We start from the raw sequence: 70,880 nt of genomic DNA on the forward strand, positions 1-70,880 counted from the left end.
GCACAAATCTCCTTTTGAATAACCTAATGAAAACATTCCAGTCAGTCTGCTCGGCTGGAGTCAAACGACGAAGCTCCTGCTCACACCAGGATGCAGACTTCGTACCCAGAAACCATGAGGTCGTCTCGACCCATCTCTCAACAGGAAGGTTCCCCTGATTATTCAATACTCGGAAAGTCTTCTCAATATACTCTAACCAACGCTCTGCTTCCTCGTGCCCTTCATGACCGTGGAACTTATCCAATTTCAGATTGTACATAGTCTCCAGAGGAGTCCTCTGGGGAGGGCGAATAACTGCCTGGATAGCGGTAGCAATAGCTTCCCCCAGCTGAGTGATATCGGGGAAACTAGACTCATCGGAGCGACGTGGTTCCCGACGAGGCGGCATAATTCTGACAGAAGGCACCAAAACCATTAGAATACTCACAAAAGACACAGGACTGCCAAACCTAAGCTCTGATACCAAACTGACACACCCCAACCGAGATCAGGGCATGCTGGCCGTCACGTGGAGGTGACGTAGCCATGTGCACAGTGCGGAAGCTAAAGGAAATAATATAAAAGTACGAATAACTTAAAACTAGCATATGTAATGTGATAAAATAAGTGCTAGCGAAAGTGAGACGCTGAATTCAGAGCCTAAAGATTACAGCAGTCCAAAGAAAAGATACAACAATAGTGCACCCGAAGGTGACCCTACATCGGTGCGTGTCTGTCAGAAATGCCGGGACGTCCTCTGGGAAAACCACCGAACCCGCTAAGCTACTAGAACCTGGAAGGGCGCAAAACAAAAGCGTGAGTGGGCAAAAACAAATTCTTTGAAAACCATTTCATAAAATACATTCTAACCCATCGCCGTAAAACCTGTATACTTCCCAGAAAATAAACATATGCACGTATATATATAGATATGCCAAACATGCTCCATAATATGCCATGTCGGAACCTCAGAATGAAATGCAAGTGCTCAGGTATAAATCATATCAGTAACATATAATCTGGCAGCCGGAGTCATCTAACGTGACCTGTACGGCTGCATCTAGAGCTCAAATCTCAATCACTATATCTGAACCTGCCCACAAGTCGGAACCACCTAAAATGGTCTGTACGACAGGCCTGGGTGTAATACATATAAACGCTCTAGTGCTACGATCACGTGAAGACTGTGCGAATAATCGCGGGTCACCTACGAGTCGGAACCACCTAAAGTGGTCTGTACGACAAGACTGTGCACCTAACTTGGATCCAAACTGAGCGTGTGGTGTGGGAGGTGAACATCACGTGAAGGACTGTGCCCTACTCTGGGCGGGAGCACTAACACCGGGGGTGCAGGTTATGAGCTCTCTAAGCACCTCTAATCAATATTTAATGCAATTGTTAAACAACGCTTACCTGGCACTTACCTGTGCCTCCACAACACCATTATATATATAGACATATGCATAATTGATTATATAATTAAACGTATATGCAACTAATCATGCATAACCACCAATTATATAAAAGGAATGACATATAACGAATAAGCATTTATACTAATTTCTGGGAATTAATATGTATATAGGTATATACGGAAAACCAAAAGCCCACTCACTGGTATGTGGAAGGGACGTAGCCCCCCTGCCTCGAGTGTGCACGCTCGTCCTCGGGATAGGAATCACCTATATGCGAATTAACTATAAAAACGTTAACTTTAAAGCACATAACCTTCCGTTCAAAATAACTTCTCATACATTGCTCAAAATGGACAAATGAATATACCAACGTGCTCTACACAACCTCAGGATCACAACCATATTTTTAAAATAATTTTTGGACCTCTCACGCGCCCCCACACGCCAAAATAGGCACGGACCTACGCGCCCCCACGCGCGGCCACGTGCCGTGCACACTGACGGTGTCAATTGACGCCGTCAGGAATATTCCGTTAAAACTCCGGAATATTCCGTTAAACTTAACCGGATACCGTTATTGCCATTAGGAATATTGCGTTAAAATTAACGGAATATTCCTGTTTCTTCTCCGGCCTACCCTCGCCGGACTCCGGTCACCGGAAAACTGGGAAAACTTTAAACTCACTATTCTCCTTCGTTTTTCAGCCAATTTTCATGATTCTTGAACCAAAATGAAGCTTAGACCTAGGAGAATCACGATAGACTACTTTTAAAGGTTAAAAACCACGCGATCATACCTGTCTTCAAACTCAAAAACCGGCCAACTTCGAACCAAGCTTTCCCGACGTCCAAATTTGTCCAACGAAGCACTCCGAGGCTCCTGGGAACCTCACAAACACAACTACAAGCTTCAAAATCCCAAAAACTAGCTAGGTTAAATTTGTATGAACAGTACTCAAATCGGAGCATCGACGTGAAAATGATTGGTTTCTCACCTGGAAATGGTACAGCTGTACTCCCACGAGCTTCACGAGCTCGAATATGGCCTTAGTTTCTTCGATCTGTGATGAGTTGGTTTAGTTGTGTGTGTGTCCGTACGTTGCAGGAAGAAGAAGAAGAAGAATAGAGGACTCGGGGGAGAGAGAGAGACAAGGAAAGTGACAGAGGAAGAGGGAGAGTGAGACAGTGTGTGTGCAGGTGTGGGTGTGGTCCAACACATGCCACACACACAAAACAACCAATTACGTCAAAAAAAACGAACTAGGGGCAAAGTTGACAATTCACATGTACGTTTTAATATTTCCGGGACGGGATGTCACAGTGCAGGTAGAAAATGTAAGGTGTATATTGAAAATGTGAGGTGTGACAATATTATGGGGAAGTATGTGGGGTGTATTTAGATTTTTCATTGAAAAAGCAAATGTGGGGTGTATTAAGTATGTAGGGTTTATTCAACAATTTGTGAGATGTTAATATAATAAGCCTATTTATTTGGTCTTAATGATATTTTTTTTTATTTGTCGTTTTAGTAATATTCTTTTTTATTTATCTAGTCTTAATAATTTTTTTTTTTTTTTTTTTGTAAATGAAATGTCTTAAATTCGAATTTCAGTCACTTAGTATTACGGTCTAATGATATTCTTCTTCCCCCACTGTGAGGTTAAGCCCATCTCTCCACTTTAGTGTAGATAATATCATTTGTTCAAAATAAAAGTTCAAATTGCAAGAATGATGAGTTTGTAACCAATTTATTTATCTACTCCTATAGTATGAATATATCGTTGTAGCAAAAAACTGATTTTTTTTCATTTAAACTAACCACTCTGCACCCATTTCTAATCATGTGCGACTTACAAATTTTATTTTATTTTCAAAAATTTTATTTGCCAAGTTACTTTTTTGCCAATTTGTTTTTATTTACCAAGTTACTTTTGATATGCACAAAGTTGAAATATATGCAAGTCACTTTGTCTTCTCTCCTCTTCATAATTCTCTCTCTTCCAAAATAACCCAACCCCCAACCTTGCCCGAGCAGGCCCAAACAAGATTTGCAAATTATGTAGACACCTCCTAAACCACCCACGGCTCCAGCATCCTCAAAGGCAGCATTCGATTTTAATCCAATTTGAATGAGATGGAGGCCGTCGAGACAATTGTAACTTGTAATGTTTTTTTATTTCAAAATTATGAGTGAAGTCATTTGTCTCTAAAATGTTTACGAATTTTTACACGTAACCCTCCAATAAATTTTTCCTAGATCCACCATTGATAGGCATGGCTGGTGCAGTTCCAATCTTAGGTTGCTTAACAATAATATAGAACTAGAAGCTTTATACATTTCACCAACAATAATAAAGTAGAAGATATTTAACGATTCACCAACAAAAGTAGCATACTTTGTTACTTGTTAGAGTGAGAATACAAGTTCCTCTTAAACTTAAGCCTATGCACGTTGCATGCTCAATGTAGCAAGAAATCTAGCACAAGTGTTTCGATGAACAACCAAACTAAAAGGAAAGAAATGGGAGTTGGTGACTATAGAAAATGGTTGATTGCTTAACAAGCAAGCTCCATCAGCTTCATTATTAATCTTTACTTTTATTTATTTATTTTCAAATGACCAGCTAGTAGCTTTGCTACAATAGTCCACCTTCTGAGGGCCGAAAATACTCACAAAGGCATTTCAACCTTCCCTTGACCACCATCGTATGATTCACAGGCAACAGGTATAGAACCCAGGATGTGCCGTGTGAGTACTGTCCTAGAATTCGTCTGCAACCACTAGACCACCCCGTGGTGGTTCATTATTAATCTTTACTTGACTTACTAAGAGTTACCATCACAATGAGAAAAAAAAACCTATAAATAGAGAACGAACGACGTGGATTCACAATTCATTGCCCTGATCAACTTGGTTACATGGAACCCGCGTTGGGTTTAATTTTCAAGTCTATCTACGACCGGATACTTTTCCCCAGCTCTCATTTGAATTATCTGCCCAGATAAATGCTAGATCTTAAAAAAGTCCAAGAGATGAGCTAGGGCTTGAGAAGTACAGCAGAAATCACTACGAAAGAAAAAATAGAAACAGGTTTAGTTGACAAGAAAGTGGCGTTTCTTTGAAACCTGTCATTACACTAGGAATGAACTGACCGGAAACACCCATCATGAGCCCTATACCTGGAGTAAAAGAGAGTTTCTATGCCACTACACAGCTTTGTCTTGGCAAATTACTTGCCAGTGGATAAATCATCTGGCTTGGATAAAAACTTGAAAAGCGAAAAAGAACTAGAAACTTCGCAGTTAAAAAGATTAATCAAAAACTTTGTACCTTCAAGCGAATGAAATGCGAATATTTGTGACATATAAAAGTATGTATGCACAATGCACTTTGCAGTATTGTACTGCACCCTAGACGGTGGCGGAGTAAAGCAATATATCTGAATGTTTGGTAAAATCACAAATACTTGACCATACCACGACCCTCCACGCTTAATCTCGTGGCCTGTAGCTGCTTTTTCTTTGGTGCTTTCAACTGCTGTAACTTCCTATTCATCTGCCAAATAAATAAAAATAACCTTTGTTCAATTATTATATCAATGAAGATTTTTCAAAGAAAAGTTCAAAACAGAAAGGAAAATCATTTAAGAAAAACTGAGATAAACCAACAAACAAAGATGGGGAAAACTCCTTCAGCCGTTGAAAGAATGAAGATTGAAGCTCAAAGAAAATCTCAAACAAGGGCAAAAGCTTGTCTCCAAAATTTAAACAAATTGGGAGAAAATTACAATTGAAGCTCCATTCAATTTTAACTTCAGCGCAATATGAATAAAAACCTCTAGTATCAACTTCAACCACTAAAATGAAAAGTTTTTATACATAAAAGATTTCCATTTCAGATCATTGGCAGCACTAGTAAATGAATAGAATAATGCGCACTCAAATGCCAACTAATCAGCACATCCTTTTTATTCAAAATTTTCAGATAGTTACCAATCAGAACAAAGAAAAAAAACGTACCTTCATACGGTGCTGATCTTGTATCCCTTGTTTAGCACATGCCCTAATTTCATCAGGATCGATCTTGGATTGTGGCCGCACCAGGAAATCCATTGGCGTCGCTTCTGGCCTTGAGGCATGTTGCCGAGAAGATGATTGGCCAGATTTTCTTTCCCTGTACCAAAGTCAAAATTAAAATTTGAAAGAAATGCACCTTAGACAGAACTGGCATAGCAAATAAGCCAGCAATAGAAGCTGAATTCACCGGGAATAAAATGAACACTGAAGTATGCCTAATCTATCCTCAAAATTTACCTTGAAAATTCATCCACATCATCTCTAGATTCCATTCCTGTGCCATTACTCACTGGCCTGTGTAACAAAATACAAAGGTTAATTTATGAAAACCAACCAGTAATTAGCTAAATTTAGAGAATTTATATTGAGTTCACCATGGATTTGTGTAAATCCATAGTAGCAATAAGATATTGTGATGAAAAAAGTAGTCTCAGTACTTTTTCATTGTTGGCCTTCTAAATGGAACCCTCTCATCGTCAACGTTTCTCATATCCTCAAACCTTGTACTTTTATTAAATATAGGTCGACTCTGCAGTCATGTGCAATAAAAAAAATTGTCAAAGTCTTTCAAGGCAGTACAAAAGAATTTCATTTTGTAAGCATTAACTAAGAAAGGAATAAGAATTAGAATCTCGAGGCAAATTTATCAACAAATAATGGAAATGAGATCTCCTATATATGATCCTCGGGCAAGGAGAAAAACTATTCAATCACTGCCCCTTCCAGTAGGATATATCAGATTAGTGCCCCACACACACACACATATATATATTTTAATGCAGTGTTACTAAGGAGAATAAGTTTGTAGAAAAGGGAGGGGGTGATTGCCACATATTTGTAAGAGAAAGATAAAATTGTAGAACAACGGAAGGTAAGTACTAGAGGACGAACAAAATTAGTAAATTACCCATTTGTCAACCAATTCCTTGGCAAGTTTTCTGTTGGAAGTTGTTTCTTCATCAGACTTTGACAAAAACATAATGACCTGCCAAGAACAAAGTAAATAAATCAAAGTTGACACACGGATTGACAAATCTTTATATGCTTTTTCAACGCAAAATGATCTAACCTTTCCGAGACCACTTTTTTCAGTTGTTCCCTTCTATCATACTGCTCTAGATTTATAGGGAACTGCACAACAGATACAAGAATTAAGGTCCTACTGTTGACAACCTTTACAAAATTCACATACTACAAAGGCAACAGAAGTGTATACATCAGTCAAAATCTGTAAAATTGCTGCACGTATATTTATGTTTGGTAAACTTCCATCTGGGAGAGGTTCAAGCCAATTCTTCAGTAGAGTTAACACTCCATGGTCTAAAAACTCCTGTTGAAGCTGCTTCCTGTACAAACAGTAAAATTTAAGGGGATATTCTTACAAATTATAAATATGTGGTGCAAGTCTGGGTTGAGAGAGATCACGTGCAGCCAGCTTACTTTGACAGGACCTTTGTAAGAAGAGGCAACTTCTTGAGCTTACTAATGGCAGGTTTTCCCTGTCTATTTAAATCTGCATCCTCTTCTGCTGTAACTTCGAGCTCAGCCATGACCTTCTCAACCAGGAATGCTACTTCTGCAGGACTTTTTTCATTCTTCTTCCTTTTCTTACCCATCTTAAACATATCCTTAATTTCATCATCTTCCTCACCCTCTTCAGCCTAGAAAAATTATAACAATAAACATATGGGAATTACACAATCTGGTAAACATATGGGAATAATCAATTAACCGAAGCTCTACTGCATCTTGCATTTAAATTCCATGACACGGCATTGTTTCATTACATATAGATAGAAGAACAAGTGGGAAAAAAGAAAAGAAAAAAAGACAAACCTGAGGATGGTGACTAGGAGAACGTGGTTCATTGTCACTTCTATACCGATCAGAAGGATGCACACCAGTGTCATCTATAAAGTTGTCGTCATCATAATTCCTGACACCCTCTTGATCATCCTATTCCATTGAAGAGCAGAAAACACTTAGGAAGTTCCGATAGGAAGCATAATACAGTTATAAATTCAGATTCATACTGACAAATTGCGTTTAGCGCACTTCAAATGGAAAAAATTTCAGTTGAAAATGGCAAAGCAAGAACCAATACATTTTTCTATATAAACAATTAATCTTGCAAAAGTGCATAAAATTCAAACATAAAATAAATTAAAAACAAACAATCGAACAAGTATTTAAAACAAATTGCTATTTATGCCAACCTCAGAATCGCCTCCGGCGATGGTGTCCCACATCTCCTTGACCTCACCATCCATTGCCGCCTTTTCAGATGAGGATCTCCTGGGAAATTTGGACCCCCTCTTCTCCTCCTTATGCCTCTTCTCCTTCTTCAACCTCTTCCGATTGCCTTCGTCGCCATCGCCGTCATCGTCCACCAAATCAGAGCTCACAGGCAGTTTTCCCACGTGGCCCTTCTTGATCAGCCGCTTCCTCGGCTTCGATTTCAACGACGATAGATCGTCGTGGACGGGGGTCTGGGACCGACCTCGGTCGGGCCAATCGTCGTTATCTTCCAGGACGTCATCTTGGAGGGGCTCGGGGGACGGGTCGCGACCAGCTCCAAAGTCGTCGTAGTCCATCAATGGCTCCCCATCTTCGTCACGGTACCTGAAACAATAAGGATGATTAGGTGCAGGGAATCCAACAAAACCCTAACCTAATCGTGAGTTCGCGAGAGAGGGGCTTATGGATTGTCTTCGTACGCCATTGTGCGGTGTCAGGAATCAGGATCCCCCAACTGCGAGATTGAGATTTCACGAGCGATGGAAAAGTGATTACCAGAACATGAACCCCCCCAAATTACACGACCGATCTCCTTCTCTTTGAGTTGTTCTCTCGTGCGCACACACATGAACCGATAGAAAATTTGGCTACCGTTAGATTAAAATCTAACGCCTGAAAAGAAAACCGAGAATTTTTTACCATGGGCTGTCCGGGCCACCCACGGTGCGGATCATGAGCTCTTCGGGCCGTCCATTACACATAATTGGACTCTCCAAGCCACCCATAACCCGTCTTGTGGTGTTTGGTACACATCTGCTCTTACTAACAATGACCTTCACGACTATTAGTTGGCAGGATTGCGGAGACTGGTTTGCATCATCCAGGCCTTCCAAGTATGCTCTTCAACTTCCGTTTTTAGATACCTACTACGGTTTTTCCTTGTAAATAGCCAAGTCAATCAAAGGAAACGGTAATCGTCACTTACTGCTCATAACTCTCTCAAGTTTTCTTCTATCTACTACTTTTCTAACTCAGGCATCGGAGACCATTTGGTGGACATTGTGCTCCATTTTTCGGGGGGTTAGTTAATTAAGCTAACGGTGTTTATTCTCTTGAAAGTGGATTTTCGTCAGTTCAATTTGTGTAAGAATTTGCATCTACAAGTTGGAACTTTCATTGAGTGAAAAATTAAGACATACTTAATGCGTGCTTAAAGATTTGAGTAAACAAGCTAAACCCTAAAAGGCTTTCTTCAGTGTTCTCTGTTATTCGCTCATTGTTCTTGTTCACATCAAACACCTAAGGTGGATACGTGAAGAACTGCGAGCAAGAACAATAATGACCAATCCTGGCAAGATGGGATTGTCATGTAGTCTATGAGGCCTTAAAACGTGAATCTGGAGCTTTCATTGATTATTGACCCCACCAAAACCTTTTATTCGAGGATTGTAGCCACTTTAACCATGAGACGGGATTGCCACGATTTCGTCGAGGCCCAAATGGCCATTATGATTATTACCGCAATTGTCATCCTGCCACCACCGTGGTCACTATGATATTAGCTGGTTCGGCCGGCTACCGACGAACAGCCACCACCAATTAGGTAACCACTTACCGATGTGTTGCCACTGGTTCAGCTGAATTTTTTTTTATAGGGTGGTTCTAACTAAATCAATTTCGCGATCGAGCCCGTTGATTTAGAAACCCTAGCTCCCATGGGCTTTAGCACATCATTGCAACCTTCGGTGGATTTTTGCCCACAGTGTATCTTGTGTTTACTAGCAGACTTGTACCAGAGCAGAACATTTGGGATCTACCCATCTGGAAATTATTTCTTTGCAAGTTGTAGACTTGGCGCTCATTAGCAAAGAGGATTCTCAATCAAATCATTGCTTATCCTAATCTCGTTAGTGACCTTGATCTTGGCTTACCAAATTCAAAAGAGTTTGAGTAGGAGTCCCCATTTTGCTGAAGTCCAGGAAAATAAGTTGCTGACGACATAGTTCTCATTTATCAACAATAGAGGCAAGAGCTTAAAGAACTTCCAACAGACAGAGAAAGAGATCGAGTAACGAAACATCCATAAGTGTTTATTCCAAGCTAGGACTCCACTCCGACGTGCCTACCTTTCTTAAGTCCAAGGCAAGTGTCCAAACTCGGCTCAATCTTGAAGGAAGTGTTTGTAATGAAAAAGGCTTAAGTCATTGAACCATCTAGGAATATGAAGTAGCACGTCGATTCAGTGGAAGCAGGCTTCACTAATTCTCTAATCCAACTGTTGGAGGAAACGAAACGCAGATCACCGCAACACCGCAGAGCGACATAGGAGCAAGCAGGAAGATAACCCATCCAATTTGAAGACATATAGTGGATGCTTGACGAGTGACTCATTGGCTTCAAGCCATAAGGAAACTTGGAAGAGTCATGAAAGAAAAATTATGTCCTAAGTAAAAACATCCAAAAGTATTGGCATACAAGTATTAACATTTTAAAAAAGGCATGCACTCTAAACAATTCTATAACTCATGACTTTATAAAACTCTTTACCAATTAAAGAGAAGAGAGAGTTAGAGCTTTCATTACCCTTGAAGCTTGTCCTTGATTCCAAAAGAGATTCACCCAAGTGGATGACCTTCAAGTTCACTCCTAACTCCTCGAATGTTTCCTTGTGTTTGTGTTCTTCTCTCCTTTGATGATTGCTTCTTTGCTTCTTATTTGCTCCTTAAGGATTTAAGGAAAGGAACTCCAAAGTTTGCAAGGTTGCAAACCTCTAAGTCTCCACACCAAGGATATGGTGTGAGAAGATATGGATTACTTGGATGAGCTTTGATGCTAGTAAAACTCCTTAAAGTGGCCAACCTCTATGTAGAGAGAGAAAATGTTTCTCTTTGCCCTGAAGAAACCTTAATGAGGGAAATGCTATAGTCACTTTTATACATCCCTTCATTTGATTGGCAAACTTGTAATAAGTCCACTCCTCTTACCTTGGGCGACCATCCTTGTTTAGCTGGCCTAATTGCTCATTTCATTTTAGTTGTCATACAACTGTGCTCAGTGGACCAAAACCCGTTTAGGTCCTGAAACCTTAAACTAACTTAAAAGCCTATACGAACTTTTCATATGATTAATTAGCTGAGCAATTAATCTTGACCATGATCAATTAAACTATTTAATTGCTTATCCATCTCATATTATCCCAATTAGCGAGGCAGTGTGCGATTGTAACTCTTAACAATTGATTGTGAATTGAAACTAGATAGTTTGTTTCATGTCTACTATCTAATATGATACTTCTCTATATGATTCTATTGAATGTGATTTGGAACGTACTTCCTAAATGTCATTCATATGCTTGGACCAAAGACTCTTGAACCATATCTCAAAGTATTCTCCTTCCACCATGGAAGGTTAAAGATATTTTGTTGTGTATTCACATGCCTACATGATCAGGTAGCTTAACCATTAGACAACGATAATGCCATCTCCAATCGAATGGGCTATGTTTAGCCTCCGTCTAGATTATAGTTTTGCAAGAAATTATTTTTTAATGAACATTGCCAAACCATATTTATATACCATCTCCAACCGAAATGGGCTATTTTTTAGCCCCCTCAATTGTTGATGCACAAAATTAGTGAGACTTTGGAAAACCATAAAGTGTCAAGTTTGTGACCTTCGCTCGGTTGCTCCGGTCACTAGTGAGGATAAATATGTAAAGAGATAGAGATAGGGAAGCAAACACAAGATGTATGTGGTTCACCCTAAGTTTGGCGGTTATGTCCACGGAGTAAAGAAGTTCTCATTAATAGTGAATGGTTTACACAAATACATAGGTTCAAATATAATCATCATTAGTGAGTTCTAATGATTAGTTTAAGTACAGTAAGGGATTAATTGTAGGAGAATGGTCTCCTTTTATAGTTGAGGAGAGTTTTTAGCTTTTGTTCGAGGTCGATGTGGGACTTTATGAGCTTTATTCTGACGTTGACATGTGTCGCGCTATGATTGACCTCTTGGTTGCTGTGATTGACCTCTTGGTTGGAGGGAAACTCTTGTACTTCGGCAGGATGCCTCAACATGAACCCTTTAGTGGGTCCTTGAAGGTATGATGTTAACCGGTGCTCGGTAGTTTCAGGATTGGTCAAGTATGGTACAAACATATTTATAGCTTTGCATGAAATTATTTTTTAATGAACATTGCCAAGCCATATTTATATACCATCTCTAATCGAAATGGGCTATTTTTTAGCCCCTTCAATAATTTATTATTTTAAGTTTGTTCTCTAATTTTACTAGTTAATTGAATTAAACTACTATATTAAAATAATATTTTCGTACATATTTTTAGTGCCACTTGAAGATATGGTCATTTGAAAATTATTGGAAAAAAATTAAAGGAAAGATTATTCGAAGAGGTAAGAGATGGGTGTGTAGGAAAAGAGTGTTTGAGGTGAATAGAATGTGAAGAATTGAAATAAAATGAGGTAAGATAATATGAAAGGGTGAAAATGATATGAGAAATGGTGTAGAAATGTCTTAGGTATTTATAGGAAAAAAATTATAATTTTTTAAAAAATTTCGTCTTTAAAAAAAAAAAAAAAAAAAAATCCAGTTGGGCCCAACTGAATGGGCTAGTTGGCTAGCTAAGAATGGCCAACCCGTTGCCCATATGGCTGGATTGGGGTTTTTGGCCCAGACCTCAATTGGAGATGAGTTTTGTGTCAAAAAGGGCTATCATTTGGCCTATGGCCCTATGACTGGCCCGGTTGGAGATGGCCTAATGCCTTAGGTCAAAGGACTACTTTGCATTATTGCAACTTATGAGTCCTTACTTGACATGTATGTTTGAACTCTCTCTTGATTGTTGTTCAGTGTACTCAATACCCTTTCGAGTACCTATGTGTTTGTCTTAGTGTCTAACATGTAATGACTTGATACTAGTCATACTCCCGCTTAAGTTAACATAACACATACTAACCTTAATAGATTGTCAATGCCCAATTGGCAATCTTATGGCTAGGAACATTTTACAAATGAACATAAGAGAGATCTCGTTAATCTAACTTAGATTATTTATCTCTTAGGTTGAATACATTTGTCGGATTATGTTATTGCTTAAACACATTTCTCAATTATTATAAATTACAAACTGTGTCAACTTTATTATTTTTAAGCCGCCGTATGAATTATTTTAATTCACGCGGGAAGCTCTTCAATCCACAATTGCCCCATCAGAAGCATTTCAACAAAACCGATACCAACCATTTAGAGCCGCTAGAAGAACAACATAGCATCCCAATGGAGAAAAGCGTTGCCTAGGACTTGTTCTCTAACCGGGATGCTTTGGGCCTAGTTTTTGGGAACTCACAGAAGAGGGCACGAAAGCTTCGTCTAGTTCTTTAAACAAGTCCAACAAAGTCCTCGAACAAAAAAAGCCCAACAACTTATTATTGAAATGACTAATTTATCTCTAACATATTTAGTTCATGAGGTTTTCATTAGTCAATGGCAATTTTGGAATTTTCAAACTATTATTAGGATGACTAATTTGGCCCTATTATATTTAGTTGCTTCTTGTTGAGATTTTTACTAACCAAGGACCTTTTGGGGTTTTTCAACCATTTTGTCTTTTTCTGAGTAGAACAATATTTTACATTAAGAGGAAGGGGGGTTCGGCTAAGCCACATAATAGACAACCTAATTTGGTATCAAATTCGCCATATATGAGATTTGAACTTAATACTTCTCACTTGAGGAATACTACTAGACCATTGTACTGAATGACAACCATTTTGTCTTTTTAAAGAGTTCTAAATTTCTCTTTCAGTTCATAGAACAAAATAAAAAAATGCATAAGGTGAGTAACTTTCATGGAATGACTTCACCGTCCGATGATATATTAGTGACATATCAACCCATTAAGATGTTAATGAGTTGCCATTAACAGTAGAGATTTTTCAGCCCATGACGTTGTGACATAATATAGAACTGAGATTGATAATATAAGATAAAATTAAACTAAATAGATTTTAACGAGTATTTGTTAACAACTCAGTTGGTTAATTTTTCACATGTGACAATGTCATAGGCTCAAAATTGTTGTCATTGTTACCGCATGAGACAAATGGACTGGAGGGCCAACCGTCCGACCAAAAACAAAAGAAGACGGCGCCAATTTCAATCCCAAGATAAGGTTCTTGCGTTCTCTATTTCCCTCTTCTAATCCTCTCTCGCGCAATTTTGTGGCTCTCAATCTCCTTCCTTGATATACCACCCACGCCCTTCTGTCCTGAAGAGAAAGAGGAGAGAGAGGGGGAGAGAAACAAAGCCATTCTGATAAACCCTAAACCATGACTACTCTACAAGCTTCGCTTCTTCTCAGCCTTTCACTCTCTCCAACACCTTCTTCTAAATTCAAACGTTTTCAGCTCTCCCGCTCCTCCGCCTCTTTTACTTGGACCCCTAATCTTTATCAAGCTACGCCTCCAAGTTGTCAAAGTTTCGGATTTGTCCATCGTACTCTATCGATTTCTTGCACATTGCACCCTGACAATGCCAGTACGAATCAAGAATCGGACTTGGCGGTGAGTTCTGAAGTTGAAGGATCGAGTTTGAATGAATTTAGTGGTGGGAATAATTCAGTATCCAATGTGGGTAAGCCGGAAACTGAGGAATTTGGCGGAGAAAGGTTGGATTTTGAGGTGGAGAGTACGTCTGGGGAAATGGGTTTGGAGAATGGGGACGGAAAGAGTGAGAAGGTGGCGGAAATGGAGGGAAAGAGTGGGAATTTGGTTGGGCAGAAGAATGGAAATGGAATGCCATTGGTGGTGTTCTTGATGGGGTTGTGGGCAACTACAAGAAGTGGGTTCTCGAAGGTGTTGGCTTCCGATTGGTTCAGTTGGTGGCCATTTTCGCAGCAGGAAAAGCGGTTGGAGCGTTTGATTGCGGAGGCTGATGCCAATCCCAAGGACGCTGTAAAGCAGAGTGCTTTGCTGGCTGAGCTCAACAAGCACAGGTTAAGCCATAGAGTATAATAATTATACTTTGTGTTATAATTTCTATTAACTCGTGAAAAGATAAGTTTTCCATTTTCTAAAGTTTATAATGTTATGTTGCTGTTCGTATATAATGGGATAACCAATTCAAGTGAACCATACGACTGTATTAGTCTCAGTCAATGGTGGAAGGAAACCATTTGCTATGGAAAGATTTCAATTGTGTAAATATTCTCATTAAACTACAAAAGGTAGTTTGGTGTTCCAAGAGCTGTGCGGTTATGTCCTTTCTTTGTTTGGTGTTCCCTTTGATAGTTTCATATTCTTTGTTGAGTGGCTATGCTCATGGAGTGGAGGTTTTGTGAAGAGGAATAATAGGGCTGTTGGAAGTCTTGAAAGATTATCCTCTTGGGTACTTTTTGTGCTCTCATTGGTTGGAAAGCAGTAGGCGTAATTTTTGGAGTGGAAGTTTCTGACTGGGAGTTAACTTAGACTTAATCAGTGTTTTGAATTTGTCCCTTCTTTGGGCATGCAATTTTTGAATTTGTTCTTTATTCATGTTTAATGATTGATAGGAAACTTGGTAAAGGAAAAAAGAATGAAGTTCTTAACTAATTACTTAAGAGGCTTCAAATTGATTTAACTTTTTATTCATATCTCTGGAGATTAAAATATAAAACCTTTTTCTTTGTTGAATGAATAGGATGGATTTTCAATTTTTGGCAATCCAAAGATGATTTCATGTTTATACACTTTAGTTACCATTTAGTTAATTCTACTTCCGCGTCATGTTTGATTCTTTCAAAATAGATTTGGTTTCATATTTCAATATATATACGAAATACTTATGCATAATATGTAATTTTTCATCTTCCTTGGAGGACTAACACATGAGCAATTGGTTTGATTTATTTGTTAGTCAACCTTTGGGTATTCTCCCCCCTGCCTAGCACTGTTCCAGTTAATTAATCTTTTGGTATTTTCTTTCAGTCCTCAGTCTGTCATCAAGCGCTTTGAACAAAGGGATCATAGTGTGGACAGTAAAGGAGTTGCTGAGTATCTGCGAGCTCTTGTGGTCACTGATGCTATTTCTGATTATCTTCCAGACGACGAATCCGGAAAGCCGTCTAGCCTTCCTTTATTGGTAATCATGTTGTCCTGCATTATTTTTTTGTAGCTCTTCCCTGTCCTCTCTTAAAAGGAAAAAAACTCTTCTTTATTGTTTTTATCTACTATAATATCACATCCTTTATCTTCCTATTTTGGGTTTTTAGTTCTTACGTACTGATCCTTTAGTGTGTCACTTCCTTTCGTGGTTTAATAAAAGTCCAAATTATATGAATGAACCACTAATATGCTAGAGGAGAAACGAAAAGAGGCACTAAGGCCTTTCACAGTAGTTTGAGTGAGTGTTATAACTATATATAGGAATCAGGCAGCCTGAGTTTTACTTATAACACTACTGCTACACTAGTGCAAGTTCAATAACTGTAAGAGTCATATTCTTTTTTATAAAATTAGATTTTGCATAATTATAAGTATCACACTCATGAGTTTAATATAATGATCATGAGTTCAATACATTGGTATCACACTCACTTTTTTTGTCTTACTGTGAAAGGCCTTAGCCTATGAAATTAATTCGGATTGAAATATTTAATGGGTAAATAAATGTCCTTATGGTTATGTAGTTGTAGATCCATATATTATAGTAGGCTACCTAAGAGTATTTAATCTAGTGGTCAGGCCCTTGGTTTGCTCCCAAGTGGTCTGGGGTTTGACTCTCTCCCATGGTACCCACCTAGCAAATTCTAGAGTTTCTTGCTCCCCAAATGTTGTGGGGTCTAGCGGGGGGGCCTAGTCATTAGTCGGGTCAAAGACTCGGAGGCACTAGTTTAAAAAAAAAAAAAAAAAAAAAATATATATATATATATATATATATATATATATATATATATTAGAGTAGGCTTGAAAAGATTGGAAAATGGGTCAAGGCATATATAAGCTCATTTCATTAATGCGGAAGTAGGATTGTTATTTTAACCCCAGGAGCTTCCCATGGACACTTGCTATTCATACGGTGTTCCATGCATTCAGATTCTACGTGAGATGAGTGTGTGTGTTGCCAAAATAAAGCACTGCATAAACTCAGTCATTGTATAAGAATGATATGTACAGTAACTTGTCTGTACATTTTAGTTGGAATGTTACCAAGACAAGATTGTAATGGTTCTATGTCACTTCCTGCACAATAGATAAAATTAGAAGCTCTTGATGCACCGATATTATGACTGGAAGACCGATTCTTTAATCACAGTAGGAACAGATTCCAAATGATTAGCATCGGAAATTAGAGAGATTAAAGCAATACAATCAATGCAGAGTAGGTCCACACAACAAGCATCTTCTTCTTGTTTTCAAGAAATAGTTAGATATCTTTATTGAACCTCAGTAGAGACATTTAGGCAAAAAAGAATGAAACTTTTTGTTAACTACATAATGTCAATCGTTAATAGATCTATTAGTTGGTTTTCTGTTCTTTGTTTTTGTTGTGGTGTTTGGGCTGGTCTGCTGGACCACCCTCTCCATGTGCCTTTTTCTTTCTCCTAATAAAATTCTCTCCTTATCAAAATTTTTTAAGGAAAACTAATGAAAAGGGCTTGAAAACTTTAAGTTTTAATGATAAGGACAAAATAAAGGGTAAAGTGAATAGTACCATGATTGACTTTTTAGTTTTAAAATTTGGTTTTTTGTTTAAGTGAACAATACCGGGAGCTTTTCGTTAAAGTTCCCATTTTTTTATTAGAATTGTACTCATATTTCCTGCTGTACTCGAGTAACCTCAGGGAAAAAAAGCTCCCCACACCTTTCTATTACTCTTAACTGTGCTCTTGCAACATTTAATTTCTTCCTAATTTTTATTTTTGTGGCATATTTCCCTTTGTTCGGTACTTTCATTCTCTGGACATGCCCTTATCTTCTTTTTGTGTCCCCTGTGATATAGTAGTTTTATTTGAATGAGTGAGTATATATGCAGCTACAAGAGCTGAAGCAGCGTGCATCAGGCAACATGGACGATCCCTTTCTGAGCCCTGGCATAAATGAGAAGCAGCCATTGCATGTGGTGATGGTAAGTTTCAGTTCGAACTGTAATCTTGGTGCAGACAAAGGTTGTCAGCGTTGTGTTCTTTTGTACTGGTTTGCATTGTTTTGATTTTCATTACATGCTCTCTCCCTCTCTCTCTCGCACTCTCCCTCTCCCTCTCTCTCTCCGCCCCCTTGCTTCTCTTTTAATCCTTATTCCTGAATCCTAATACACATCTCATTTATTAGGTTGAACCTAAAGTATCAAATAAATCTCGTTTTGCACAAGAGATTATATCAACTATCTTGTTCACAGTTGCTGTTGGATTAGTGTGGTATGAACATTTCATTTTCATAGTCTCTCTCCCTCTCTGTGTATTTACTGGTTGCTTGCATTTAATCTCAAGTGTTCATGCTCTTTAATGTGGAACTTGGTAAGGTTTGTGGGTGCTGCTGCTCTTCAAAAGTACATAGGGAGCTTGGGTGGGATAGGTACATCTGGTGTTGGCTCAAGTTCTTCCTATGCCCCAAAAGAGTTGAATAAAGAAGTGACTCCCGAGAAGGTAGATGCTTAATGTTCTGCAATCAGATTATTGATAGTATCTAAGACTTTCTACAATTAGTTTCTCTCTCTCTTCTCTTCTCTTCTCTTTTGGTTCCATGAATCAGGAATTAATGTTGTAATATACGCTGATCGCTTAAAGTCTGCAAAGAAAATTTAACATAGAATTTAATAAAGAGAAGCTAACCTTTTAAATGGGATAATTAGTCTCATGTTTTGCTGCAAGTTGTGTGCTATTTAGTAACTAGATTGGTACTCATCAAGACAAAAATGAATGCTCAAATTGTTACTGTCATGATTTTGTAGTTAAAAATTTGGTAGTCTATGCATTAATTGAGGTTTTCTTTTTGGTTTGGAGGGGCCTATGAATCAGTCATGGAGTTCAAACTGGTTGACAAACCATTTTCATTGTTTTCTTGCAGAATGTTAAAACATTTAAAGATGTAAAAGGTTGTGATGATGCAAAGAAGGAACTTGAAGAGGTTGTGGAGTACCTGAAAAACCCAACTAAGTTTACTCGCCTTGGGGGCAAGTTACCTAAGGTTTGTGTTAGATTTTGGATTGTATGTTTCATTCTTCTCGGTAGATATACTTTTATATTCTTTGCTACTCAAAAGCTGCAAGGAGAATCTTGTTTCCTTAGAATTGCTGTAATACATTAGTATTTGTCCCTCCAACACATACACATACTTTTTTCATGTTTTAACTAAAATCACATACTTTGTTGTTGTATTCTAATTTTGCATGTGTCATTGATGAATTATTGATTGGTTTAACATCCGAAGTCTTATTCAGGCCCTTCATGCTTTAAACGAAAGTTTCATTGATGTCAATATTTCCACTGATTTATCTGTAAATTTCGGCCCATTTATATTTCATCGACAATTTAATCGGGATTATGCATGAGCGATTTTTATTTATTTATTCATTTTTTGCTTGATATAACATACGGGTCTAAGATATACTTAAATTGCAGGGAATTCTTTTGACAGGAGCACCAGGAACTGGAAAGACTTTACTTGCTAAGGTAAGTTGATTTATTATCCTCAATATTCTTGAAAATTTATGGTTGGAGTTATCAAATGTTATATTTGATCTCATTAACGCTTTTTGACACTTATAAATTAATATGCTCCTTAGAATTCATATCCAAACTTCTCCTGCTGCCAAATGACAAGCATTTTGTTAAGATGTTTTAAATTTGGTTTTAATGTAACACATGTTAACACCAGAATAAAGCTTCTAGAGTCCCTTATCGACCGCAGACGAAAACAGGGGACTCTCCTCATCTATAAAAGGAGATCTTTCTCCCACAATTTACCCCGGATTATCTTATTCTACTTAATCCATTATTAGAACTCACTAAATGATGATGATGTCTAAACCCTTGTTCATGTAAATTCTACATAATGGGAACTCCTTTATCCTGGTGGACATAGCCTAACTTAGGGTGAACCACATGCATCTTGTGTTTGCTTCCCTTATCTCTTGTCTCTTTACATACTATCCTCACTAGGTGACTAAAGCAACCTAGCAAGGGTCATATCTTGACACTTTCCGCTGTTCCAAAGTCAACCCGGTTTTGTGCATCAACACCTATCTTAAATGTTTATTGTGATAGTTCTTGTAATGTGCAAATTATGTATAATCTGATTTATGTTGGACCTTGAAGGCTATTGCTGGAGAAGCTGGTGTACCATTTTTCTATAGAGCAGGATCTGAATTTGAAGAAATGTAAGTCATCTTTGACTTTTTTTTTTTACCATAAAAAAATATGTCAACCTTAAGTGTGTTTTTTTTTTAAGCTTTATGGTTTCCCATATTTCTTTTTCGTTGTCTCCGACACTTTTTCTCTGCTTGGGTTGTAGGATGCACTAAAAAGTGTTAAGAAACACTTTTCTTTTATTTATATAAGTGGGTTTGCTTACTATTAAGCTAGATTCTACTGAGAATAATTTGAAGTACTGGTGTTTTGGACTGGTGAAATAATTTATACTATTTATTGTAGATGGTTAAAATCAATTATCCTATGCAGTACAACTCATATGTTCATCATAAGTTATATTCTGTCATCTATCTCAGGTTTTTTAAAAACATAATTTCCTTTTAATATTTCTCACCAATGAAATACCATTTATCTATTAAATGTTTTATATATTTATTTTTAAAATTTCATCTCTGTAAACCTTTTCCTGCATTGTTTGTTATCTAACCCATTATTATGATGTCAGTACCTGAAAATTGAATTGTAGCCCTTGCTCATTATTTAAATTGTTCAGTACTTTTTTTAAGTATTTTTTTTTTCTTTCCTTAGTTATCTTGTGTGAACTGATATTGCTTTGATATGGGAATTACTTAATATTACCATGTCTGAAGTGATCTCATGTTATTTGAATGACAGGTTTGTTGGAGTTGGTGCTCGCCGTGTAAGGTCCTTATTCCAAGCAGCCAAAAAAAAGGTTTGTGGTTGATGAGGCATTCTTTGGTGAAAATTTGGCACGCATGGAAAACTTTTTTATTAGAATATGGATTGGAAACTTTTAATTGAGGCAACTAGTCATCATGAAAGAACCGCAATAAAAAAGATGAAATAATTTGGCATGCACATACATAAAATAGAGACAAAATGATCACAACTGTGCCCATATGGTATTCCCTGTGTAAAGCGGGACAGGTTAGGGAAAGAAACTATGAGAGATTAAGAGAAGAGACTACAGAGATGGAGTTACAAGCACTTAGAAAAGGATCTTAGTATGGTAGGTAAGGCTTCTAGAGGTGGGGTGATGAGAAATGAGAATCACATAGCGAAATAAATGGATAAGTTATTCCACGAAATTCGACTGACAGCAATGTTCTTGATTCTCGACACAGTTGTTGCGAGGGCCCATAAAGGAGAGAAGAGGAACCAATCCAGCCTCAGCCTCCATAATGAAACCATAAAATATTCTCATGCTCCTCGTCATTTAACCCCCATTTCGCTCACACAATAGTCTTCATTTTGTTTTCATAGGGTAATAGCATTCCTCAGAATTTGTTATTATTATTTTCTAAAATTGTGCACGCTGCCATACAAATGATTTGTTAAGTTCTTTGCACGTGTTTCTTATTATTTATTGTAAGATTTCAAAATGTCACAGGCTCCTTGCATCATCTTTATTGATGAAATAGATGCTGTTGGGTCCACTAGGAAACAATGGGAAGGGCATACGAAGAAAACGCTGCATCAACTACTTGTAGAAATGGATGGTTTTGAGCAGAATGAGGTATATTAAAGCACTGTCAAGCATAGTTCAAGGTTTAATAAATGAAGTCTTTCTAGTTTATATAGTTTAAAGGTAGTTACACCTTTATCTGCAGATTTATTGTTTTGGGTTTCTCTAGGTGACAAGATTAATGTATAAGGTGTCATAAAATATGTCTTAGAGTTCCTAAGTGTATTAGTGTGGATATGTCAGAGTTCCTAAGCATATTAATGTGGATCTTTCCTGTTTCTTACCAATTAGCCTAGAAAAGGTTGTAAGCTTATAAATTTTGAATTAGTAAACCAAGGTCTGTTATTTCCTGCTTGTTTGTGCGGCATCAGTTGACTTGGAGTGATTCCAAGGCACCTTCAGTGTGGTCGGTGTGATGCCGGAATTTTTCTAATTTCTGTATAGAATTATTTTGATACACCTTTGGTGATGCCAAAGGCTGGAGTGAGTCCGAACCTATATTCATTCCCATCTCTTGTTACTGTCCTACATCAGCCATTACCTGTATTCATGGTTTCATATTTGATACATCTAAATTGTTATAATTTGTGAAGGGAATAATTCTGATGGCTGCAACAAACTTGCCTGATATTCTTGATCCAGCATTGACAAGGCCTGGTAGATTTGATAGGCATGTAAGTTATTTATATTATCTATTGATTACACTATTTTATTTTTATGATTTCATTTCATTTTATAAGCATCAATTCATTACACTATCTTTTATCTTGGGAAATGGTTGTGGAGATTCCAAGTGCAGATGAAAGCCTTTTGTTATGTTGGCATTATAGTAAGATCACTTAGGGATAGCTCTTTCTTTGAGAATTTTCTGAATTTGAATATACCTGTTGTTTATTGTTTGTGGTATTCTTTGCTGGTTTTCTTTTTGTAATTAAGGTTGGTGATGCAGTTTGGTTTCCTGTTTTAGAGCATCCTAGATCTCTGCTCCGGTAAACATGTTGTCCATTATTTCTACTACTTCCTTTAAATTTGTAGAAACTGAAGCCACAAAGATTAGTGAGCAACAAAACTTTCTTCTAGCAACGATCAAGGTCTCCTTGCTAATTTCCACTTCCAATCACCTATATGATGTTGAAAGCCTTGTTAATCAAGACCACTTAAACACTAGGTTGACACGCAAACCAGAAACATGGCTTGTAAATTCGTAATCCTTCAACATCAACTTCCAACCAAGATCTCTCTAGAAGTACCAATTCCCAATATCTAACACAGCGGAAAATATAGGAGTGCCATAGAGCAGCATCTAAACCAAAGAACACAACAATTTGAATCCATCATATTAATTAAACTCTCAAACTTTGTAATGATGGACTTGAATTTGAATATTACAACAGAAAACTAGGCTTTTAAAATGCCACCATAACCTAATCCTTCTTGGTAATATAACAAGGACAGTGGAATTGGAATGAAAAATCCTAATTAATAAAGGGGAAAGAAAAACCAAATAGGAAAAGGAAAACTAATGAAGTCTTTATAGGATAATCATCCTAATCGAGCTTGTAGTCCATCACCACCTCCACTAGGGAAAAGCTTGACCTCAAATTCTCTACCGCATGCAATGGCATCCCAATAATATGGCAGGTAAATGACATAGGTATTGTCATTAATCTTCTTGAAGATTTTGTAAGGGCCATAATTACTAGACTTCAACTTATTGTAAGTACCAACAGGGAATCTCTCATTCCTTAGAGGAATCATTCAATCATCACATGGTCCCTTCAATGAACACCTTGGCTTTTTCATATGTAAATTTGCACTGGTTTTATACTTTACATTCATGTCCTCTAACTTCTTTTTAACATCCTCTTGGATTACTTTTACACCTTTCCAAAGGTTTTAGCTGTCAAACTAAATCCATGGACTTTGGGAAGCCTCATTAAATCTACAACATGCTTAGGAACAGAAACATAAACCGGTGACGCTATTGGTTTTAGGATGCGTAATGCCAATCACCTTCCATAAAGTAAGAAAAGGCCAAGAAACTTTTTATCATGACCAGATGTAATTGAGGAAGTCTATGTAATATGACCACTTCTCAAATGAACAACCTTGCTATGTTTGATGTATCAGCAGTCTTCTATGAGGAATAAATGTGCCATATTCGAATAAAATCACTGCTATGTTATTTTATACAATTCACTTTTTGGGAACACTTTGTATAGGGATGAGGTGGAGATCTCACATTTACACTTTGCAGATGACACTATATATTTTCTACTTGTGAAGGAGCAGGAGTTTGGAACTTATTCATGATTCTGAAAGTTTTTGGTATTTTTTATGGGATGAAAATGAATAAGAAAAATTGTTCAATTGCAAGGATAACATACCGGAGTTTTGGTTTATGAATTACCATTGCCTTTGGTTTGTGTTATGGGAAGATGGCGTTATAAATACTTCGGTCTTCCAATAGGGTGGAGGTGGTGAAATTTTTTTCCTTCTAAAGGTGGAAATTTACCATTGCCCTTGGGTTGTGTTATGGGAAGTAGCATGCCAATCTATTGTTTTTCATTGTTAGGATTCCTATAAATGTGGCTGAAAGGCTTGAGTATGATGAAAATTTTCTGTGGGATGGGTAAATGAAAGAAACAAGGATCATGTGGTAAGATGGAATGTGATAGCTCAAGTAAACGACGGGTGTCTTAGGGGTGGGAAACTTGGTGAAGAGGAAAAAAAACTATGCTTGGAAAAAAAAGGCTGAATCTTTTAATACTTCCATGGCTAGTTTGTATTTCATCCCTTTTCCTTTTATCTTTGGATTTTGGGACGCAGTAATTTGAATGACGTAGAGCAGGAGGAGCTAACTGAGCTATTTTCTCTATGAGAAATTATTGTGCTGATCCATCTAGACAGGATAAAGAATGAATTGGAATCTTCAGAAGATTCTTCTTGTAAGTCAAAAGCTAATGGACAAGGCTAAAGTACCACCTGAGGTCAAGGTTCTAGTTTGGGTTATTGCTCAAAGGAAGGTGAATACCTTTTGGTATTGGTGAGGAAACCTTATTGGTGCCTTTATATTCAATCATGTGCAACGTGCAAAAGTGATCTGAAATGTTTGAACCAACCACTTCTTCTCACTTTTGAGTTGTATTTTCGTTGTGGTTAATGTTAATGCTGCTTTGGAGGCCACTTTGAGTTTGGCAATTCCATCTACTTGCGATGTATTATTAACTGAAGAATTAAAGTTTTCTTGAAGATAGAAAAGGGGTTTGGTGCTAGGAAGATAGGCTGTGCTGGCAATACATTGGGCTGTTTGGTTGGAGAGGAATAGGAGAACTTTTAAAGTTGTACATTCCAGAACTTGAACGACCAATGGGAGAGAGTTCAACAATTGCCATCCTTGCTGCATTAGGATTGTTCCATGTTTAGGAACTAATCTTTTCATCTATCGCCCTCCTTGCCCTTAGCTTTATTAAAATGCTGCAGTAGATTAGCTTATTCTTAGTTGTTGTCCAGGCTTACTCTGATATGCAAGTTTGGTGACAGTTTTCATGAGCACGTATAATTTTCATCTTTTCTCAGTAAAAGAAATTCAGTCTGCTTAGAAAATCGGTTCATGACATTTGTTTTAGATTTATGTAGGTTTTATAATCAATTTATCCGTAGAAATTTTTGTTTGGCTTTGAAAGATAGTAGACTGACAAATATTATTAAATAGATTGTTGTTCCTAATCCGGATGTGCGAGGTCGTCAAGAGATATTGGAGCTCTATCTACAGGACAAACCATTGGCTGATGATATAGATGTTAAAGCTATTGCTCGTGGGACACCAGGATTCAATGGGGCAGGTCAAGTCCTTTCATTCTATTAAATTAGCATTTCTTTCATAGAAAATTGTGTTTTTGTCTCAAAGTTTGTGTCTGCTGGCCTGAACCTCTCCATTTCTGTATTTTCCTTTTTCATTCTCTACTTGGTCAGATCTTGCAAACTTGGTAAATATTGCTGCCATTAAAGCTGCTGTTGATGGCGCTGAGAAGCTGACTGCTTCACAGTTGGAGTTTGCGAAGGACAGGATTGTTATGGGTACTGAAAGGAAAACAATGTTCATATCTGAGGATTCGAAAAAGGTATTCATATCCTTCACATGTAAATTGAATTTAATGTTACAAACTCCGTTTATATTGAACGTTTTGTTCATTTTGAATTTATGCTTGATGATTGTTTGTGTTCTTAAAGTTCAGTTTACACGTGCATGATGATAAAACTGTGTTCTTAAAGTTCAATTTCATGTTGAGAATCAGTTCAAACCTGTGCTGCTTTTGAAATCATTCTTGAAATCTGGGTACTCTGACCACACATGTGATTGAAAAGACTAGAATAGTATAATTGGAAAATATCTAAGGACACAGATTTTCTTTAGGAGATACAGCATATGATAGCGGTAACGGTATGAGAATTTATATGAGTAGAACAAAGATAAAGATTATGGCCCGAGCATCACACATTCACATGTGTATGACAATCTAAAACAGATCTTTGCTTAGGACTTGCTTCTTAACTGTTGGGACATGGTTTATATTTTAGAGTGTGGGGTCCAGTGTTAGGCTATACTTTTTACCCCGATACCCATAACCCAACTGAACCCGAAGCCCAATTGGGCAAGGAAAAAGAAGCTTCAAAGGACAAGGAGCTTTGTTTAAATGATTGGAGCATCTGTTTAAAGACATGTACACTGGGCACCCTTCTAGAGGGGATGCCCTTGTTGTAGTCATTAGTATATTCACTAATTAGGAAAGAAAAAGGGTCTGCTTCACGGATGCCTCACAAACAATTTCGACAAAAGTGCCTTGTTGTTTATTGGTTTTAACATTCTTTGCACTTTAATTAAGGGCTGCATTTTATCTAGTCATGCTTTGGGAAAAAAGAAAAAGAAAAAAAAGACTGCTGTTTTGTTTACTGTAATGATCCAGCCCCTTTTTCCCTCTCCCACCTGATAGAGAACCAAGCCCACAATTTAAGTGTTTCGAAACTCTATTTTCTCTTGAGACCTACCAGTTAATGCCACGTATATCTTCTCTTCTATGTTTCAGTCTGAAGAAGGCAGTAGCTTGACACACATTTTGACACTTTCTTAGGTCGTACACCCTAAGGTATTTCAACAGCCCAACTGTCTATCTTTTAGATCTCTTTCAGATCATCTCTGCTAATAATAACCCAAACCCGAAACTAGTGGCAGCCATTTTCTTCACTACAAATGAATGTCTAAACGGTTTTGAATCTGTCTAATTTTTTGCTAGGATGATCATGAATGATGAATTGTCCATTATGGAATGGATTGGGAACTACCATATATATATGTGTGTGTGTGTGTTGTATTTATATACACACACACATGATCGGGAGACATTTTTTGACACATCTTAACAGACATGATCGGGAGACATTTTTTGACACATCTTAACAGACATTTTAGACTGTTGGATTAAAGTACTTTCAATGGTTGAGATTGAACCCATTATCATAAAGTAATTCAAATTACCATAACAATTTGACAGTTGATATTTGCATTCTTCTCTCCCTTTCCTCGATTATCGTGCCCTAATTTTTCCTGTCTTAATTTTTCTCTTCTTGTTTCTCTCTTTTCTACTTCAACTCTCATGTTAGGAATCCATTAGTTTCCCTAGCCATTGTTATACTGTTTACATCAATTTAGTTCTGAATCTGATCATTTAAGTATTAACTCAAGAAATGAGGTCATCCAAGTGAGGGAACCTCAATTCACTGTTACAATAGAACGAAATTTTTGAAGCCTCATTTAAGTGTTAACTCAAGAAGTGAGGTCATCCAAGTGAGGGAACCTCAATTCACTGTTACAATAGAACAAAGTTTTTGAAGCCACTGAACCCGTAATCTTTCACATTGGATAATCCCTTGAATAATTATTTTAAGGGACACCTTGTCACCTTGTGGTACTCACTCCAGATTTTATTTCAAGTTTCAACAATCTAATTTATTTTTTTAGGTATCCCCTTAACGATGAATCTTGCAAATTAGACAAATCCAAAACCACTAAGCCATCTATTTGTACCCCCAAAAACATAGACAAATAAGGTGTTATAAGAACCCTGAAAGGACAATCATCTAATTAAGCGGGTTAATGGTTTCGGGGTTGAGTATTGTTTCCAAGGATGATCTTTGAGGGAAGACGTAAAAATAGATGGTTCAAATTATTGAAATACAATATAGATGGGGACTAGTTCTGGGGTTCACTCCATGTTCTTTTACATTGATGCGAACCATTTATTTTTCAAATCTCCATTCATAGATTATCCTTGCAAGAAATCAAATCAATTTGAAACCATTACCTTTTTTATTCTTATGAGCAAATTTGAATGTTTCTTTGAACACAATGTTCGTCAATTTCTTTGAGCACAATTAGATGCCTCAGTCACACCTGATTTTGCTAATATTTGCAAGGGTGTTCCGTGAAGTGAAACTTGAATAGATAGTTCGGATCGTTGAAATTCAATGTGGAGTGGCCCCACAACTAGTCTCCCATATCTTAGAAAACATGTATATACATAATGTATATATTTGTCTATCTTTGGAACAGACGTGCTTCGACCTTATATCAATAATGCATCAATAGCATGTCAATGGATGCATCAAATTGATACGTTATGTTGGTGACAATGATCATGAAAAATTATTGATGCCAGCTTTAAATAAAGAACGGACAAATGTTGTTGTTGATGGAATATTAGTAAGGGTTGTCAGACTTAGGTGAGAAGAGAATGAAGTTGGATGTGCAAAACAGATTGAATTTGTGAGTTTGTTCATATGTTGTTGTGGGAATGGCAGTAGTGAGTCAGTGATTGTGATAGCAGCTTCCTTTTTCTTGGTTTGGTTTTGTCAGTGATGGTAAAGAGTTTAAATATATGTATGTAGGTGATGTAGTCATATTGTCATCTGTTTTGACTCTATATTCTAGTGCAGATTCTAATTTGGACCATTGCATCCAGAAACGTTTTAGTTATTACAAATAGTCTGCTTACAGTTTGACCTTGCATTGTTATTTGCTAATATGCTTACCCATCGTTCAGCTCACGGCATATCATGAAAGTGGTCATGCAATTGTTGCTTTGAATACTGAGGGGGCACATCCAATTCACAAGGCAACAATTATGCCTCGTGGGTCTGCTTTAGGAATGGTCACCCAGCTCCCATCAAATGATGAGACATCAGTTAGCAAGAGGCAGTTGTTAGCCCGTCTTGATGTCTGTATGGGAGGAAGAGTGGCAGAAGAGATCATCTTCGGTCAGGATCATATCACAACTGGAGCAAGCAGTGATCTTCACACAGCTACAGAGCTTGCCCATTATATGGTATTTCTATTTTTCCTCTTATGTAAAAATTCATATTTTCCCTTAAAAGTATTGATGTAAACACGTTAATATTCTTACTAATTAATTTTATCTGCTCCTTGGATAGCTTTGCAAATTTTTCAGTCAATGCAATTGTATGTTTGAAATGGCCTTTCTTCATCTTTTTCTTAGTTATTAAATATATGCTCTGCTTTTGTAATGTTTGCCTTCAGAGTTTCCATCTTGTGGTGACTGAAGCACTAGTCCTTTCTCAATTTCATCTTTTTCTCAGAAATAAGCACTTTTATGTTAATCGCCTAACGCTGTTGTCAACTTTGTGATTAAGGTATCAAACTGTGGCATGAGCAACATCATTGGGCCAGTTCATATCAAAGATCGTCCGAGTCCAGAAATGCAATCTCGTATTGACGCTGAAGTATGTTCTCGGAATCCTGGGTGATCATTATGAAATGATTATGATATTAGTTTGGGACCTAAATTTGGTTTAAATTGTTCTACAGGTGGTGAAACTGTTAAGAGAAGCATACGATCGTGTAAAAGCACTTCTGAAGAAGGTTTGTACGTATTTTATTGATTTATTTTGCACTAGATGCGTAGAACAGGATATGGGATATGGTCCCATAAAACAATATGAACATCTCCAAAAACTGGAAATCTCTCTCTCTCTCTCTCTCTCTCTCTCTCTCACACACACACACACACACACACACAAATGGTAAACCCGATTTGAAATTTGGATATGTCATCATGAGACGAGGCTTCCAATCTTGAAATTCATATCAATCAAATAGATGCAGATGGCGGATAAGGGAAGCAAAAAATAAAAAAGTTGATTGATGCTTTTCAATTTTATAATGCAATTTTATAGTTCAGACCCTGCCTCTTTTGTTTTTGGTAGAAGAGAAGGGGAGGAGAGTGGAGCAAAAAGAAAGAAAGATGGACAAGGAAAGGAGGTTGCCGGTGGGAGAGCTGTTGTGGAGGTTGTAGTGGGTGGATTGGGTGGCCATGTTTTGGGGGGTTTAATTTCAGTGGGTGGCTTTAACAAGGGATATGGATAAAACAGGAAATTTGATGATATTTTGTAGGTGGGGAGTGATTTCAGCAGATTTAGAGGAGTCTATAGAGCTTCACTTAAAAAAATTACGAAAACCCTTACGGTATCCTGACTGTATCCATCATGTATTCTTCTAGTTGATTCCTAGCGATATTTGAAATTCTAGTATGTCAAGAAGTTACATGGCATATATCCACTTCTTTCGGGGAACATTTTATATCTGTACAAAATCTTTTATGATGCAGTCATTCTGTTGCCTTGGCACTAGAAACATTACCGCACAAGATAGTTTGATGCGTTAAGCATTTTATGTTGCCTTTACACTTGAAAATTGCACCTCTTGTTTGTTGCTTTGTTACTTGGCTTGGACTTGACTGACTCTCCTTTTTTTTTTTTTTTTAACATTTTTCAGCATGAAGAGGCATTGCATACATTGGCAAATGCACTTTTAGAGTACGAAACCCTTGGTGCAGAAGAAATCAAGCGTATTCTTCTTCCGTATCAGGATGGCTTGCTACCCGAGCAACAAGAGGAGCAACAAGAGGGGGATCTTGTACTGGTTTAAACTTCATCTCCTTTTCTTTGATGTAATTTTATCCTCTTTTTTTTTCGGGAAAAAGGGGAAAAGGAGGGGTGGGGTTTGGGGTGGGCGGAGCGGCGGCGGCGGTTGTATAGTGATGCAGTACTGCTTACGAAACTTTTCCGATAGCATCCACACTGCGTTTTAGGAATTGTGCCCATTTAGTTTGGAACATCACTTTTACTCTCGACTTCAATTGAAGGAGGATACAAATAAACACAAATAAAGAATATTTCCACAATCTTGGCAGATTTTTTTATACGAATTTTGTACAATGAAATGCATTATTTTGTACTAAGCTATGTTGATTGCTTTGGATGATTGAGAATACAATATGTACCGATTGTATTCTCAATCAATTGCTTTGGAACAATTGAGGGTAACATATGGTAAAAGGTCTGTATCAACAGAGTTCATATGGCTTTGCCACCTTATAGTGAGAATGATAACTCACTACTCAAGGATATTTCACGACTATGAGTGATACCTAGTTGTATATCTTATTTCCCAAGTTAATGTAAAACAAGTACATAGAACTTATTCAATTGAAATTATAATGCAATATGATTCTTCTTAATAGGTGCGGATAATAATGTCAAACCCCTAGTGTGATTAATCGCTTTACTTCCGTGATCCAAACTCAAGTCAATTTGATAATTATTACCGAAAACACTTGACATTCTGGCCGAAGAATTTCAGGATCATAGTAACGAAGTTTTGGACCTTCACATGTCGTCACGAATAACTGGATGACCCGAACGATACACTCGTTAGCCCACTTAGAGGTGTAGTGCATAATCACAAAGTTATGGACTTATCCATATGCAGGGCCGGTTTAGAGATTTTTGAGGTCCAGGATGACGTTAAAAAATATCTTCTGTTTGGCTAATCACAAAGTTATGAACGGTACACTCATGCTTTGTAACTTCTGTTTGGCTACCAAGAAAGTATCTTTATATAAAATTACGAATACCGTTTTGTTTTTTGGTTAATTTACAAATACCCTTTTGTTTGGTTGCTGAGAAAATGTGAATTTCGTAAATTTCAAGAAGCTGGAGAAGCGGAAGGTCCTCAGCAACATCGAAAAGGCTGGGCTTTTGTCCAAGGCGGAGGAGCTCGGGGTCAACCTGTCGTCGATTGAAAATAAAAAAAAATGTTCAACTGGTGAAATAGATCACCCATTAGCTTAACAGGTTGAGTTTGAATGACCCGTTAAATTGACAGGTCGGATTAAAGCAAACTCAAACCCAATAAACCCGACCTGTTTATAGGTCTAGTTTACACATTTGACATGTCGATAGAACTCTATGCAAGAACTTGGCTAGTTTGATCACGTTCGGTGTACTCAATCTCCATTGAGCACTTACATACTTATCTTAGTGTATAACACTAATGGCACGAGACCCACCATTCTTTATTCAAGAGGATATAGTACGTACCGATATATCTGAAATAAAGATATCCACAAATATAATCCTATCATTGCCAATAGTTTAGGATTGCACATACTTAATTACGATTGTAACGAAAGTGAGGGATTTACGACAATTACATAATGTCCCTGTTTGTCATGCAGAGTCTCACAAAATCTTCCCTCTTTTCTTTAAATTACATCTGAAAACGACTTGTAAACCTTATTGTCACCGTTCCAAAAATTTCTACAATAAAATTAGTTAGGTCGCTAGTATAGTTCCCTATCTATAATTTTGCTATGTACTTAAATATTAAATATAAATAAATTTACTGGAATATTAAAGGAATCCCTTGGATGGGTAATACGTACAATTTTAATGTTTTGCTTATGTGCAAAGTAACAAATATTATAATCGAGTCGTTTGACCACTTTTCAATCATTCATTGAATGATAAATCACTAAATGAAATTATTCAGAAATAACCATTGAATGCTAATATGTCGTTCATCTAATTTGGGTTCTCCCTTCCCAAACACCTTAATTCCCATAATTTACCAATTCATCTGAAATGCGAATAGATTTGGACAAACTCACTCAGCCACCATTGACATGCGGATGTATATCATATAAACTCCCAAAATCTCTCAAGGACACAAATCAACTACTCTTTGGTCTAGTCGTACTTAACTGCCCGACGTTTAAATAGGTTCTACGAAAGTACGCATAACCAACTACCTTTTGGTCTAGTCGTACTTGACTTACCGTGACGTTAAAAGAGGTTCCAAGTTCGTCACCCTCCGTCATTGATCCAAAAACAAGTCTGAATCCCAAAATAAAATAAAAAGATCCGAATCAAGAGACAATTAATCGTACTACCAAAACCTGACAGCTACTTGCTCCTGTTCCTAACAAAACTGCACAAGAGATGGGGTGTTAGCAGTTCAGAAACCTATACAAGCACATTGTTACCATCATCCATCCTGCTCGCCGTTTAAACCACTACCACAGCACCGCCAGTTAACGTTTCTAAAGCAGCAGCTTGATCCTGCACATTTTGGGCATTTAGGTCGCCAACAACATTTTACGCACTTTGGCTTCCAGCATGTAGGACATTTTAGACACTTTGGTCTTGAACATTCAGGGCATTTAGGTCGGCAGAGCTTTATACTACAACACATGCTTGCACACATTGCACATGATCTCTTCTTCTGCAAACGCATATTCTGCCGAATCTTTTTGAGACGGATTTCTGTGGTCATGTTCTCCATTTCTAGGATAAACCTGCAAAGATGGCGGATGTAATCAGGGTAAAGCTCCAAGTTGCAGTGTCCACCTCCTTTAATCCACAAAGGCTCATACGGATCCCTTGCCATTTTCCACAGCGCATTGCCATGTAACCAATTCACAATATCATCGTCTGTACCCTGGAAGACGAATTTTTCGACACATTTCAAATTATAATCATAATAAAACAAATCAGATGAGTTCAGTTGAGTTAGAGCACTAGTTGGATAATCATATGCGGCACACAAATAGTGAGAAGCTTACTTTAAAAGGTACAAAGATTGTGAACATACACGAGAGAGCCAGAACAGAATTAGCAGACAATCAAAGAAAATTCGGCGGAGGAATGTATGCGCGAGGGAAAAATCAACTGAGGGTGGAAAAAGTCAAGAACAATGACCAGTCTTAGATCCGATACCACTGTTAAATGTAGTAAACACAAGTTAATACATACAATGGCTTTGGTTCTATATACCCTCTAAAATGAAAAGAAATCACATCCCTTTATGTCGAAGGGGAAAAGCAAAAAGCAAATATCAAATACCAAGTAAATTTGGGGACAAACCCAATGCTTGCACTCCATGCTGAGTCGCTGACGTGTCCCTTGTATTCCCATCCTTTCATCTGCTTAACCCAAATATATCTAGAATACAAACGTTGTAAAAACCCAAGACCTAACCCAAAAGTGCTAGCTGGAGGTGACTATTAAACTCATGGACCTTACTTAAGTACCAATATTTCATTTCCGGTACAAGAGTCAGGGTATCACAATCTCCATACCTTGAGAGCTTGGGATCCTCTCCAAGTTGTCTTAACCACTAGACGGACCTTTCCAATGTGGGAATAAATACGTATCTACATACGGATCACATCATTTTAACCACACTTTCGCTGTATATTATCAACACAGTAGGAGTGTAGGGCACACAGAAGCATCTCCTTCTTCATTGGACACTCAGTTTTTGCTTTAAACAAACAAGTTAATAGTGTTCTGATAAAAATAGAACCCCAAGAACAGGTCCAAATAGACATGACATGTTAATCTTAAAAAGGTCATATTCACTTGTTTAATCTGCTGGTGATTTGAAAAGCTCTTTTTTCGAGTAATTCAACAGCTGCGTTGAGGAAACGGAAGCAAGACTAATTGGACATGTTTATTTGGTCCTTAAGAAGCTAGGTTATTTCATCGAGTTTTTAGCATATTTTAAAGAGAGAAAATGTAAGAAACTCACAAAGAGAAAATTATCACACATGGCCAAGGATCAGAGGTTACATAGTCGAAGAGGAACTAAATAAAGATGCAATTCATAAAAGGAGCATGATAGAAGAGGAACTACAATTTTATATACATTAAATAATACTCAAAGCATCTAAATGAAAAACGGCTCATAAAATTGGATTTCTTGAGAAGTTTTTAAACTCCTGGAACAAATTAATTCTAGCTTCCATGTTTTTCCTTCTTAAGTCCTCAAACTTCATTGAGCACTTACTTTACTGTCCTTCACAGATCATCAAGAAATTGGATTTATCAACTTATACCCCAAAAACCCTAAGTGTTTGATGTGCCTAACTGCAGTAGATCGCTTTCTTATATGCTAAATGCTGCACAGTCTTTCACTCAAAATTGTCCCATTACCTCTAATAAACTTCTTATCTTTACCAGAAAAAAGTTTTGTGCATCAGTTAGATGAGATCACGAGAGCCATGAGGACACATAATTTCTATCTACAACTTTCTACCTCCCATGCATTCTCTGATAGTTCTCTATTAGTCCTGTATGCCAGTATCAGACCCTTGCATCGTATCCGAACCAAAGCTCTGTTGGTATTGAATATTTTGCAGGTTGCCAATCAAATCTATTATCTAATGTTCCTTATAACTACAACTAAATTTGAATATATTTTAATATGCCCACAAACTTATCTCAAATACATTTTAATATCAACTAATTGGGGTCGGCTCTACCTAAGCTGTTTAGAGGTTGTTTGGTATTTCATTTATGACGAATTGGGTTTAGGATCCAAGAAGGATACCAAACAGGCTTTTATTTTCTCAGAGCATTGTCAAAGGAGCTAAGTTTTGCACTGGCCTATGATGTACAAAGTACAACATCCTTCATTCAGGCTTGCAACTGTTAAATTTAAGCCATGACACACAATGAAGAGGTAAAAATCCAAACTATACAACTAAAAGAGTGCATCTTTCCTTTAAAATCAAGAATCACCACATAAAGCCAGAAGTTCAGATTATACCAAACAATTTGACGATCTGATTCCGGAAGAGTCCTACACTACCAAGAAGAGTGGTTGACCAGCCAAATAGGGTTTTCCAGGCCCAAAAAACAAGGCAGTGACATATTTGTTTAAGGGGAGAAAACGTCCATATTTGCTCAAAAGCATTGACATATTTTCTTAAGGGGAGAAAAGGTCCTTACTCAGCTAAATGACAATGGAGTCAGAGGTCAGTGAGGTACTAACATATAACCTAATTTTATTTTTCAAGTAAATGATGGTGTGCTGCAAAATATGCTAATACAAAAAATAAACAAATGAATAAATTCAAGTGGAAGGATATTGTAACTTCAGCGGGCCAGGCCTTCAAAAAAGATCTAGCTTACTACTGTTTTAGGCACACGAACAATATGCATTCACATAGTTTTGTTTCACAGAAATTCAAACAGACAAAAACAATGGAAAACTGAAAGGGATCTTTGATTAATATAATTTTTGAACATTTCAAGAAGACAAGAAATACTTACATGTATTACTAGCACAGGGCACTTCACTTTCTTAATTTTATTGATGTTCTGCACACCATTAGAATAGTGAACAGCTTAGAATAGAAACAGAACGAGCTTCAGCAATACATAGTATTAAATCACTCTAACAGTCTATGAGGACGTCACCACGTCAGTGAGTCATTATAATAAGTTAAAAATAGCATAGTTGATAGTTGATAGACTGTTAAGCAAGATATAATCCGTACCTTGTAAATGTCAAAGCAGAATTTGAATTTCACATGGCAAAGAACACGGAGGCCGGAAAGAATTGCACTGTGCAGAACTACACCCCTCAGCCTTGGCAACTTAGCTGCCAAGTGCAATGTTGGTCCACTTCCAACTGACTGCCCATACAAGATCAAATCTTCCTGGCTAACTCCATACTCGGTCTCAAGGCACTCATATACTGCCTCTATGTCAGCATATGTATTTGTTTCACTAGGCTGGATTACATTTGTAAGAAGAAACAATTAAATATTTGTGCTGACAAACACTCAATGAATATGAGCTTTTCGGGATTTATATAAGACGACAAGCAAATCTAGAACAACTGAACTAACAAAACCGTATCTCACTAAGTGGGGTTGGCATAACCCATAAGTTCCAAAGAAAGAAACAAAAGCATAACAAAATCCAGAAGATCAATCCACTCTAATACATCAATAGTTAAATATTGTGGCTACCAACTCTCATGTATGCATGAATATAAATAATTGAATGTAGATACATGTACAATGCAACATTGCTAAGCCATACTAATGATGGTGACAGATAACTGAATCCCAAACTGTTTTTGGAATTATTGATATATCCGATTCCTCGGGCGATAAATGAATCCCAAACTATTGGCATTAGAATTTAATAACAAGGCGGAACAAGAACAAATTTCACATAAATGACTGCAGTACCTTGCCAGTAGAGGCTCCATAGCCAGAATAGTCATACCTGCATAAAAAAATTACATCAGATGAGCGATTAAAGGGGAAAAAAAAACAAGAGTTGATGAAATGGGCATTAAAAAATCTGAAAATCCCATCTCTCACGGTCTTATAATTGCGAAGAAAACGCAGATAATTCGTCAATGAAAATCACAGAAAGCAATTCCCTTTTAACACAGAGATTAAAATAAAGAAACCCAATGATATTGATAGATCATATATCTCAAGTGCCGGAAAGACAAGGCACAAAAAGCCAATAAGAAAAAACCAGTACAGCTGGCTGCTGCGTCTCCATCCAATCCATCCAAACAAAACAAATTAATGACTTTATCGAAAGGGAAAAAGGTAATAGCTAGAGATCTAAAACCCCATCCAGAAATCACTCCCAGAAAAAAAAAAAAATTAATTTTTACCATATGGAAGTAAATAAATTTGATTGCAGGAAAGGCAAGGCAGTAAATAAAAGTAATTGATTCAAGTGTTATTGTTGTTTTAGCCTCAAAATAAATAAAAACCCCACAAAAAGTGAAGAAAAAAAAGTGTAGAGAGAGAGAGAGAGAGAGAGAGAGAGAGAGAGACCCAATGAGATTGACGCGCAGAGAGAGGTTGAGCTGGAGAAAGAGGTCATAGAGCTGGCCGAGGTCAGCAGCATTGCCATGGGAGTAAAGCAGAGTGAGGCGGGCGTAAGGGTTTCGCAGATAAAAAGCAACGATCTTGTTCCCCAGCTTTGTGTCAATCACCAACACGTCCAAGGATTTGTTATCAGGCGGAACAGCCGGCAACGACGTGGTGTTGGTGGTGGCCGATGCTGCTACTGCGCTGAGCTTGCCGTCGCGCTCCCGCTTTTGGATCTTGTAGGTCGGTGGAGATGGCGGAAAGAAGGCAAATTTCGCTGCTACCTGAGACAACATGCACCCCATTCCATTCAACAATATTCCAAATTCCAATCACAGTCCACCCCCAACGCTCTTTACTATGAATCTAATCCAATCCAATGCATGTGTGAAGAGACTCCCACCCACCCAGGTTCTATCTGAACTAGTTTTTGAAGCTAAGGTGGAGAGGGAATGAGAAAGGCCTAAGGTGGTGGAAGTGGTGGTGGGTGGCGGTGGTTGTGGTAGTGGTAGTGGGTGGCGGTGGTGGGGCAGTACAAAATAGTGCAAACTTAGTTGGGGGTTTCTGTTTGATACAGTACACAACACACTTGAGAGAGAGAGAGAGAGAGAGAGAGAGAGATAGAGATGAAGTTAAAAAAGCTGAGTCAAATTAAATTGCATGACTTCATTGCTTGTCAGCTGGACACTGTTGTCTGCAGTGGCAGCGAAAGAGGTCAATATTGTATCTCAACTGGTTTGCTTGCTCGCTACACGACATCTCGTTTTTCGGTCAATTTTGAGGACTCGTGCTTATTCTCTCTTTTAAGTTGACACGGCTCAAAGTTGTAAATTGTTCTGATGATTAAAGTCTTTTATTCAATTTATTTTTTAGATTTAAAATTTTTTTCCTCTCTTTTTATTACTCGTAAAAAAATAATTTGAAAAATTTACACGGCTCCCATGCTCGTTATTGTTTGTTTAGATTTGTAATCCTTTATCTAAGGTGACAAATGGTGCCCGCCTACATTTTTATTACCTTTTCGATATTTTACTAAAAGAAAAATATTATGACACATCTATGATCTGTCGCACATTTAACTTATTTATATGATTAATTTACAATTTTGTAGTATTTAAATATAATTTTTGGAATAAATTTATAAGATACATACTTTTAGCACCTATCGTTGAAGACAAATATTTTAAATTGACACGTGTAACATTGAGAGCTATGTAGTAAGATTTCGTATAAATTTTTAGTCCAAGTGACACATTTTTCATAAATTGCATCTTTATCATTTATGTAATGACCCAAAATAATTGGAAGCTAATTATGAGGATACACCAAACATACAACCATGGTTAACCTTTACACTATTAACCACAATAAATTTTCTTATTCGACAATTATTCATAAAATTTATTTCGATTACTTTATTGCTGCATCTAATCTTCTTATTAGACTGCCTACGTACCCTCAAACGGGATCAAGCCATTAGTAGTTCACAATCATATTTAAACCGTTTATCACTTAAATATTCAAGTGGCGAACTTTTACAATACGAGATTCAAACAATCGAATCACATCAATCGAACATCAAATATGAAATAAGAATGTCGAAATTAACTTAAAAAGGCAAACTCAACTCACTGGCGTGCGGCGGTTTCCGACAAATGGAAACTTAATTTTCCGACTAACTCCAAAAATTACCAAAATTTATAAGATTGTATAACAAGTCAATGGGAAGAATTTTCATATCTGGGCCAAAGTCCAATTCGCACAGGAAATACCTGAAATTGCCCTTGATCTGTTGAAAACCCTAGAAATAGGTGTTCCCGATTCAACGCCAAAACAAACTCCAACGCCTCAACTAGTGCATGGGTCTTGTTCTTGAGGTTAAGGGGAGTCCTTTGGTGGTGGTGATCAATGGTGAAGGTTGTAGGTACAGCGAATCGCCACCATGAAACCCTCAGAGCCACCGACTGCGTTCTTTTCTCAAAATGGAAGCCAAACCTAGTCGAGTTTGGGTGGAAATGGAAAAGGGAGGGTTGTGGAGTTTGGTTCTAGGTGGTGGCTCGATGCAATTAGCCAGAAATTGGCCCAGGAAAACGTTGGATTTCATGGCTGTTGTCAGGTTGAGTCGCACAGGGAAACAGGTCGAGGGTGGATCTGGTTCTCTCCTTCTTCCTTTTTTCCTTTTCTTCCTACTGGGCAGACCACTCTCTCCTTTCCCTCTTTTCTCTCCTCCTTTTTCCATCATAGCCACACATGTGGCGCCCTAGATGGCTGCTCCAACAAAGCAGAAACCTTTTAGATTAATGGTCAAATGACCATTTTACCCTTATCTTTGCTCGTTTAGATCTCTTTCGTTATAACTCCGTTTGGCGAACGGTTTTTGCCTACACGCTCATAGGATCGACCTCTGTCCAAATATGCCAAGAAAAACGGTGAAACATATAAGGATAAATTACGTCCTTGTATAATTTTGTTTAGCGAACTAGGGACATTTTCATCTTTTTCACTTATCAAACAAACTTAAGCCGTAATATAAATGCGTCCTAACTCCGAATACAACTACAAAATACTTAATTTAATAATAAAATCCAGGGACGAGATTTCACATTTCCCTTCACTTGGATTTCATAATCATCAATTAATTTGAATGTCATAACTAAATTACATATTTAAAAATAATCATGGTATTACAACCTATCAATATGATTTCGAGTGACATGTGCTAGTTCATGACCAACTTTCTAGATTTCCTATTTAGATTTTGTCAACGTGCCAAATCTTCTCCTTTAATCATTTTTCATATGTGATTTAGAGTGACACATATCAGTTCATGAGCAACTCTCTATATTTTCAATTAGAATGTTGTTGACGTTGTACCTTTTATCTTCAGCGTTACATGTCAATTTTCATATTGTTGATGAAACAACAATCGGAACTAAGTTTTATTCAATATAAATTAAATAAATACAGCAAATTGTACAAATATCAACATGTTAATACGAGATCGTTTTAAGATCATTAAAAATCAATAAAGTCCTACTATGAGCAATTAGACCATCACCCCAAAAAGATATAGAACACCACTTCAACCCAAGCAAAGCCCCATGAGCTATAAAGAAAAAGTGGCCGGTTTTCTCGATGAGTCCAGATATAACGATGTACCTCGAGCGCTAAGCCAGAGTGTTGTCCTAAAAAGAGATTTTTGGTTTTTGGGGTTGTGTTGGTGTTGGATTGTTGGCCTTAAATTGAGTTTTATTGATATTGGGCCTAATTATGGTATAAGATGGGTTTAAATTAATTGAATATTAAAATAATAACAAATAAGTAATACACGATTCATACAGTTTTCACAATGCATGAACCGGGACTGAAACTGATTTGAACGGTTCGGTTCTCGAAACTAAGTTGAATTTTTTTTTTTTTTGTCAACACAGTTTTTTACGCTTTATTTTGTTGTGATTCGATTCACGGTTCCACGGCTTTTACGCCCACCCCATTGGCGGGTGACTCCATGACGAGAGGAGAGATGAAAGTATAGGTCTTCCAAGTGAGCGATTTGGTGCAAATAGGGAGTGGACAAGCTAGGTTAAGAGGGACTGAGAGGAGGAGATCAGAGATGGGGGAGGATGGAGGAGGGGACTAGCTAGATTTGTTCAATGATAAGGGAACAAAGAAGAAAAAGAAAAGGGACGGAAGAATAGGGGCAGCAGAAAAAGCCAGCAAACGATCACAAGAGAGCAGGCATTTTCCTTTCTTAGCAGTCAGTGGAATTTGATTAACTTATTTATTCCATGTAGTTTGAGATTAAAAAGGGATCAATGTGGCACGCAGCACAAAATGAAATGAGAAGAGGTTTGGCCACCCACAATATGAGAGAGCAGTTTCCTTGTATTTTTAACTCTTTCGTTTCCTCCGATGTGTGATTGACTATTTAATAACTTTCATATAGTTTACCTCCGGACTGTGGAGTGTGGACTAACGGAAGGATTTGTAAACCCATATTACGGATCGAATACAACCAAACCATGGAAAATTATATATACAGCAGAGGATGATAGAATTCATATACTGCAGCATTTATTGCAGTGCATGCATATTAGGGTTTATAACTCTAATGGAGATCACTTACTTGGAGTAGAAGACATCGAAGCCATGATTTTGTCTCCTCTTCTCTTGGATTCGAAAAAGGATCTCTATATTCTCAGTAGGACTAGTATATCACAGTAAGAACCAACAACCCCGATAAGAGAGACCAATCATCTCTTCTCTATTAATTAATGAAATCCTATTTGTCAACCAAAATGAGATGAAAAGATTACTTAGTCTTCTATCGCATAAAAAAATGATGGGTAATAATGTAATTTCATAGGTTCAAATTTTACTATTTTTTATTGAAGCCTCACCTAAAGATAATGTTAAAATATCTTCAATATTAAAAAAAAAAAAAAAACCTCGCACTCACCCCACGTTCTCTCTCTCTCATTCCCTCCTCCTTCTTAGTTACTAAAAAAATATGTTCATACACACAAAGTGTGTAGGCAATTGCTTGTATATATATATATATGTATGAATCTATGTATGTATGTATGTATTTCACAATTACATCTTCCTTTCAAAGATGCGGTTGCCATCAGTTTGCTTGGGTTTCAACTGCTGTAGTTTCAAATTGATAACCACCTTAAGTTTCCCTCTAATATGGTATTAATCCGGTGTATTCCATATTATTGAGTCCATATGAAATACAATCTTTTTACTTAATATATTTACATCTACATTATGGTTTAATGACACTCAAAAGTCATTCTTACAAGATTATCTAGTTCACTCCTTTTGCTGTCTTGAGTATGTCACACCTTCAATTTCATATGTTCCAGTACGTTTTTACCGTCGAGTTTGCTGGTTACGACGTGTTTAATATACTCCTCGCTGCTTACGGTCTTGTAGTTTGCTGCATTATCCTTGACAAGATCTGGCAAGGGACCAATCGCGGTCCTCATATTCGGGCTGTGAAACGCTGCAATTGAAAGCCGTTCCCTTTCTGTGTTCACCACAGCTCTGTGCTCTATGCTCTTATACTCTCCATTACTCATTATCTGCAATAACAAAGTAATATTATATGCTAAGTGAAATCTACTCGTTAAATCAGTAGTTATATATTCAGTTACACATAACTCGTCCTCTAATGCAGTAAAGAAATGTGTTTCATGTGTCGTATAATAGTATTCCACTCAATATTCATCGTATACCTCAATGATGTCGCCGATGTTGACGATGAATGCACCGGGTACCGGTTTAACGGGTACCCATCTGCCATTTTTCTTGATTTGTAAACCTTGAACTTCGTTAACTTGAACTAATAGAGTCAAACCCACAGAATCTGAATGTGGAGTGAGACCCATAACCCTGCTAGCTTGCTGACAGGGTGGATAATAATTCATCCTTAGACCTTGCGTTCCATCCTCGAACATGCTTGCCAGCTCCTCTGAATCGAGCCCCAGATTCTTACATATCAACTTCCATAGATAGAGTGTGATCTGTTGAAGTTCCTCTGAGTATTTATGCAGTGTCTCCCTAAAGTTAGCAATGTGACCAGGAAGAGTACATTTAGTTCAATGGATAAAAAACCTGAGACCAACTCCAATAGTAGGCTAAAAGCCAAATTACCCTCCAAAATTTCCCACCAAACCCACTCTAACTCAAAAGGAAATTTTGGACTAAATGCTAAATGCTAAACCAATGCCAAATTCCCTTCAAAATTTAGCCCAGAAATCGGAGTGGACTCCACCCAATATTTATCGGAATTAAAATTTTTTTAGATTAAAATATTTATAAAATTAATTTACGATGGTCTACATATTTATTTAAAAAAAAATTAATTTAACAAAAAAAAGTAGCCTAAGTTCATTCTTTAATAATCTCGGACTAAAATTTTAGGCTAGAGCGGTTGGAGCGGAAAAGCTGTTTCTGGGCTAAAAAATTTGGCTTTTAGCCCAACTATTGGAGATGGTCTAAAGAAAAAGTAAAAGAGTTAAATGTTCTTTTGTTTCAAGTTTTGAAGTTTGATGGAGTCTTAACCAAATATAGATGCAAGAAGCTTGTAGCTTAAGTGGTTAAATAAGAGCATTTACCACTACACCAAAGGTTTCGTTATTGAATGTTTGATTAGGTCAAAATTGCTCGTAGATTTACACGATTTACCTGAAAGAAGTGGGGAGGGTAGGCCAGAATGTGAGATTTCTGATGGAGAGTGGTTGTGAGAGTAGGAAGAGCATGTCTCCCCAGTCAAGTTTTTGATCTTCAGAAACTACAAAGGCTTGGCCATAACCTTCAATATGATTTGGCAGCTGTGCATAAGTCTTCTTTACTTCTAGTGGCAGCTGGAAGAACTCCTCAGTGTCACTCTTCATTTTCTTAATCACTCCTTCAGGTACATCATGGTTGATCAACTGCATCAACGACGCAATTTTATATCAATAAACTGAATTGCGATTGTAAAACCTTACGAGTAATACAAGACAACTCAAGTTTTGGTTTTAACGGAGTAATTTTAACGGAGAATTGAACATATGATCTTAGATGCAAGAGTGAATGCTTTTCAACTACTTGCATCATGATGAATTTAAAGATGAGAATCGTAGAATATGTATACCTGAAAGAAACCCCATTCCTTACAAGCCAAATGAAGTTTAGCTAATTCATCATCATCATCATCATCATTAAGCTTGTTGATATCAACAACTGGAATTTGAAGCGAGTCCTCAACGGAAGCTGGCTCATGTTCGATTTCAGGCCGGATGTATCGGGGTGGTATTTCTTTCAAGGTGTTGGAAGCAAGAGCTTGAACATTCTCAACTGGTAGAGAACCGCCCAAGTCTTTTCTGCTGAATACTACCTCATCAGTTTCCATTCTCACACCACTAATCTGAAACTCTCAAATTCTGTTGTGTATATAAATTATGTACTTTGTGGACGGCATTTATAATTTATTTGGATCTTTTTATTTAATTTGTGAAAGCTTGTCTACATATGGCCTGCAATTCGTGGATTGCTAGTTTGTTTTCATGAAAGAAACAAAGATGCTCCAAACAAAAACAACACAGAAAAAGAATCTATATTCGGCCAAAAACGACAATTTCTCCGGCCTCAGTCTCTTACGCAAACACATACAACCCCAACATTTTCGTTAATTCGACCACGCTTACGGCAGCGTGGCAATATATTTCTTACTAGATGACCCTACAAGTCGGACCACACGATTGACATCATTATAATTCGAGTATTATTTAAATGTTGTAAGGGGCTAAGAAGTCATAAACACAGTCATAGATTAGCATGAAATAGTAGAAATACAACGTAAACTAATATTAAACACTCTTGAGCCTCTGAGCTCCCGTAACCTCCATGCATTTCTTATTAATTAGGTGTTGACGAACCTACAATTCTTTCTGATCTCTCCATGGCTTCCAGTGAGTACATTGATATTTCCCATCTTGATCATCGACTCTGCAAATGAAGCGAAGAACAATTTCTCATTGGATGCGTAAGCCCACACCTGCTTCACTATCTCCCCTTCATCATCTTGTGTGACCAACACATTATCAGACCCCAGCAAACCCTTTCCTTGGAGTAAGTTGATGTAATAATGGTTGTCAAATCTGGTTGGTGTTTGATGATCGAGCGGTGCTAGGTCGTGGTCCCTCCCCGATTCAGGGCATATGGACCTTAAGATTCTTCGAAAGGTTGTATATCGCTTGTATTTATCGTGCAATTCATATTCTCCTCTCATCTGCACATCATACACCCTCTGCCTGAAACTCAAACATTGTGCCTCTCCCATTGTGTGGCTACCTGATAAGGCAACCAAGTCTCCTATATCAAGGCCCTGTTGTTTGAAATTGGCAATGAGAGTTTCTAGAGAGGAATTCGGAGGAGGGATGAACTGGTTGGCGCCGCTGAAGCTTGCTTCCAGTGAGTCTCTCCTGCCTAGCCACACATTCCACCGTGGTCCGCCTCTCTTTTCATGAGAAGAAAAAGGAAAATGTGTAACGAAAGAAATACAGTTCGAGAAACAGTGTAATGCTACATGTACCACATTTACTGACTATATTTTTTGATCGGTCACGCTAAAATTTACTGCAAGTTGTTACGTATTACAACATTTGTTCAAGAGAGGAACGTACCAGTGCAACAGCATCACGGGCAGCCAAGGCTAGAATGTCAGCACATGAAACTGTTCCTGGACAAGCCTCTTCCAGGAGATACTTTATCTCATCAACAACCTTAAATCCTCGTAAAGACTTGTGGTTGGGGCCGGCTTGTTTCTCACTTGTTATGCCTCCATAGCTATCCAAAAGAACAGATGCATCGCACCCCTAAAGAATCGAAAACATTAACGAAAAATAGAAAGAAGGCAAAAAGTACGTAAACATTTTGTTTTTCCTTATGCATGTAATTTGCTATGTCTCTCATCACATATATTTAACTCCGCGAAAGAGATGGAAAGAGGGAGGAAGAGAGAGCGGTGTAACCATGACAAAACAATCATGAAAGTGCAGTCGAAGGAGCGAAGCAGCCATTCGAGGATCTTTAGCCACTGCAACCGCAACACTACGGCTCACAATCTCTTCCGCCAAGGGGCACCGTTCTCTATAGTAGTCAAGAACAAGAGGTCCATCTTCGTCACTCAGCGGTTCAGTGCCCTGCAAAACTACTGCTGCCAGTACTAAACTCAAGAAAATCCTCCACATCATTGAAAAACACAGGATTAATGTTCAAGTAACATCATCTATATGCATATATGTATATACTAGCTTAATCGGTAGCTAGGTCTTTCAGTGACGTTTTACTCTACTTTGTTTCAAGATGTTTCTTATCCATATTTTCAAACCAACTAAACATAAAGACATTCCCTTTTTAGGGTTTGTTAAAAGTTGATGCAACTACTCTACCTAATTGTATCCCCATAAGATTTAACAAATCTCATTAGGCAAGTTGTTTCAAGGGTATTCCAAAGGTCGCCAAGGTCTAGGTTGCACGGACACGAACAAGGATATTGTCACACGCAATACGGTGATTCGCTAAATTTTAAAAAATAAGAACACGGACACAGTTAGGACATTGTGAATAAAATATAATAAATATTACATATATTCAAAACAATATTTCGAATCATAATATAACAAAGTAAATAGAGAGAAAGAAGACTGAAGAGAGGACTAGAAAGATGACTGGACAGAGGACTGGAGTGGAGGCACCTCGAGAGAGGAAGACTAAAAGAGGATTGAAGCCTAGAGCAGAGGTTGGGGTAGTCTTTGGGTTTTAGAAGTTTTGATATTTATAAAAATGCCCCAAAATATATTGTTAATTTTACAAATATGCCCCTATTGTGTCTTGACCATGTCCAAGCCATGTTGGGGGTGTGTTCGAGGCATGTCGGGGTGTCTGACACTCCGACACTTCGGGGTTTTGGAGTGTCCGAGAAACCTAGACAAAGATTGCTTTGTATTTTAACTTTCTCACATGATATTGTGTGATTAGTTTGGAACACCGCCACCTTTACGTTTGCACTTTGGACTATGCCTAGATCCACCAATTAAGTTTAAGCCCACTAACAGCAAATAGTACGCGTGGAATACCAGCTCTAGTTCTGCCACCAGTAGCTCTTTTGTGCCTGATTGAAGAGAAGCATGATTCTTTACCGACTTGTAGCTCAAGTGGCAGCGAGCATTTACCCCCACACCCGACGGTCAGGTTCGAATTCCCAGCTTCTCAGTTGATCTCTTACATTCGGGTGATTTGAAAAGCCAAGATACACATCCAAACCGAAAAAACATAGTGCAACTTCCATGTTCTATTAATCACAACCCAAATGTTCAAACTACACATAAACGATCGAAAAAGAGAGAACAAACAAACATCCGCAGACACTCTGTAGACCAATCAATATACACAAAATCGAACAAAAAAACACCACTGTTTAAGTTCAATATCTAAGAAAGAAATACGCTTTTTTTTACGTTGATGTTTGATGTATATATCTGTAACTTGGTGTTATCCTAGCTATTGTTTTACTTTTGCACACTGGTATGACAGTAATGGTGTTTGCGAGCAGCATCTTGAATCCAGTGTGTCCAAAAAGGTGTCAACTTTTTAACCTCGTCAGCATGATCCCCAATTCCCTGCTCGAAAGATATGTCTCTGTTAAAATGGGCGTGCAACACCAATGACATTATGTTTCTAGTACCACAAAAAAGCAAGAAATGAAAGATGTTCGGTCAGCAACCATTTGGTTAAAACTTCTTTACCAGTTTACACAACAAAAGATTTTAAGTATTTCCTTGGTTCATATTGACTGAGTTAACAATACTCTTCAGAAAAGAAGAAAATAAGACATTCTCGAGCAAGTTACCTGGTCTCTTATAATTAAGATTCTAAATCCTCATATTCGTCCAGGAATATCTCAGGATGTACTGCTACGCTAGTACAATTGAGAGCTCGTTGCAGCTTCCAGTGATCTAGGACTTCAACTTCAACCATGAAGGTTGAGCTAACCGGTCGATGATCTGAAAGCTTTAGTTCTGCCCGCTTATAAGAAAGTTGTTTGATGCCTTTTCCCAGCCAAAGTACGCGATCACACCTGTCGTATTATACCAAGTACATAATAGGAAACACTCATCAAATGTTTGATTCAGATTAATAGTAGGGTCTTTACAACGCCCCCCTCCCCAACGAAAAGAAACAAGAAGGAACAATTTCGGAAGCTAAATATACGATCAGAATTACGAACTGTATGAAATATCCTAAGAACACCAGCAGCTATGTGTGCTAAAATTTTGACAGAAGTTGTACTTACCATGCTGGTGTTCTTTTCTTCTCTCCTTCTTTTGGATTCTCTCCAAAATATCTGTCAGAGTTGTTTTCATACTTGTAGGTTGGGGGAAATTGTATCAATCCCTCTTTCCATCCTTCGAATACATGCCCACTACGAAGTTCTATGATTAGCTGCACAGTTAGCGGTTGCATCAAGGGCCAGTGTATTATACAAGAAACTGGGGCTGTTTCTTGAACATTCAAAAAATAGAGAAGACAGAAGGGTGCGGAGCTTATTCATGAAAAAAACTCTTAAGCAATTTCAGAAAATACTAGAAAAGAGAATGTATAATGTTCATACGTAGTAGAGTCTTTATCAACCCTAGAAAGTTAAGTTCATATGTGGACAACTTAACTGTTAATGTCCCATGAACATCAGTTTGCAGTATGTCACAGATACGAAAGAGGAAATCCACATTTCGACTAAAATGTTGGGAAACTATCTCGTATTTGGCTCAGAAGACATCAATCCCAAACATTTACAGAAACTGTTGAGTTTTGGACACAATTCCTGTATCCTTGCCAGGGTAAAATGAATTCAGACGTTTCACATACTGGGGAAAAATGAACTATGTTGGAATACTGAACATGATAGTGTAAAGAGAATGATGAACACACCTGATCATTGTTGATAAGTTCATCCCATCGTTTGAGAGCAATGAGCCTCCTTGCCTCTGTGTCCGACATATTGAGCCGATAGTTCAAATCCCCAAACCAGAAAATCTGACTGCCAACAAAAGCACCCCGATCACATCAAATCACGGTTCAAGCACTTTGTGACAAAAGATGTGTATAAAGAGATTACACCAAATTCACTATCAAGAGATGGCATAAAAAACATGTGTGTGCTTCAATTAGATTGACAAACAGAAAATGTCATGAGATGGCATATTCAGTGGTTAATCTGTGTGCTTACTCATGAGATGGAATTGTCAGTGGTTGATCCGTATCAAAGACAGATGAGAAACAGGTACGCCGTACAATTTCATACACATCTGAGTTCCGCCTTTGCTCAGCCCCCTCCTTCTGACCAGAGGTCAGATGAGAACAAACAAAGCACATTCGCGATTGGTAAAGTGACATGCTAACAGAAACTGATCCCTGCTTCAGCAACCATGAATTAAGATGGTCAGTTGCATTAAGGCAAGAACATTCAACATTGATGCAACACGATGCAATCTGCTCCAGATTATTTGTGATCGAAAAATAAACATAAGCAGAAGTGGAACTACCTTGTTTCCCATGTAGCCCATTAGACCAACCCCAACTGGAGATACTTTCATATTGTTGACATGTCTCCTCAACTTCTTACGTACCCATACAGACACATATATCCCGACCATTTGCTTGCTCACAATTCGCACATACGTAGAAGGTAATTTCGCACCCTCATCATCGTCAATAAGTCCATTTTTCTCTAGTTCATATGGTAATTCATGAAAAGTATCATCATCTTCCTCTTCCCCAAAACTGTCAGACACATCAGACAGATTGTCAAAAAATGGACGCATCCCTTGCTGCTCCACTGAAATTGACCTCAGCAGGTTCCCAGAGCTATGGTGCGATCGTTTCAATCCACCATATTTTGGTGCAAAACTTTGAGGACTGAATATTAAAGGATTATCCACCAAACCTATTCCAATTCTTGCAGAACTGCTCAGCACCCGCCGCAATTTGGAATTGGTTAAGACAATTTGAGGGGTTGCATCTAACGAAAGTTCAGGCCACTCTAGTCTACTGTCACAATCAAGGCCATAAGTTCTCTTCCAGTGTAAACTCTTTCCAATACTGAGTGCTCTGGTCAATTCACCTTGTTTCAAGTTGCTACCATCAGTAGCTCCAACATATTCCTTACCCAGCAAGCCTAACGGTACATCAGGGACAGAAGAAGTTCTTGCAACCGGAGAATGTGGAGCACTGTAGCTTATGTGTTTACTTTCAGGTTCCAAGGATCTGTTCAGAGTTCTTCGGATGATTGTCTCCCATTTTGGTATTGGTTTATTATCCTCTGCTCCCAGTACATTCCCAGCATTCAAGGGGACAACCTCTTGAAAACTGAACGATGATTAGTACCAATCAAATTGACATTTAAATTTTCTCTGCAGCAAAAACTTTTTGTTATAACTGCAGCATTAACCTTCAGATAGGCTGCAATTTTGATGTCAAGTATATGCAAACTGTTTTCATGCTTAGACGATAATTGGCAATAGAATACACAATGCACATACTATCGGAGAAAATGAACTTGCAGATAGAATAGAACAGGTGAGAGCCTGCCTCAAGCATATACCAGGCAAACCACTTATCAAAAAGAAGAAACCACCGGAAACCTATGCCAAACATTAGAACTGCGACCAAAATACAGAAAATCGACTAGAGATTTAATGCTGAAAATGCTTAAGGATGTACGGGATCAGTAGTTTCACCAATTCTGCTCTACTGCCATTTCATTTATCACAAATACCAGGAATTTGAAATAATAATAAAAAGCTGAATTCTTCAATCCATCGGTAGCTGCTGATTAGCAGAATGCATATATTTTAGGTGTGGCATGTTGTTTTGAAGCATGCAATTTACGTTAAAGTGCTACTTCCAAGAACTTTAGACAGCGTGCCATCAAATTGATGCAGAAAAATGCAGTTGTTGGGGATGGGGTAAAGAGAGGAAAGATCCCTGATCCTAAGAGGATATTATGTCAAGGACAAAAGAATGACTTAAGGCCAACAAATTGAGAAAGTACTCACCCAAGAATGTAAACGTCTGCAGATTCTTCGTTACATAACCAATCATCAATATCAAGATCTTCATCCGGAAGTCTTCCACCAACATTCCAAGTGCCTATTGTCACCCTACACAAAACAATGTCCCCGGAGGTACATTCGAGTAAGAAACATACCGATACCACTTCTAGGCTAATGTTCCCAGTGTATAAGAATAACAGCCGAACCTTACATCCTTTGTGTTTATGTACTGAGCACGCACGGTTTCTGATTTTCCTCTCCGGTGTTTTAACTGATAACCCATAGACGGTAGATCTGAGCCAATCAAACAGTGGTTAAATTCTTGTTGAGATTATGAAAGTATGAAGCACAAGGCACAGATTGTAGTAATTATATACTCATAACATGAACAATTTACTGAAAGAGCGATAAGTATTACCTGAAATCGGACTTTGGCCAAGGGAATGCTTCTCCCGAAGGCCATGATCCTTGCGTGTGTGCGTTCTTCCATCTCTACGAGAGTAAGCTGGAAGAAAAGAATAGCAGCAAAAACATGATTAAGCAGCCACAGGATACTTGAGAAACAATATAATGTTGGAAGTAGGAAGCCGAATCCAGAAACCATACCGTCATCTTCGCTTTCAGTTTCGGTTTCGGTTTCGGTTTCGGTTTCAACCTCGTCCGCACTGAAGTCATATTCCTTAGGCTTGATGTTTAACCATTTCTTCATCATAAGTGAAGGCCAAAAGGCCTGCAACAAAAATGCAACTCAACGAGATCAATAACTCGGTTGAAAACCATGTCCTCGATCTTGAGATTCATAAAAGTATATATTCAACAGCAGAATAAAAAAGCATAATTTGTTCATGAGAAAAGCATACCTCAGAGGGCTTTCCTCTTCTGCTTTTCATACTTGCCAGCTAAAAAATCTACAAATGACTACTTATATATACCTACTACAGACTTTGAAGGCAGAAGCACTTATGGAAGCCGCGTGCTTTCCAACGGAATCCAAGTGCCTCCGTTCCTATATATATATATATTAAAACTAATTATAAAAATAAATAAAAAAATATTTTCAAAACCATTAAAATGTAAAGTAGTTTACAAGTTTGTTTGATTCCAGGCACAAAGCAAAAAGGACAGAGAAGGTGAAGACATATTTATCAGACTTCCACGATCTCTTCTTCTCAACTTGTAAAACAGGATTACTATACGCAACGGCCCTCCCACTTCATCTTCTCTCACATCATGCCAGTATTTTTTTATTTTTTCTGGTTCGTAAAACAGCAGAATATTTATATATAATATAAATATATATATATATCGTATATATGCGTATATATACTGAAAAATCTTAAATCCCGATAAAGATACCCACGAGACTGATGTCATTTTCATGATGACAAACTTGTAGTCATAAGAAGACCAACAAACATGCTGCAGCCATTATTTTCAGATTGTAAAATGGGCGGATAATACAAAACAGAAGAGTAAAGGATAAAAAAATAACAATAATACAATTTTTCATGACAAAAAACAATTCATTTAAAAATAAGAAGATGGTGCCAAATGATAGAATAGTTTAGAGACGAATAAATTACACAAAATTATCTCAACTATGAATCAAATCACAATCTCATATATCATGTTTTAAACATTACAATATCATAACTTAATTTTTGAATTCATTGCAATATTAAATATCCGTTAAATTTTTTGTTAATTTAATTGTTAAATGATGATGTGGTAGGAGTGAAGTCAACAACTTTGCCCACTGGAATAAAAAAACTAATTAATTACTAATAAATTATTGATTTTTTATTTAATAATTAAAATTAATTGAAAAAATTAATTAATTAATAATTAATAATTAAAATTAATTAAATGAAACCTCTCTCACCCCTTTCTTCTCAGATTCCCAATCTCCTCCCCTCACTCCCTCCTCCTCATACCATCCCATCCCAAACTCAATCCTACTCTGATTCGCAGCCTCTTTCTTCTTTTCCCCGGGAACTCTGATCGTCGACGGCATCCTCGACAAATTGCTCGAGCCCAGCGCCGACCCTTTGTAATTCTGGTTTTGCAGGGAAAGAGGCGCGGAAGCTCATGAAATTGGGAAGGAGAAAGTCCATTCCATGCCGCAAAACAAAGCCGTCGACCAAGGAGTTTGGGTTTGTCCGATCTGTGAGTGGTGGCCCGGGAAGAGAGTGAGGTGAGGATGGGGAATTGGCCGAAGAGAATAGGTGGAGGAGACGGTTTCGGGTGGGTAGGTAGTATAATTTTATATTTTCTGAGGTAGTGAAGGAGGAGGAGGGAGCGAGGGGAGGAGACGACCGGCGATATGGGAGAGAGAGAGAGAGAGAGAGGGAGATTTCTTAATTAATTTTAATTATTAAATAAAAAATTAATAATTAATTCAGTTTTTCAATTAATTTTAATTATTAAATAAAATTAATAATTAATTAATTTTTTATTCCAATTGGCAAAAGAGCGGGTCCCCTTTTTGCCAAGTTATTATTTAACAGCCAAATGGACAAAAAATTTAATAGAGATTCGACAGTGCAACAAATTCATAAGTTGAGATACGACATTACAATATTTAATATACGAGGTATGAGATTGTGGTTCGATCAATAGTTGAGGTAGTTTTGTGTAATTTATCCTTTAGTGAATTAAATTAATATTGCTAATGTGCATAATTAAGGAGAAATTACACTTAAAGTTAAGTTATATTGTGGAGAGACAAATTTATTTATTTATTTCATATATGAACAAAACTTATCTATGTTCCAAGTGATGTTAGAGTTGTTTTGGTTGGCTTTGTATTTACAATTTTTTCCTATTATGTTTGAAACTCTTAAAAGATCTTGTATAATTGCTGGAATTTTGAAACTAATCTTGCAGAATTGTTTGAATTTTGAAAATGGTCTTGCAGGATTGCTAGAATTTTGAAACTGATCGTGAATAAGTGCAATCTAAAATCAAATTTTGAAGTTTTTATAGATAGTGTGGTTTTGGACAAGTCTAATGGGGGCATGGTTGGAATTTCAAAATTTTGGTTCGCTTGTTTTTGGATTAGGTTTGTTGAAATTTGTTTGTCTCTCTGTAAAATGATTCAAAATTAGTGAAGTTCTATTTATAAAATATATTTTGCCTTTATAGATAAAGCTCCTAATTAAGAAAAAGAAAGTACGAAAATTCCAACAATTATTTATTTATTTATTTTTAATTTTTAAAAGGAGACCAGCTGATGGCTTTATCACGGCAGTCCACCTTTTCAGAGGTTGAAAAGACTCACAGAGGCACCAACTTCTTCCTTGCCACCATCATGCAATTCATAGCGTCAAGAATTGAATCCAAAATATGTCGTGTGAAATATGGGCTTACAATTCATTCCAACCTCTTGCCACCCTGTGGTGGTTTTCAGAGTTTTAGTTGAGACATTTAAGCAAACAGGGGCCTTCACCAATCACCAACAAAATACAACAGTAATGGGTATTGCCTATTTCCCACCACAAATCATTGCTCAAAGCAGAAACTAATAAAGCATGATAACAAATCAACCAAGATACAGCATTGATTAAGACTTCCAACTATACAAGCTTTAGGCTCACCCTTCACTTTGCAAATCATTAAACAAGTGCTTCTGCTGAGACTGTGGTTCCGAAACCATGTTAGACAACTAGTTAAATTCAAAAATTCTAATTTGTCATGAAATTAGCCAATAATGCTTTTCAAGTCTTGCTCTAATACCATATTATACAACTAATTAGTTTTTATTTCTTTTTTATTTTAAAATAAATGATATTATTTATTATAATAAACTAGTAATAATATAATTCAATTTTCTATTTGACTAACTAATTTGAAAGCTGTAATTTGTTGCGAAACCTGCAGACAATTTATATCGAGCTTGAAATATGTGCTAATTTTTTTTTATCTCATTAATACAATTAAGACACCGATTAAAGTTGACAGAACCATCACTCAACAACCAAGTTGAACAAAATAGGGTCGGCGCGTGGCACTTAGATTATGGCAGTCAACGATCCATTGTCTAACCTAACAATTTGAAAATGGGTTGTGATTTTCACACACCTTTAACTACTTTTCCCACATTCTTTCATATTTTTTAATACTTAATTGGTATCATAATATTTAATCTTTCATATATATCCTTCCCTATTTAATCTTTCATTAATTACCATAAAAAAGTAGGAAGGGTATATATGGAAGATTAAATAGTAGGATACCAATTAAGTATTAAAAAATACGGAGGAGTGTGGGAAAAGTAGTTAAGGGTGTGTGAAAATCACAATCCTTTGAAAATATGACTTTACTTCTACAATGGTCTTCACATAAAATTTGACAAAGCATAGTTTATTTTTTTGAGTGAGGATCCTTGCCAGATTTTTTTTTTGTGAGGATTCTGAGAATTCTCAAATTATATATGTTCGTCGTACATTGTGCAATCATAATCATTGTAAATTTTTTTTATTTAAAATTGAATATAAACAGTACCTATTGAAAACTAACTACATGATGTACGATGAACGATTGTGATTGGAGAATTCTCGGGATCATCATAAAGAGGATCCAGCAAGGATCCTCTCTCTATTTTTTGTACTAAAGCCTAATGACTAGATTTCGCTTAAACAATTTTGTTCATTGTTTGACGACTGAGAACTTGTTTACAATTGCTTTTTAAATTAATGAAAACATTTTTAGCAAAAATGTTTTTGGATTCAAAAAGCACTTGAAGTGGTTCCTAAAGGAAGCACTAGTTATGTACTAAACTCAAGAAAAGCACTCGCTTCAATTATTTTAAAAGTACATCCAAAAGATTCATAATTTTTTTTGTACCAAAATGCCCCTCATTATTTCAAACAATTTTTGTAGAATTCATTGCAAAATTGGCTACATTGATTAAAAGTTCCACATTAATTGGCATGTTTAATCGGTAGGGATGAGATTCTTTTTACAAACTATAGTGTTAATAGATTAAGTTGTTAATTGTTAAAGGGAATGGTGATCAATGGAGATTGAACATGCACTAGAATGCATAAATATGATACTTTTAGCCACTACGTTAAAGCGATATCTGTTGGACATGAGATTGTTTTACAGTCACTTTTTCCTTCTTCTTTATCACATTTTTGTTACACAATAACACAAACTTGTGATCTTAAGAATTTAGTCTATTACCTTAACCATACAAGCTGGATATATGAAGTGGAAGAGTCCATTGGGTGTACTGTTGTGCGACCACCGTATGCCATTAAAGCTCAAGGGAATATTTTATAGGACGACAATAATACCAGCACTGATTTATATCACGGAATGTCGGGCTGTCAAGCATCAACACGTACACAAAATGATTGCAGCGAAAATGAAAATGCTTCGCTGGATGTTAATTGGGCACACGAGAAAAGATAGGGGTAGGATTGAGGATATTCGAGGTAAAGTAGGAGCAATCGAAATTGAAGATAAGATGAGAGAATCGGTTAAGGTGGTTTGGACATGTGAAACGAAGATCTACAGACCTTCTGATTAAAAGATGAAATTATGAGCCAGAGGCTCAGGGCCAAATGGGTATAGGAAGACCTATGAAGACTTGGAAATAAACTCTAAGTATAAGATCCCACATCGCCTAGGGGAGAGGAGGTGATGTACCTTATATATACATGTCCACCTCCCTATAGTAAGACGCGTTTTGGGTGGAAACCCAAGAACAAATCCGTGAGGGCATGGCCCAAAGTGAACAATAACTTACTATGTGGATTGGGATGTGACATTAAGAATAGACTTGGAATACGTGGATCTAAATGAAGACTTGGCACATAACCAAGCGCAATAACTTTCTAGGATTCATACAGCAAACTTGTTTGGGCCCAAAATAATATTATTGGGCTGAGCTTAAGTTTATGTTCGGTCTAAAGCTTTTCCAAAAATACTATGGGCCGTCTAGTGGTCATAAGCCACCTAGTCAGGTCGGCCGAATCCTATTACAAGAATGATTAATTAGGGTAGGAGCGAATGAGTTGAATCCTAATAGTATAAGGAGTCTCAATGGAATGAGGATGTTGAGGTTTGAGAAGTAAATGTGGCCGGATAAAGAGGTTGGTTCAAAGTCCTACTGGAGGAAGGATTGGCCGAGATTTGTTTAGATTAGGATGAGGAATCCTAACCCAAGTATAGTTCTAGTTTGGTCATGACGAAGTTGGCTGCTATAAATAAGATAGGGGTGCATCATTGAAAAGCCCTCTAATTCAACATATAAACTGCCCTGCATAAACTTTCGCTCTACGCGAAACCTTTTAACAACCTTGAGATTTTTATTTTCTTTTTCCCGCTGACACATCTTCAGTTTGGATAAATAACACTGTGAAGGCAACCGACAAATATCTTTAGTTTGGATAAACAGCACTGTTGCCGTAGAATTAGTCGATCGCGGAACACCTTCAATTTAGATAAACAGCACTATCTCGAGGCCGACTGGTTATTTATCCAAGTCTCGGTCGAGAAGGATTTTTGAATCCTTATTGGCAGAGGTCATCTCACTAGCCTTCTCGGTGAAGTGAGGTGTTACAGGTTACTACATTCGACACATTGAAAGCCGAATTTGATATTGAACTTCGTAGAACTAGCAGCCTTGTTTTCAGGCTCTAGAACCCGAAGGCCGAGACGTGTTCCTTCCTCGGCTGCAGTCACAAGATCAAGAAGCCAGTAACGCACCCAACGTGACATCAACACATTTTACTCCTTGCCCGAGCTTGGCCAACGAGTTGACATGCGCCACACACAAACTGAATGATATAGTTAGTTTATTAATTACTCGGCCTGCGCACCACATAGGCTTCGTAGTTTTTAGGGTCAACATTTTGGCACGCCCAGTAGGACACATTGCTGAAGCTACGAAGTTCATGACCATTGAGACACGGTCAGTAAAAAAGAAAATAGGGATGGATAAATCAATGACTAATCTTCCATTTATTGTCCAAAACCCAGATTATGATGGCCTGTCACAAGCATAAAATCCTTATGCGGCCATCACACCCGAAGCAATGAGTGCGACACGCCGAGAAAAGGAAGTTAGTCTCTGCGGATAAGCTCGTGATGCAGAGAACACCACCAAAGCGACAAAAGCAATTTTTGTCGAAGGAATAATCAAAGACTACGATGAAGATGGTGGTGAAGGTTCAGATCCACCGACTAGATCTTTTCTTCGGAGAAGACTCGAAGAGCAATCTCAGATTTTCAATCGAGAAGTAAGGAGCATACTTAAAGTAATTTGTAGTAATGGTGAGGCGTATAACAAAATGCTCAAATTTTTAGTTAGTAAAGTGTACGACGACAGACCCATCGATCGTTCCCTGTAACTTCCACCTAAGGGTAATCCGGTATCAACGCTACAGGTCGAAACAGGATATGCTCGGCTCAAAATGATGGATTTGGAAAAAAAAAAAGAGGATCAAGCAGCAGATCAGATGAGTCCGATTAGAAAGAGGAAACGACATCCATTGATGTGATCGAGGTCCAAAGAATGATTGATTCAGCCTTAAAAAAGGGGCCAAAGTTCCCAAAGTCCATCCATCCATACCCAGCTTATGTAGAGAAGTTTGAATATCCTAAAGGTTTCAAAATCCTAGACTTCAGCCTTTTTGCTGGCGAATCGTCCCTGTCTTCGTTAAAACATGTGGCTCGGTTCATTGCACAATGCGGAGATGTTAATAGCGACTTCTATAAACTGCGATTATTCAACTTTTCGCTAACAGGTTCGGCATTCGCTTTGTACATCAACCTTTCTCCTAATTCCATCCAAAGTTGGGATGAACTGGTTGAGAAATTCCATGAACAATTCTATCGGTCGGGGATGGAAATCTTAGTTTCATCACTGGCTAGGATGGCTCAAACATCAGACGAGTCGCCAATGGAATACTTAACGAGGTTCAAGTCGGCCAGAAATTGATGCTGAGTACCTCTCCCTGAAGTTGAATTCATCAGAATCGCTTTAAACAACCTAGATATGGAATATAAAAGAAATTATTGGGGGCACACTTCCGAGATATGTATGAATTGGCCCAGCACGTCGAACAATATGATTATTTGCTTCAAGAAGAAAAGATCTCGAAATCCCCATCCCTGGGAACGATTTACAAAAATCCCACGGTTAGCTATGCTTCGGTTGAAGGCGAGGAGCCCCCTACGCCAGTGTAGACGCGGCCGAGATAGTGATAGATAAATCGTACATATGCAAGGTTTTGGCTTAAATTAATTCCAAGGAGGTCAAAACCCACTCAGCCTCTAAAGAGACAATGAAAACATCAAAAGTTTACACCTTTGATATCACCAAGGTCGATGCAATTTTTGACCAGTTGTTACTGGCAAAGATCATCAAACTTCAGCCAGGACATAACATTCCAAAGGCCGAAGAGCTGAAAGGCAAAACGTATTGTAAGTACCACAACTCGATTAAGCATACCACAAACAACTGCGTCGTGTTCCGTGATGCCATTCAAAGCTGGATTGATAAAGACAAGCTAAAATTTCCTGAAAAACAGATGACTATCAATGTTGATCCCTACCCTTCAGCAACAGTTGGCATGGTAGATGCTCATTTGCCCAAGAACAAAGGGAAGGGGAAGGCCGAGTTCGTTCTAACACAACATGTCGAAGCTTGCTTTCCGCTTCTTTTTTGAAATGCTTAAAACGAGCTTTCATCTCCCCGGGCCGAAGAAGGAGTTTGATACGCTTCTTGGATTCTTAAATGATGGTTTCAAAGTCGTGATCAATTACCCTTTTCCCTTGAAGTAATTCGGCCATGATTGCTTGGGGTTGTCCGTCGTCTCCACTTCCTACGGCTTTTTTCAGTTGCCATTTGGTAGCTGAAGTAGCTTGTGTTATCTGTCATCGAGCCATGAAGTCTATCCGCTGGCCTCGACATTTATGAGATTTGGATAATGCATTATATATGCCCGTAGAAGAATTGTAACTATACTAACGTTGGTTTCGTGGTTCAGGTGGCTTGAAGGTTTTTTTTTTTGTTCGCTGATGAACTCAAACTGCTGGAGTTATGCGAGTAATAATCCTCATTATAAAACGGCGCATCGAAATCAAGATGTCGTCTGGCTGAAGTTGGGCCGTCCGTTCGTATTTGAGGGCCGAGCCTATCGAACACCTTCTGGCGTTGGCCTGCATTGAGTACCTTTGGAGGTGTTACCGTGGTTGTGGATAGTTGCCGTGGTGTTGGGACCTGAGCTGGTTTCTCCTTTGGTTCGGTTAGAACGATGCGTGTTTTACAATGGCTACACAAAACCATTGGTCCATCAGTTTCTTCTGCACTAGAGTCTGACATAGATTCGAGTATAGCCGGTCCCGACAACTCTATAGGTGGTTCGTTTGAAAAAAGATCAAGCTTGAGTCGCGGCCGAGAATACCCCCGCAAGAGCCGTTACTGAGAGTCCAATGGATCCTACACCCTCAATTTCTCAGAAAGTCCTTAGAGTACATACGAGAATTTCACAAGAGACATTCTGCTAATGACTTGTATGGCCTACCCAAAGCGTGTCAAGAAGCCCTCGACCTGGCCCTAACTTGCCCTAACGCTAAACAAATTATCCAGAAAACCACTGATCCAGCACATACGAGAAGCTCGGGTCCTCGGCTTTAAGGTCGACCCATACACAAAAATAGACACCACTGAGCTCCCTTTTTCTCTCGAAGACCTTCAGTATTTACGACGTCACTTCGAAGTCTTTTCAGCCATATCTCTCTTCGGCCTTATAGCTGATGAGAAGGAGCGTGTGGTGTGTTTAAATGCCTACTTAGACACAAGGGACGCCCGAATCATCTATGAAGAACGAGCTCGTAAAACACTACAGGCACAAAATCAAACCCCAACGACGAACAAGCTCGAGGATGATAGTCTGCATGAAATAGTTTCAGTTAATATGCCACGAGAGCAGGTACTCAATGAAGTGAAAGTTGATCATGTCGAGAATACTCCAAAGCATGATACCACACTCGATAACCTAGAGGACGACGACCAAGACCCGATGGGCCATTCAGTCCTTGAAAATATGGAAATCAACATGGTCCATGTCTTGCCTGCTGAATTTCAACCAACCACACATCAACCAAATTTCTTGGATAGGGACGTAGTTGCCGAGGAAGTAACATAAGTCGATTTCATCGCCACCGAGGAAGATGGGCAAGCCAGTAAAGATGAAAAACTTAAAGCAGCTCTAGCCGTACTATTTCCTCGCTCTTCTTCGGTTAATCTTCAACATTTGAAGCCGTTGTATGTTACGGCTCATATTGAAGGTTATCCAATCTCCAAAATCTTCGTCGATTGTGGGGCTACGATCAATATTATGCCCGTATCCGTCATGAAGGCACTACAACGATCTAACGATGAACTCATTCCATTAGGACTAACCATGAGCAACTTCGTCAGCGATAAGTCCCAGACCAAAGAAGTTATTCCTTTGGAGGTAAATGTTGTAGGTCGCAATCACATGACTATATTTTTTATCGTCGACTCTAAGATCGAGTACAATGCATTGCTCGGTCGAGATTGGATCCATCAAACAAATTACATTCCTTCTTCATTATATCAGGTTCTTATCTTTTGGGATAGTAAATCAGTTGTGGTTCATTCGGCCGACAATCAGCCGTTTGAAGCCAATATGATTTAGGCACGGTATTATGATGACCATGTCGGCTATATTACCCTACAGGGTTTGAACAAGGAATGACAGCTGACTAGAATTTTGGTATAGAAAGAAATCGAGGTAGGCCTCGAGACTGTCCATCAGGATTCGGCGAGACTTAGGTTAGTTGATCTGATCATAGACACTTATGTCTGAAGACACCAGGACAGACGTCGTGCCACGGTTTCATCTACCATGGAACAACTGCTGGCCTATTGGTATGCTATTTCCAAGCAACCAAATTTGGGCATAAATCTAGTTGAATTTTTGGCTGAATGAGATAATGGCCCAGTACTCTCACTAGACAAAGTTCAGGCTGCACCAGCCGAGCTCGAGGATAGTTAACCTCAAGTCAAAGATCCTTTCGAGGAAATAAATGTTGGAACGGTTGAAGACCCACAACCTTTGTTCGTTAGTGTTTTGTTACCCCAACATGTAAAAACTGATCTTTGTAATTTGCTAAGAGAATTTAAGGATTGTTTTGCTTGGAGTTACCATGAAATGCCTGGTTTAGATCGAACACTAGTCAAACATGAATTACATATTAAACCTGGGTGTAAACGATTCTACCAACCACCTCGACGTTTCTCAACCGAAGTACAACTTGACATAAAAGACGAACTTGTTCGACTTTAAAGGCTGGGTTTATTCGGACAGTTCAATACGTCGAATGGTTGGCAAGCATCATCCCAGTTTTAAAGAAAAATAGTGCCTTGCGTATCTGCATCGATTTTAGAAATTTGAACCTGGCAATTCCTAAAGATGAATATCTAATGCCAATTTCAGATTTGTTAATTAATGCGGCAGCAAACCACGAGATCTTATCCTTTATGGATGGACATGCTGGTTATAACCAGATTTTCATCGCCGAGGCTGATGTTCATTAGACCATTTTCTGTTGCCCGGAGGCACTCGGCACATACGAATGGGTCTTTATGCCATTCGGCCTTAAGAATGCCAGTGCCATATACTAACAAGCCATGAATAATATTTTCCATGATTTGATTGGTACTACTGTCGAAGTCTACATTGACGATGTTGTAATCAAATCACAACGTCGGCAGACACATTTGGATGATCTTCGTCAGGTTTTCCTACGTATACGCTAGCACAACCTTAAAATGAGTCCCGCCAAATGTGTTTTCGGTGTATCAGCCGGTAATTTTTTAGGATTCCTTATACATCATCGTGGTATTGAGGTAAATGAAAATAAGGCTCGAGTAATCATCAATGCTCCACACTCGACGACTAAGAAACAACTACAGTCGTTGCTCAGCAAGATTAACTTTCTTTGTCGATTCATTGCCAATTTGGCCGGAAAAATAAAAGCCTTCTCCACGTTCTTGAAACTTAAGGATTATGACATCTTCGAATGACGTGCAGCACACCAAGAGGTGGTTACCCAGATCAAGGTCTCCCTCACAACTCCACCCATCCTGGTCCCACCACGACATGGCGGACCTCTCAAGCTGTACATCTCAGCGGCCGAAGAATCCATCTGATACTTTATTGCGCAAGACAATGATGTGAGGCGAGAATAGGCCATTTTTTATCTTAGTCGAAATCTCAACCCACCGGAGATTAATTATTCCGTCATCGAGAAACTCCGCCTAGCCTTATTTTTCGCTACATCAAAACTCAGGCATTACATGCTCCCGTCAGTCACTCAAGTCATTGCCCAGACCGATGTTATTCGTTACATGCTCACTTAGTCGATAGTAAAAGGCTGAATCAGAAAGTGGACAATGGCACCGTCTGAATTCAGTTTACAATATGTGCCCCAGAAAGCTGTCAAAGGGCAAGCGTTGGCTGATTTCTTGGCCCAACATCCCTCACAATACGGATTTTGAGGCAATGATGTTGAAATTGGAATGGTGGAAACATGTGATAATTACTGGATGATGTACTTTGATGGCTCTAGTACTTCAGTTTCAGCTGGCATTGGGATCATTATTCAATCCCCAAATCACAGCCGTTGGTATTTTTCTCTCAAGCTCGATTTTGATTGTACGAATAATCAGGCTGAATATGAAGCAATTATCATCGGCCTTGGTGTTCTACACGATTTGCGGGTAATCGTGTCCTTATTATCGATGATTTTGAACTTGTGATTAACCAACTTAATGGGACTTTTCATTGCATGAGTTGAACTCTGGTACCCTATCACATGGTTACCAGCTATTTGGCTGACGTTACCTTCAAACACATTTCACGAGTTTGAAACACTTACGCAAATGAATTAGCTCAAATAGCCTTCGGAGCACAACTCCTGGGGGGTAAACTAGACTGAGAAATACCTGTGTCACGACGAGCACACCAGGCCTTGGTTAATCAGCAAGTTCTCCAACGTGATTGCATGATTTGTACATAAGTCATGTCCTCACCTTCGTTGTTGGAACAGAATGACCTTATAGAGGTTTACGCAGTCGAGGCAATACCAGATGACTGGAGAAAGTCAATTATACGGTATCTTGACAACCCCAATGGAAAACATAACCGTAAAACAAGGGTTCATGCCACGAATTATGTAACATACCAAAATGAGTTGTAACCCAAAGGTGAGGATGGTTTATTGTTACTATGCCTCAGCCCGCATGAGGCCGCCCAAGCAAATGCAGAAGTTCATGAAGGAATCTGCAGAGCCTATCCACAAGATGTGATGGTTGCTTCGTCGACATGGATATTTCTGGCCAAGTATATTGAAAGATTGTATCGAGTATGCACGAAGATGTGTACAATGTCAAATTCATAGGCCTATACAAAGAGTCCCGGCCGAACTACTTCACTCAATCACCAAACCTTGGCCGTTCAGAGGATAAGCCATGGACGTAATTGGCAAAATTACACCGTCGTCTGGAATATCAAAACATGCATGGATACTTGTGGCAATCGACTACTTCACTAAGTGGGTTGAAGCAAAATCATACACGGAATTGACATCCAAGGAAGTTTGCAATTTTGTAGAAGAAAACATCGTGACCAGATTTGGCGTACCAGAAACAATTATAACGGACAATGGTACGATCTTTATATCCGACAGGTTCAAAGAGTACATGGCAAGTTTAAAAATTCGGCTCGAATAGTCCACGCTGTATTACCCATAAGCAAATGGACAGGCCGAAGCAAGCAATAAAGTGTTGATCGGCATTCTTGAAAAAACGATAAAAGAAAAGCCTAGTATGTGGCATTTAAAGTTAAACGAGGTTTTATGGGCATATCAGACTTCGCTCTACTCGGCAACAGGGATGACCTCGTACGCGTTAACCTATGGACACGACACAATGTTACCAGTCGAGCTAAGTATAAACTCGTTGCGAGTGATTGAACAAAGTAGTTTGTTCAGTGCTGAGTATAATTAGGCCATGAGACAAGAGATAGAAGATGTGGAAGAAAATCGGCTTGACGCTTATAATTTATTGGTGGCACAGAAGAAGATTGCCGAGCGAGCCTATAATCAACGAGTCAGACGAAAAACATTTGAAGAAGGAGAGTTGGTTTGGCAAACTGTATTGCCTGTGGGGATTAAAGACCCTAGGTTCGGTAAATGGTCGTTGAATTGGGAAGGACCAATCGTGGTTCACAAAGTTCTTAGTAAGGGGGCGTACTACCTCAAGGATCAGACTGGTTTAATTCACAAGTTGCCAATCAACGGGAAATTTTTAAAGAAATACTATCCAATCACTTGGGAAATAAGGGAATAAAGGTTTTTCATTAACTTTGAAAAGGAAACAAGTGACAAGAAATTAAAGCAGCCTACATATATACAAAGTTCTAAGTTGTCAAAGGAAGGAAGGCCTCGAGAGCGGCTTTTAATTCTAGCCATCTTACTTTACCCATTGTAACCTCGGCCTGTCACGTCCTCTTGTCAAGTTTCGTTTGTTCGATTCGCCTCGCGCCAACTGTAATCTCTGTCAACTTAGCTTTGTTTGACTCAAAATTCTTCTCGGGGTTAGAAGCAACGATCGATCTCTGGCGTTGAAGTTCCACAATTTGATGGTCGAGTTCGGCCAACCGTCTTTTTTGAGTTTTTATTACCTTAAGCTCTAGTCGAAGTGCTTCTTGAACAACCATTACAGCCTTCAGGTCATCTTCTGCTAGGAAAGCCCTATCAAAAATAGTAAAATATTCTCGAGTTCTCTCCAAGATTGACGACAAGTGAACAATGAATTCGTTGCTTAGTTGACCTTCAGATGCAAAGAAGTTAAGACACTCTCCTACGGAGTTGAGGCCTTTGCTTTCTAGGGCTTGCGAAGCTGACAAAAAAAGGAACTCTTGTAGTTTGACTAAGGCATTGGCCTTGGTCGCAGTTACAGCAGGTTCGGCCGAGGTGGTTGAGTGTCCAACCATCCCAGAAGTACTTGAGAGGAGAGCGTCAAGTTCGACTTCCCACGAAGGCTGCACACTAAGTGATTTTAGGCAAGAGAAAAATGGCCAAGGAATATAGCAGAGAGAATTTGTTTTACACCTGTCGAGAAGAGACTTCGGCCATGTCTCCTGGTTCATTGCTAGAACCTAGAGAGCTTAATGGCCAAGCCCAGTGTTTAAGACTGCCTCTTATTTCACGCGGCCGATGAAGGTTATCTACGTTCGACGACCATTGAGGTGGCCATGAAATATAGATAACACCCTTCGGCGCATAAAACTTTCGGTGAAATGAAAATTCGGGCACTTGGTATTTAATATTTTTCAGTTCAGACTTCTAATAGTAAAAAAGTAATGAGAGAAAGGAATCGAGTCTTACGAAAGTCGAAGTAACTTCTTGAGGAGGAATGCCAAGGTCTTGATCCTGCAAATGGATTGGTGTCTCCGTCGTCGCTCCAGGCTCGACAAGAAGTCTTTTTCCGCGATTGGTTGTAGGAGGATCGACCTGGTCAGTCGCTTCCACCATAGGTGGGGGATTAGTGGCAAGGGGTTAGTTGGTCAAGGACGACTCATTAACGGGATTTCTTCGTTGTCGTCGTCCTGAAATAAGAATTGTTAGCATTCGGAAACATAATCATACATCTTCCTCCAGAACGACCATTGGTTTTTTTTTTTTTTTTGGATCCAGGGGAGATTTTTCTAGGCCAAGGTAGCCACTTCCTCCAAGATAAGAGCGACAGCTAGCCCTAGAGCTGCAGTTTCCTTAACCACCGAAGCAACGGTTGGCTTGACCATGACGTGGTGAACAGAACGAACTCAGGTGCTTGACCAGTGGGAGGGTTTGGTTGCATGTCCGTCGAGGTTTGAACGACAAGAGCGCGATAAGACTTAGCGGTTGCTCCTATGGTTTGGTTGGAGATGACATGAATCTCCCGCTCCTTTTTCCTCGCCAAGTTCTTGACGCGCATTTTAGAGTGGGAAGCATCACCAGCCTTTTCGGCCTCTGGATGAGACCATTTGCTCGGCAAAGTCGGCAGCGCGGTTGCGATTTTCTTTCGCGAAACGGCAAGTTTTTTCTTGGCTGCAGCTGCCGCATCCGTATGACTGCCTGAAAAATCTAAAATCAAATCAGAAGAGAGTTCGAACAAACGGCTAAAGTGAAACAATAGACACAGACAAATACCTTGAGCCGTCTCTTTGGATTTTGGGGCAAATGGTCTCTTTAGGTGGTCGTCGAAAACCTTTTTGATGGCGTCCTCTATCGGTGTGTGAAAGAAGTTATGAATGTATGTTTCCCACTAGTTGGCGAAGGTGTTGGTACTAAGGGTTTCAGGGATATTCGGCTAGAGATGGAATTTTTTGCACCTCTCTTGAAATTCACGTGTTGTCTTCTTGCATTCTCTCTCCAAAGAACGAGATAGACGTCTTTTGCTTAAGAGGGAGCGGGAAGTGAGCAGAGGCACTGGGCAACCTTGGAGGTAGCTAAGTTGCCGAGTAGTGAAATGAGGGTGGTAGACTTCCCAGCTTGCTCAACAAACATCGCAGCCGAAGGGAAGGTCGCGTGTTAAAACGAACAAACGCCAGCTTTGATGAAGATCAACATCTTCAACTCCACTCCATGCTGATGATGGAAGCCTAATAGAAGAAGGGTACTCTTGACGACGACATATTAGAAATTCGTCGTCGGAGAGGTCTTCTAGGCCGAAGAGGTATTTGAAAACTTTTTCAGCTCGGTACGGATGTACCGGTTAAGATGCTAACTAAAGACCGAGTTTTCAATGGATTGGAAGTTGGGGGATCTCTGGTCGAAGGGTGGCAAAATAGACCTGCAGCCAGAGTTGGAAAACCTAGAGAGGGCCGTATTGGTGCGGATTGATTTTGTTGATGGTCATTTCGGCCAGGTAGCGCATGAGGTTGATGAGGATGGTTAAACTAAGGGCCAAGGTGTGACCACTTGCCAGGGCTTCAGCCACCGTCATATTCTCGACCAAGCACTTATTCGACTTGGTACAATAAATAAATTTGTTATACCAATAAAATAGGAAGGCCTCATGCTCCCCCTTCCGAAGGTTTTCTTCCTTTAGGCCAGCAAAATGGAAGATGAGGGTATTGTAGTTGAAGAACTTCTTGTGTAGCTTCTGAATTTCTTCTCTTAAAGGTTCGTGGCCTTCTTTACTCAGCGTCTCGACAGCCCGTTCGTCCTATAATGCTTTGAGGTCGAGATTAAACGGGTACCTAGAAAGGGCGGCGTCAACTGGGAAGCTTGAAGGGGAGGTCCCAAGGATGGCTGAGACGTCGAGGATAATAGGGCCAAAGGGGATGACCATGATGTTGGTGGCTGAGCACTAGAAGCTCAAAGCTGCCATAAGAAGCTCTTTGTCCAATGCGATTTCCACGGTCGAAAGTTTAATGGCATCATAGATACCAAGAGTCTTCCATTCTTGGCCAAATATTTTTTCCATCCGTTTGACCCAAGTTGCCCAGGTTGCGGTGGTTAAAGGCCAGGTTCTTTGGGGCTTGGTCAGGTCTTACTTCGACCAATCAAACTCTTGCAATAGAGGTGCCAGGCAATGAGTCTTGAGGAGGGTGGTGATGGATGATGGCACGACGTCCTTGAAGAGTGGACCCAAGATCTGATAAAAAGCGATCAAATCACCTTCGCAGCGTAGAGTCTTGATGACGCTTCGATCGATGAAGCCATGGCATTTGTTGCACTCGTCGAAAAGCTTGGAAATGAAGGAAGCCATTGATGAGAGCTTGAAGAGTTTCTGGGTTGAGAGTTTTTGGGTTTTCTGGTTTTTGAGAGAAAATGGCAAAAAGATTTGATGACAAAGGGATTTGAGATTTTTGAAAGCGTAAGGGTTTGAATGAAGAGATATGAGTATTTATAGGCATTTTGGGGGAAGACCTAACGGTTTAAAGTTTCAAATAAAGGATAAGACCAATTGGGATTTAGTAATCATGATGAATATTCAAAGAATCCAGGTGAAGGGACTGAGAAACTCGCAAATCAAGATTACACGACGGTGTTTGACGGTGAGTTTAATTAGGAAAAGACGTTTGAGTATCTACATGTCTCAAAGAGACCAAAAATTCGAGGATCAAGGTTATAATGATAGCGTGGACGTTTCAGTGTCAAGTAAAGAAAACATGCTCAGAGGATGCCATGTGGTAGGGTGTTTGATAAAATTTCAATTGTGCAATTGTGCTTCATAAATACACCCTAGTGGATGGTATATTCGGGACTTTTCGTTGTCTTCTAGAGATACGTCGAGGGTTTGATTTCACTTCTTCAAGGTCGAAACTCGGCCAAAGAATTATAGGCTGAAGACCTCAGAAGCGAGGGGGCAATGTGTGGGCCCAAAATAATATTATTGGGCTAAGCTTAAGTTTATGTTCGGTCTAAAGCTTTTCCAAAAATACTATATGCTGTCTAGTGGTCATAAGATGCCCAGTCAGGTCGGCCAAGTCCTGTTACAAGAAGGATTAATCATGGTAGGAGCGAATGAGATGAATTCTAGTAGTATAAGGAGTCTCAATGGAATGAGGATGTTGACGTTTGAGAAGTGAATGTGGCTGGATAAAAAGGTTGGTTCAAAGTCCTAATGGAGGAAGGATTGGCCAAGATCTGTTTAGATTAAGATGAGGAATCCTAACCTAAATATAGTTCTGGTTCGGTCATGACGAGGTTGGCTGCTATAAATAAGATAGGGGTGCATCATTTAAAAGCCCTCCAATTCAACACATAAACTGCCATGCGCAAACTCTAGCTCTATGAGAAACCTCTCAATAACCTTGAGATTTTTATTTTCTTTTTCCCGCCGACACATCTTCAGTTTGGATAAACAACACTGTTGCCGTAGAATCAGCCGACCACGGAGCATTTTCAGTTTGGATAAATAGCACTGCGTCAAGGCCGACTGGTTATCTATCCAAGTCTCGGTCGAGAAGGATTTTCGAATCCTCATTGGCAGAGGTCATCTTATTAGCCTTCTCGGCGAAGTGAGGTGTTACAGGTTACTACATTCAGCAAATTGAAAGCCGAATTTGATATTGAACTTTGCAGAATTAGTAGCATTGTCTTCAGGCTCTAGAACTCGAAGGTCGAGACATGTTCCTTCCTCAGTCGTAGTCGCAAAATCATGAAGTCAGCAGCTCGCCCAACGCGACATCAACACATTTTACTTCTCGGCCGACAAGTTGGCACGCCCGGCACACAACTGAAGGACGTAGTTAACTTATTAATTACTCGGCCTGGGTGCCACATAGGCTTGGTAGGTTTTAGGGTCAACAGAACCCCACTTAATAAGATAAGGCTTTTTTTGTTGTTGTATCTAATATGTTCTTGATCCTTATATTTTTATATGAAATTACCTATATGTTTGCCACTAGGTAAATTATTGTACATGAAAATATAGGCAAATTAATATAAAAATGTAGGTTAATTAATGTACATGTAATTATGTAAGTTAAGATAATCCTCAACCAAATATAGGTAAAATATTTTACATATATATTTTTTAAGAAAATCTCGATTGTACGAGAGATATTTTATTAATAACAAAAAAAGAAGTTATACCTAGTTAGTGGAGGACATAAACTTTACCCC

The 70,880-nt window shown here is 38.4% G+C and overlaps 6 protein-coding genes across 13 annotated transcripts; 1 reads left to right on the forward strand and 5 right to left on the reverse strand.

Annotated features, from left to right (window-relative positions):
- Nucleotides 1-4,715: 4,715 nt before the first annotated feature.
- Nucleotides 4,716-8,339, reverse strand: LOC103960465 (protein IWS1 homolog 1). Its single transcript, XM_048591606.1, is given in 12 exon segments — nt 4,716-4,950; nt 5,415-5,568; nt 5,709-5,765; nt 5,909-6,000; nt 6,379-6,456; nt 6,541-6,554; nt 6,557-6,602; nt 6,688-6,817; nt 6,912-7,132; nt 7,308-7,427; nt 7,688-8,093; nt 8,174-8,339. Coding segments are annotated over 12 exon segments (1,437 nt in total). The 5' UTR covers nt 8,194-8,339; the 3' UTR covers nt 4,716-4,851.
- A 5,526-nt stretch (nt 8,340-13,865) lies between these two features.
- LOC103960434 (ATP-dependent zinc metalloprotease FTSH 11, chloroplastic/mitochondrial) lies at nt 13,866-30,819 on the forward strand. The gene is made up of 17 exons (XM_009372909.3): nt 13,866-14,724; nt 15,695-15,848; nt 17,742-17,834; nt 18,038-18,123; nt 18,228-18,351; nt 18,773-18,892; nt 19,327-19,377; nt 20,023-20,084; nt 20,752-20,809; nt 21,488-21,613; nt 22,156-22,236; nt 25,278-25,407; nt 25,538-25,686; nt 28,663-28,944; nt 29,270-29,359; nt 29,445-29,498; nt 30,411-30,819. The coding sequence occupies exons 1-17, from the start codon at nt 14,060-14,062 to the stop codon at nt 30,561-30,563; spliced, it is 2,478 nt and encodes an 825-aa protein (XP_009371184.2). The 5' UTR covers nt 13,866-14,059; the 3' UTR covers nt 30,564-30,819.
- Nucleotides 30,820-32,809: 1,990 nt separating this feature from the next.
- LOC103960433 (alpha/beta hydrolase domain-containing protein 17B) lies at nt 32,810-38,406 on the reverse strand. Its single transcript, XM_009372908.3, has 5 exons — nt 37,573-38,406; nt 36,964-37,000; nt 36,262-36,498; nt 36,035-36,082; nt 32,810-33,416 (listed from the first exon to the last, which is right to left on the reverse strand). Exons 1-5 carry the CDS (start codon nt 37,911-37,913, stop codon nt 32,964-32,966), a joined length of 1,116 nt encoding a protein of 371 aa, XP_009371183.2. The 5' UTR covers nt 37,914-38,406; the 3' UTR covers nt 32,810-32,963.
- Nucleotides 38,407-42,317: 3,911 nt separating this feature from the next.
- LOC103960464 (S-norcoclaurine synthase 1-like) lies at nt 42,318-44,587 on the reverse strand. Its single transcript, XM_009372947.3, has 4 exons — nt 44,255-44,587; nt 43,804-44,051; nt 42,852-43,176; nt 42,318-42,698 (listed from the first exon to the last, which is right to left on the reverse strand). Exons 1-4 carry the CDS (start codon nt 44,510-44,512, stop codon nt 42,453-42,455), a joined length of 1,077 nt encoding a protein of 358 aa, XP_009371222.2. The 5' UTR covers nt 44,513-44,587; the 3' UTR covers nt 42,318-42,452.
- A 280-nt stretch (nt 44,588-44,867) lies between these two features.
- On the reverse strand, nt 44,868-46,440 carry LOC103960463 (peroxidase 20). The gene is made up of 3 exons (XM_018650696.2): nt 46,134-46,440; nt 45,786-45,977; nt 44,868-45,619 (listed from the first exon to the last, which is right to left on the reverse strand). Exons 1-3 carry the CDS (start codon nt 46,353-46,355, stop codon nt 45,023-45,025), a joined length of 1,011 nt encoding a protein of 336 aa, XP_018506212.2. The 5' UTR covers nt 46,356-46,440; the 3' UTR covers nt 44,868-45,022.
- A 997-nt stretch (nt 46,441-47,437) lies between these two features.
- Nucleotides 47,438-52,563, reverse strand: LOC103960432 (type I inositol polyphosphate 5-phosphatase 2). Of its 8 annotated transcripts, XM_048591627.1 has the most exons (12): nt 52,303-52,501; nt 52,076-52,221; nt 51,822-51,945; nt 51,634-51,720; nt 51,422-51,509; nt 51,219-51,323; nt 49,707-50,529; nt 49,391-49,575; nt 49,093-49,201; nt 48,458-48,606; nt 48,014-48,241; nt 47,438-47,783 (listed from the first exon to the last, which is right to left on the reverse strand). In XM_048591627.1, the coding sequence occupies exons 2-11, from the start codon at nt 52,103-52,105 to the stop codon at nt 48,028-48,030; spliced, it is 1,914 nt and encodes a 637-aa protein (XP_048447584.1). In that variant the 5' UTR covers nt 52,106-52,221; nt 52,303-52,501; the 3' UTR covers nt 47,438-47,783; nt 48,014-48,027. The 8 variants fall into 8 exon arrangements, 6 of the variants coding, with proteins under 6 accessions (XP_048447584.1, XP_048447585.1, XP_048447583.1 ...); XM_048591628.1 differs by having other exon boundaries at nt 47,438-47,802; nt 52,076-52,504; XM_048591626.1 differs by having other exon boundaries at nt 47,438-47,841; nt 52,076-52,503.
- Between the last annotated feature and the right edge of the window lie 18,317 nt (nt 52,564-70,880).

Source organism: the organism of the source record quoted next, unplaced genomic scaffold, assembly GCF_019419815.1.
Source record: "Pyrus x bretschneideri cultivar Hongxiangsu unplaced genomic scaffold, Pyrus_bretschneideri_v1 Contig34, whole genome shotgun sequence".
NCBI lineage: Eukaryota > Viridiplantae > Streptophyta > Magnoliopsida > Rosales > Rosaceae > Pyrus > Pyrus x bretschneideri.

Coding starts and splice junctions, on each gene's coding strand:
- LOC103960432 (XM_048591628.1), bottom strand. CDS start 52,105: ATGAAAAGCAGAAGAGGAAAGCCCTCTGAG. Junction 51,324..51,421: donor ATAAACACAAAGGATGTAAG/GTTCGGCTGTTA, acceptor TGTTTTGTGTAG/GGTGACAATAGGCACTTGGA. Junction 48,242..48,457: donor AAGAAAAGAACACCAGCATG/GTAAGTACAACT, acceptor ATAATACGACAG/GTGTGATCGCGTACTTTGGC.
- LOC103960434 (XM_009372909.3), top strand. CDS start 14,060: ATGACTACTCTACAAGCTTCGCTTCTTCTCAGCCTTTCACTCTCTCCA. Junction 19,378..20,022: donor GAAAGACTTTACTTGCTAAG/GTAAGTTGATTT, acceptor TGGACCTTGAAG/GCTATTGCTGGAGAAGCTGG. Junction 29,499..30,410: donor TAAAAGCACTTCTGAAGAAG/GTTTGTACGTAT, acceptor AACATTTTTCAG/CATGAAGAGGCATTGCATAC.
- LOC103960464 (XM_009372947.3), bottom strand. CDS start 44,512: ATGGAAACTGATGAGGTAGTATTCAGCAGAAAAGACTTGGGCGGTTCT. Junction 44,052..44,254: donor AGGAATGGGGTTTCTTTCAG/GTATACATATTC, acceptor TCGTTGATGCAG/TTGATCAACCATGATGTACC. Junction 42,699..42,851: donor ACATCGGCGACATCATTGAG/GTATACGATGAA, acceptor TTGTTATTGCAG/ATAATGAGTAATGGAGAGTA.
- LOC103960433 (XM_009372908.3), bottom strand. CDS start 37,913: ATGGGGTGCATGTTGTCTCAGGTAGCAGCGAAATTTGCCTTCTTTCCG. Junction 36,499..36,963: donor ATGGAGCCTCTACTGGCAAG/GTACTGCAGTCA, acceptor AATGTAATCCAG/CCTAGTGAAACAAATACATA. Junction 36,083..36,261: donor TCTGCTTTGACATTTACAAG/GTACGGATTATA, acceptor AATGGTGTGCAG/AACATCAATAAAATTAAGAA.
- LOC103960463 (XM_018650696.2), bottom strand. CDS start 46,355: ATGATGTGGAGGATTTTCTTGAGTTTAGTACTGGCAGCAGTAGTTTTG. Junction 45,978..46,133: donor TTCATGATTGTTTTGTCATG/GTTACACCGCTC, acceptor TCGATTCTTTAG/GGGTGCGATGCATCTGTTCT. Junction 45,620..45,785: donor CCCGTGATGCTGTTGCACTG/GTACGTTCCTCT, acceptor TCTCATGAAAAG/AGAGGCGGACCACGGTGGAA.